General features: G+C 47.0%; 3 non-coding genes across 3 annotated transcripts; all 3 read left to right on the forward strand.

Moving 5' to 3' along the window:
• Positions 1 to 13,749: 13,749 nt before the first annotated feature.
• Positions 13,750 to 13,832, forward strand: trnal-uaa (transfer RNA leucine (anticodon UAA)). The gene has a single exon. It is a non-coding gene; the product is annotated as a tRNA-Leu (tRNA).
• A 3,744-nt stretch (positions 13,833 to 17,576) lies between these two features.
• On the forward strand, positions 17,577 to 17,659 carry trnal-cag (transfer RNA leucine (anticodon CAG)). The gene has a single exon. It is a non-coding gene; the product is annotated as a tRNA-Leu (tRNA).
• Positions 17,660 to 45,436: 27,777 nt separating this feature from the next.
• On the forward strand, positions 45,437 to 45,518 carry trnas-gcu (transfer RNA serine (anticodon GCU)). Its single transcript has one exon. It is a non-coding gene; the product is annotated as a tRNA-Ser (tRNA).
• The last annotated feature ends 21,234 nt before the right edge of the window (positions 45,519 to 66,752 follow it).

Raw genomic sequence — 66,752 nt, forward strand, 5'->3', positions numbered from 1 at the left:
GGCTCAAACCCATACCTGGCTCTGTCTATAGGCCGCTTAGTTCAGTTGGTTAGGACGCAGTGTTGATAACAACAAGGCTGTGGATTTGATCCCCATGTGCGCTGTCACATGGTCAGTCATTCATTTGACACATTTTTGTAACACTTAAAATCCAACTTTTAGATGCAAACAAGTTTACATCAAATGTCAAAGGGAATTTATTTTGAATAACATCCATTGCATCTTTGTCACTGGTCTGGAGTAACACAGAATTCTTTCCAATTATCTTCCGTTTGCTGATAAACATTGAACTCGTGGCCTGTTCTCGTTAATGGTCACGAGCAGCAAAAACAGACAGAGCAAGTCTGACCGCCCAGAGATGTGGAAAAGGCTTTAGTTTGGGACATGTGCAGCAAATCAAATGTTCACCCGGCCCCGAAAGATTCAGAAACTGGGGAAAAGGACACAAGGAGATAGAGAATAAGCAAAAGCAGACAATGTAAATATTTCCCATCCTTGACATCTCTCTATTCCAATCCAACCTTCAGAGTTGGGTAAATAATTTCAGTGTAAATTGTGCAGCTCAAGAGTCAAAACCAAAGGGCGATGCAGAATAAAGGAGAACTGCCAAAACCTCAGATTGAACCAGGGATCTTCAGTCTAACACACTCCCAACTGAGCTATTTCAGTCTCACAGGCTTGGGATGATAAGTGGCAAGTAACATTCGCACCACACAAGTGCCAGGCAATGACCATCTCCAACAAGAGAGAATCTAACTATCTCCCCTTGACATTCAATAGCATTACAATCACTGAATCCCCCACCATCAACATCATGGAGGTTACCATGGGTAGCCATACAAATAACGTGACTAGAAGAGCAGGTCAGAGGCTTGGAATCCTGAGGTGAGTAATTACAGTGCAGCTGTTGGCTCCACCCCAGGGGCTGAATTTGTTCTGTAAACCATGAAGCAGCTTCCTCTCAAATCCCAGGTTTATCAATAAATCCTCTTACAAAAGCCCCAAAGTGTGATATATTCCTCTCAATCATCCATGACTCCTGACTCCCCAAAGCCTGTCCACCATCTGCAATTCACAAGTCAAGAGTGTGATGGAATACTCTCCACTTACCTGGAAGGGTGCAATTCCAACTCAAGAATCTCAACACCGTCCAGGACAAAGCATCACACTTGATTGGCACCCCATCTACAAACATTCACTCCCTCCACCATCGGCACACAGTGGCAGCAGTGTGTACCGTCTACAAGATGCACTGCAGCAATGCACCAAGACTCCTTCGACAGCACCTTCCAAACCAGCGACCTTTGCCACCGAGAAGGGCAAGGGCAGCAAATGCACGGGATACCACCACCTGCAAGTTCCCCTCCAAGCCACACACCATCCTGACTTGGAACTATACCGCCGTTCCTTCACTGTCGCTGGGTCAAAATCCTGGAACTCCCTTTCTCACAGCACTGTGGGTGTACCTACCCCACATGGACTGCAGCGGTTCAAGAAGGCAGTTCACCACCACCTTCTCATGGGCAATTAGGGATGGGCAATAAATGCTGGCCTAGCCAGCGATGCCCACATCGCATGAATGAATGAATAAAAATGTGAAGTATCCCTTGTGTCATTCTTTTGGTAGAAAATATAACACTGGTGGAATTGCCCCTCCCAATCACACCTCACTTCATAGAACATAGAAAATGGAGAAAATGTATGGCACAGAATGAGACCATTTAGCAATCGTGTCTGTGCCAGCTGAAAAAGAGTGATCCAGCCCAATCCCACTTTCCAGGTCTTGGGAATGGGATCTGAACAGATCTCAGAGCTCACATTATGTGAATGTTCTGTTGAAGTGTTGGTGAGCTGATATACCAGGGGAGATTCACACTGTTGGACACAGTGTGAAATACATTCAAGTATTTATAGAACATTACAACATGTGAGTAATATTCCCCATTGCTTTCTCAGCACTGATGGATTGTGAAGTGGGAGACAGCCAGAAGTCCCAGTGATCCACACTGACCCTGAGCTGAGAATGAAATGAGAAAAAGTTCAATCTTCAGCAGCGAGATGCTGCAGAGAGGTAAGAGTCCTGAATCAAGGAGAGACTTTCTCATACTGCTGTTGAATCTCATTTCAAACACTCCTTGAACTCTCTGCCGAGGAATTCAGAGCTGGAGAATGCCTGTAAAATCAGCCTAAAAAGGAAATAGAAAACACCCACCGTGGGCTCAAACTCAAAAACTTGAGATTCAGAGTTTCATGCTTTCATCGACTGAGCTCACCAGGCCTGAGACAGTGTCCCCGTCCTGTCTGTTATTGGACGGTGCAGCTATTGGCTCCACCCCATGGGCTGAATTTGTTCTGTAAACCATGAACCAGCTTCCTCTCAAATCCCAGGTTTATCAGTAAATCCTCTTACAAAAGCCCCAAAGTGTGATATATTCCTCTCACTCAACCAGAATAAAAGTTACATCTTTTGCTCTTTTTACCTTCCAAACATTGACTTCTATTTTACTCAGCATTTATTTCTCTCTCCTTTTTATGTTGTGCATTTCCGAATAAACATTTCATTTCAATTATTTATGAGGGATGAAATGAACAGAAAAGATTTTCTGCAATGGTACCGGGGTGTGGGACAGAGTGAGTGGTTCGGATCTGGAATGCACTGCCTGAGAGTGTGCTGGAGGCAGATTCAATCGTGGCTTTCAAAAGGGAATTGGATAAACACCTGAATCGAGAAAATTTGCAGGGCTACAATGAAAGGGCAGAGGAGTGGAATTAGCTGATCTGCTCTTGCAAAGAGCTGTCATGGACATGATGGACTGAATGGTCTCCTTCTGTACTGTAACCATTTGATTCCTTGATTCTAACTCTGTCAAAGTTGTTCTGAACTTGCTCTGCTCCAAGGAGAACAACCCCAGCTTTTCCAGTCTCTGCACATAACTGAAGTTTTGAGGAACCATGGGGAACCCACTGTAAACCTTCCTCCAGACAGAAATCCAACTGTTCACCACCACACTGTGACCCAGCTGTTCACATGATTTGGATGTGGGGACCAAATGTAGTATTTCCAAGTTTGCAGATGACACAAAACTAGGTGGGAATGTGTGTTGTGAGGAAGTTGCAAGGTGGCTTCAAGGGAATTTGGACAGACTTAGTGAGTGGACAAGAAAGTGGCACATGAAATATAATGTGTAAAAATGTGAGGTTATCCACTTTGGTAGGAGAAACAGATGTGCAGATTATTTGTTAAATGGTAAGAGTGTGAATGTACAAAGGGGCCTGGGTGTCCTTGTCACTAAGTGACTGAAGGCTAACATGCAGGTGCAGCAAGCAATTAGGAAGGCAAATGATATGTTCGCCTCTATCGCAAGAGGATTTGAGTACAGGAGTAGTGAAGTCTTGCTTCATTTGTATATAACCTTGGTTGGATTGCACTTTGGAATACTGTGTGAAGTTTTGTTCCCCTTACCTTCGGAAGGATATCATTGCCATAGAGGGAGTGCAACGAAGGTTCACCAGACTTGTTCCCGGGATGGCGGGACTGTCAAATGAAGAGAGATTGGGGAACCTGGGCCTGAGTTCTCTAGAGTTTTGAAGAATGAGAGGTGATCTCATTGAAACTTACAAAATATTTAAAGGGATAGACAGGTAGATGAAGCTAAGATGTTTCCCCCGGTTGAGGAGTCTAGAACCAGGGGACACAATTTCAACGGAAGGGGAAAGCCACTTCGGACAGAGATGAGGAGAAATTTCTTTACTCAGTGGGTTGTGAATCTTTGGAATTCTCTACCTCAGAGGGCTGTGGAAGCTCAGTCATTGAGTATGTTTAAAGCAGAGATTGACAGATTTCTAAATACAAATGACATAGGGGATATGGAGATAGTGTGGGAAAAAGGCATTGAAGTGGACGATCAGTCATCATCATATTGAATGGCAGGGTGGGCTCGACGGGCTGAATGGCCTACTCCTGCTCCTATGTTCCTATCAGTCTGCAAACTTCATATGCATGCTGTCATTGTCCGTTTTATTCCATGGGCTTCCGTTTTACTGGCAGTCTAGTATGTGACATCATCAAGAAGGTTTTCAATAAGTTAAATAAGGAGAAATGGTTTCCAGTGGCAAAAGGGTCAGTAACCAGAGGATGTATTTATCAGGTGATTGAGAAAAGAACCAGAGGCGAAATTAGGAATGATTTTTTATACAGTGATGTGTTGTGATCTGGAATGCACTGTCTGATCAGGACTTGAAAGCAGATTCAGTCGTAACTTTGAGAAGCGATAGGGATAAATACTGGAAGGAAAAATGTACAGATTACAGGAGACAGCACTGACACAATGGACCAAATGGTCTCCTTCTTTGGGTATCATTCTATGGTTTTATGAACATAATGTTGATACAATTCGCTGAGTTGGAAGGGAAGTGAACCCAGATTCCGGGTATTCTAAACACCAGACCCAAACCAAATGAACAAGCCTGTTGTTTAATCTCTTTTTTTCACACCAGCTTTTCCTCGCTCTTTCTGTGTTTCCAGCCTGGTCTGTTCCTCTGACCTTCATTCCTGACACTCTATTGAGAATGGCCAACTCACTGCACACCTCACTCACACCGTCACTCCACCCCTTCACCCACTTCCAAACCTCTCTGTTCAACAGTACCTCACATCTGCTCCTCTGCTCCATTAATATAACAGGAAAACATTTTCAAACAGACATCTCCAGACAGTGAACGTTCCAGTAAGACAAGGTAAAGAGCAGATTCATTCACTTTAAACACAGAGAGAGCAGCTCTCCCTGTTCAGTCTAAGGAGCAGCAGTAGTTTCACTCCCATTAGTCTTAGAGACATGGGCCAGAATTTTAAGGGACCGTTGGAGACGGGAATGGAGGCCGGGGAGGGGGAGGGGGATGTATAAAATAGGGATGGAAGACGTTGGACCGGATTTTTCTGTCGGCGGCTGACATGGAGGGCAGACTTCGCACATCCACACGGCAAGAAGGCATTTAAAGTATTTATGAGGCCAATTGTCAGCAATTTTATTCACTGGATCCAATTGAACTAATAGCACACGGGAACCACGGGGCTTCAGAGCCTCGCCTGGTTAAAGGAGGTGACTGGGAGGTGGGAGCTGAGTGTTGTCTTCACTGGGAAGCTATCGGGTGAGGCAGCAAAACTTGGCAGCAAGGGTGGAGGGGGAAAAGGCATCGGGAAACACTGTCAGGAGTGGGGGCCAATGTGCCAGCTTTGCAGGGTGAGCCACACCAGGGTGTCATTGGGGCAGTGCCACCTCATTGAGGATGACAAGAGAGGTAAATGTGGCTGGGTGTTGTTTACTGTGAAGGCCTTGCACTCAGGGAGGGGCAACCTGTCATGGGCCTCATTCGAGGCTCTCATTGGATTCGAGGCTCCCATTGAGGAGGAGGAGGAGGAGTAGAGAGGAAGGGAGGGAGGCGCAGGCACCAGCAGGGGCACCACAGCAGCTTGGGGGCCCACAGGAAGGCCAGCCTCCAACATGAGGCTGGAGAAGGAGGCAGAGGAACACGTCAGCCGAGGTTCAACTACCTGCAGATGTCCGAGTGACAGTGTCTCCGCAGACTGCACCTCTCCACGGAGGTCGTCACTGATCTCTCTGCCATGATGCAGCTGTGCCCCATGCGACTTGGTGGGCACCTGATGCCAGTGTCACTGAAGGTCACCGTGCCACTGAACTTCTTCACCACCAGATCATTGCGGGGATCCACTGGAGATATGTGTGAAATCTCACAGTCTGTAGTGAATCAGTGCATCAAGGAGGTCACCAATGTCCTGTTCAGGAGGGCCGGTGACTATGTGCACATTGATCCAAACAGTCAAGCTGAGAGAGCTATAGGATTCGGGGCCATCGCTGGATTCCACCAGGTGTAGGGTGTCATTGACTGCACCCATGTGACCATCAAGGCTCCTGCAGACCAGCCAGCAGCCTTCAACAGGAAGGGCTTCCACTTGCTCAGTGTGCAGTTGGTCTGCGACCACTGCAAATGGATCCCATCGGTGTTTGCACAAATCCCGGGAAGCAGCCAGAACGCCTGCATACCAAGGCACTCCCAGGTGCCAGAACCTTTCCGCGGCCCCATCCGCTTTCAGAGATGGATCCTTGGAGACAAGGGCTACCCACTGAGGACATGACTACTGACGTCTGTGAGGAACCCACGCACGGATGCAGAGGAGAGGTACAACACCTGCTGCGGGTCAACCCGAGCGACCATCAAGGAGGCCATTGGTCTCCTGAAGATGAGGTTCAGGTGCCTAGATCGATCCCGTGGAGCCCTTCAGTATGTCCCGGCGAGGGTGTCGCATATCGTGGTGGTTTGCTGTGCACAGCACAATCTGGCATTACAGAGGGGTGAGGTGCTGACTAGTGAGGATATCGTGGAGTGTGGTGTCTCCTCTGATGATGAGGATGTGGAGGAGGATGCTGCCCAAGCAGTGCCAGATGAAGAACCTCAGGCACAGCAGGAAAGGGGCCATGAGATACACACAAGGGAGACATGAGACACCCTTATACATTCAAGTTTCCTTTGAGCCTTACCACCTTCTGGAACCACAGCAATAAAGTCTTAGCTTTAAGCAGCCCTGTTGTCACCTCCTTCCTTCTGTTCTGCAGCGTCCAGGTACACATCGCACAGTGACAAGGCCGAAGCTTTGTAAACTCAGGGCTTGGTCCCTCACTTCCAGCCCCTTGGGAGGAAGGGTTTAAATGAAGTCCCAAAGGGTATCAACAATAAGAAGGAGACATAGTGAGAGAACATCATTTCTATATTCCGTGTGACACCAAACACAACCCTATCCATCTGGAATGTACATTCACCCGTGAACCCCTCAGTGAATCTAGGTGCTCTTCTTAAATCTTTTCCGGGTGCTCCTACGGGGTGCTCCCCCTGCTCTGTCAACTGAGATGGAGACAGGCTGCTGACCTTGCTGCCCCATGGCTTGGGATGACATTGGTGGCCGTCCTCTTGCTGCCTGAGGCCTGGAGGGCCCCGGCACACTGAGGGCCTCCTGCACAGGTACAGGGACACCACTCTGTCATCGAGGATGATGGAGGCAGGCACTGGCATCACTTGTGTCACTCGCAGAGGGGCTTTGGAGCTACTGTCCACACCAGGAACACCCTGAGAGGGGACCCCAGATGTAGCAGCCAGCTGCTCCTCCCCCTTATAAGACACACTTGTACCTCGCTGCTGACCTGAGAGGGACGAGGACCTGGTGAAGAGTTCAGGTGCCACGTCCCCCCTCTCACCTTGTCACCGCTGGATGGAGCTCATGGACAAAGCGATGGAGTGCAAGTCTGCGCACATCTCCGGCAGCCACTGTTTGGTCGGCTGGATCTGGCTCTCCATCAGAGTCACCAATCTCTCAAGGAAGGAAGCCAGACACACCCGCATCAGAGACAGTACAGCATGCAAGGCCTGGATGGACTCCTCCATCATCCGAACTTGGGTACACATAACCTCTGGCAACTCTGCCAGATGTTGCCTGACCTCTTGCTGCAGCTGCAGTATTTCCCGTGTTGCTGGTGACACCAGAGGCACGTCATCAGCCTGGGACTCAGCATGGGCCTGGCCTCCCACAGACTTCCAACTGCCAGTGGCCTCGGCTATCACAGCCTCCGTCAGCTGCCCGGGCCTGTCTGTGACGTCCTCACCAGCTTGTGTGCCCAAATCTAACAGCAAGTGGATACCCATCGAGTGAGGGTTTCTGTGCTGGTGGAGGGTGCACGGGAATGAGGTGATGGTTCACCATCTGAGGCTCCCTCCTCCTCCTCAGAGGTGTCTGGCTGTCCCCCAGTCTCTCCAGCTCTTCGCTCTTGTCGTTCATCCTAGCCTGCATGTGAAAACAGGGACAGTGAAGGGTTAGGGTCTGCCCATCGTGACATTCCAACCACCCCAACTGTGCAGCTCCATTGATGCAGTGGTGAACAGATGAGCAGTATGGCTCCTTTGCAGCGGATGCTCCCTTGTGCCCCACGAGATGTTCACTCACTCTATTAGGTAGGTGTCCCTGTCTCTCCATCAGCTATGGAGCAGCTGCTTTGCTGCCCTGCCTGTTCCATGGCCTCCTCCTCCATCGGAATGAGGACATGGAGATAAGGCATCCACTGCCAGTCTTGACATGCTCTTTCCGATTGTGGGCTGTCTTCTCCTGCAGCCACTATGATCAACAAAGTTAGTCTCCCAGCGGGGACAAACCCAATACCTCTGATGGTGATAGTCCAGCAGTCCATGATGTGGACACACATATTCCTCCTGCATGTGGCCCCTCTCGAGGGACTGTGTGAGTTTATTCAATGACTGATGTGCACCTCCCACCGAGATGCATCCAAGCCTCAGGCAGCATGTCCTGCTGCCCTTCCCCAATACACATGACTGGGTGGTCACTCCCTTTCCACCAAACACTCCCTCTCACTCTGCCATGCGCAATGTCCAAAGGGTCCAAAGTGTTTTGAGTTTGTGCCTGAGCAACCCGGATCCGGTCATTGACCCACTTCGTGCACTGGATCCATGTCTTGGGGGTGACCCCACGGCTGCTGACTTCACCTACTATCTCAAAGCAGCTTTGCTTGGTCAGGTGGACAGGTCTCCACCTCCCATCCCTGGGGAAGAGGATCTTCCACCTATCTGTTGTCACCTGGAGGCGAACCTGCAGGAAGGCATCGCCAAACCATTGGACCATGGTCACTGCAGGCTCGCATTCAGCTCCTTACCTATCAGGCAGCAGAGACAGCAGAACGGGTCCTGGGGCATCAGTGACAGCAGAACGGGTCCTGGGCAGCAGAGGCAGCAGAACAGGTCCTGGGGCAGCAGATGCAGCAGAACAGGTCCTGGGGCAGCAGAGGCAGCAGAACAGGTCCTGGGGCAGCGGAGGCAGCAGAACAGGTCCTGGGGCAGCGGAGGCGGCAGAACTGGTCCTGGGGCAGCAGATGCAGCAGAACTGGTCCTGGGGCAGCAGAGGCAGCAGAACTGGTCCTGGGGCAGCGGAGGCAGCAGAACAGGTCGTGGGGCAGCAGAGGCAGCAGAACAGGTCCTGGGGCAGCAGATGCAGCAGAACTGGTCCTGGGGCAGCGGAGGCAGCAGAACAGGTCCTGGGGCAGCAGATGCAGCAGAACGGGTCCTGGAGCAGCAGAGGCAGCAGAACGGATCCTGGGGCAGCAGAGGCAGCAGAATGGGTCCTGGGGCAGCAGAACGGGTCCTGGAGCAGCAGAGGCAGCAGAACGGGTCCTGGGGCAGCAGAAAGGGTCCTGGGGCAGCAGAGGCAGCAGAACGGGTCCTGGGGCAGCAGAACGGGTCCTGGAGCAGCAGAGGCAGCAGAACGGGTCCTGGGGAAGCAGAACGGGTCCTGGGGCATCAGAGGCAGCAGAACGGGTCCTGGGGCAGCAGAACGGGTCCTGGAGCAGCAGAGGCAGCAGAACGGGTCCTGGGGCAGCAGAACGGGTCCTGGGGCATCAGAGGCAGCAGAACGGGTCTTGGGGCAGCAGAACGGATCCTGGGGCAGCAGATGCAGCAGAACGGGTTCTGGGACAGCAGAGGCAGCAGAATGGGTCCTGGGGCAGCAGAGGCAGCAGAACGGGTTCTGGGGCAGCAGAGGGCTCTCAGGAAGACACTCCTTTAAACCAGGCAGCAGTGAATGCAGGTCTGGCAGCCCTTTCAATATGGTGCCAGCACCTGCCGTTGTGTCAGATGTCGGTGCCATCGGTGCCTCGTTCCCTGCCTCTGGTCCTTGTTTACATGGGCCCCACGCCTCCCCTTCATTAATTGGTCGGCTGCTCCGTGATCGGGGTCGGTCGTCCACATTTCACTCGTGTGGTGACGACACCCACTTCCGGTGCCTCTGCCGAGAGCCGCACCGTTAGTTTAAAATTCAGCCCATGGGGTCAAGAGTGGAAAATCTCCCCTCTGATTCTCTCTACTTAAAATGAAGGAGACACCAAATTAAAACTGATGAAACCAGGGATTGTATCCTGGTTCTTCAATCTAGTGTTCTCCCAACTGAGCTATTCCAGCCTCACTGTGAACTCATCTTCATTGGAGACAAATATAACTCCAGGCGGAATTTCCCCACCCGTTCATTCCTCACTTCAGGGGAATGGGACCCGACCAGATCGCGGAACTCAGATTATGTTAATGTTCTGCTCTTGATATCTTAATATTATCTTGCGTTTGAGCCACTTTTAATCAGGTTCACGGACAAATTCTTCCATCATCCCTTCTCCCACATTCTCTCTCTCTCATTCATTCTTTATTCCTCACAATCCAGAAAGGGTTAGGAATCAGAGCTCACCCCCAAACCCTCTGCACACAGACCTCTGTATGTTACCCTGTTTGATCCAAGAGACCAGTCAATAAATTACACTCTTTATAAACACAGAAAGCTGCCTCACAGTGTTGGACAGAGATAAATACACTGAAGTCTTTTGAAAAAAGTTCATCTTACGGGTTGTTACTGAGCCCACAGAGCAGGGCGGGCCCAGGCTCCAGCTCCAGCCCCAGCCTGTGCTGTGTTAGCTGATGCCACCTGGTGTGATACTGAGCCACACGGAGCAGGAAAAGGCCTGGATGTATTCATGGCCTGTGTTGTGTTAACTGATCCCACTCAGTGTGGTAGGAGCCACACAGAACAGAATGGGCCCAGGCTCCTTCCTCAGCCTGAGGGATGATAGTTCTTCTCACACGTTGTTGTCCAGATCCCCACACAGAACAGGGAAATCTCAGGCTCCATCCCCGGCCTGTGGTATTTTACTTCATCGCACCTGGTATGGTACGGAGTCCCCAGAGCAGGAAAGATCCAGCTTCCATCTCCGGCCTGTGCTGAATTAGCTGATCTGACCTGGTTGGCACTGAACCGCAATCAGGGAAGGATGGGCCGAGGCTCCATGGCCAGTGGTGTGTTAGTTATTCTCATTTGGTGAGGTACTGAGCACCATATAGAGCAGGATGGGCCTGTGCTCAGTGAGCTGATCTCACCTTGTGTGGTCCTGAGACCCACACACAAAGCAGGACAGGCCTAGGCCTCATCCCCGGCCTGTGTTCAATTAGCAGATCACAGTCAAAAGATTTTGATAAGGTTCCACACAAGAGGCTTCTCTATAAGATTAAAGTCCCTGGTATCAGTGGTAATATATTGATCTGGATTGGGAACTGACTGGCAGACGTAGGCAGAAAGTAGTTACAGATGGATCTGGATCTGTTTGGAGACCAGTTACCAATGGTATCTCACAGGGATCGGTGTTGGGACTGTTGCTCTTTACTATTTTTATTAATGATCTGGATGTAGGTGTAGGGGGCACCATCTGTAAATTTACAGATGATTTGAAGATCTGTGCGAGTGTTCAGACTGTAGACGATACTCGACTGTTTCAGGCTGATGTTAATGTGTTGGGAGATTGGGTTCATGACTGGTAAATTATGTTTAATTTGGGTAAGTGCAGTGTTATTCATGTGGACAGGGCGAATGCTCAACATCCATACACCCTTCAGGGAAAAACATTAAAGTAGGTGGAAAAAAGAAAATAATTTTGAGCAGAGATCTGGATGTTCTCGTGCACAGATCTCTAAAGGTACAGCAGCAATGCTGTGAAGTGATAGTTGGAGCAAATAGAGGGTTGGGCTGCATTCAGAGGACAATTGAGTATAAAATGAGGCATATTCTTTCATGGGATGTGAGCGACACTGGCAAGGCCAGAATTTGTTACCCATCCCTAATTGTCCTTGACAAGGTGGCGGTGAGCTCCCTTCTTGAGTTGCTGCACTCCATGTGATGTAGGTACACCCACAGTTCTGTTAGGAAGGGAGATCCAGGATTTTGACCCAGCATCAGTGCATGAACAGCGATATATTTGCAGATCAGATGGTGTGTGACTTGGAGGGGAGCTTGCACATGGTGGTGTTTCCATGCATCTGCAGTCCTTGTCCTTCAAAGTGGTGGAGGTCTTCGGTTTGGAAGGTGCTGTCTGCGGAGCCTTGGTGAGTTGCAGCAGTGCATCTGGTAGATGGTACACACTACTGCCACTGTGCGTCAGTGATGAAGGGAGTGAATGTTTCAGGTGGTGAATGGGGTGACAATCAAGGCGGCTGCTTTGTCCTGGACAGTGTCGAGTTTCTAGAGTATTGTTGGTGCTGCACTCATCCTGGTTTGTGCCTTGTAGATGGTTGACAAGTTTTGGAGAGTCAAAAATCACAAAATTATTGCAGTGCAGAAGGAGGCCATTCGGCCCATTGTGTCTGCATAGAATCATAGAACATAGAAATTTTACAGCACAGGCAGGCCAAAAAACGAGCCACCCAGCTGAATCCCATTGTCCAGCATTTGGACCGTAGACCTGCAGGTTCAGGTACTTGAGGTGCACATCCAGACACCTTTTAAATGAGTTGAGGGTTTCTGCCTCAGCTACCCTTACAGGCAGTGAATTCCAGACTCCCACAGCCCTCTGGGTGAAAAAACCTTTCCTCATCTCCCCTCTAATTGTTCAACACATCACTTTAAATCTATGCCCCCCAGTCACTGACCTCCCTACTAATGTAAATAGACCCTTCCCATCCATTCTATCCAGACCCCTCACAATTTTGTACATTTCATTCAAATCTCCCCTCAGCCTCCTCTATTCAACCCCAGCTGATCCAATCTTTCCTCATCGCTGCATTTTTCCAGAGCTGGCAACATCCTCGTAAATCTCCTCTGTAACCTCTCTAGTGCAATTACATCCTTTCTGGAATGAGGTGACCAGAACTGCACACAGAACTCAAGTTGTGGCCTAACTAATGATTGACACTGTTCCAGCATAACCTCCCTGCTCTTATATTCTATACATCGGCTAATAAAGGAAAGGATTCCATAAGCCTTCTCAACCAACTTATCAACCTGTCCTGCTACTTTCAGGGATTTGTGGACATTCACTTCAAGGTCCCTCACTTCCTCTACACCTCTCAGCATTCTCCCATTAATTGTGTATTCCTTTGCTGTGTTTGACCTCACCAAAGGCATCACCTCACACTTCTCCAAGTTGAGTTCCATTTGCCACTTTTCTGCCCACCTGACCAGTCCATTTCTCCAGCTCTCCTAATGAGCATTTCACCACGTGCCTTGAGCTGAGTTACTCATCACAGAATTCCCACTATCTGATTTACTCTTGCAGCCAGAGTATGTATGTGAATGGTCCAGTTAAGCTTTTGTCAATGGTAACCCCCAGGATGTTGAGGGTGGGGGGATTCAGCGATGGCAATGCTGTTGATCGTCAAATGGAGATGGTTACATTCTCTCTTGTTGGAGATGGTCATTGCCTGGTACTTATGTGGTGTGAATGTTACTTGCCACTTAGCAGCCCAAGTCTGAATGTTGTCCAGGTCTTGCTGCTTCTGGACACGGACTCCTTCAGTATCTGAGATGTCCTGAATTTGTCCTTTCATGAAACCTTGGTCAGGACTCACTTGGAATATTGTATCCAGTCTTGGTCTCCTCACATGATGGGTGATATTGAGGCTTTGGAAAGGGTACAGAGGAGAGACATTCGACGAATTCCCAGTATAAGACATTTTGGTTATCAAGTTAGACTAAAAGAGTTGGGACCCTACACCTTAGAGAAACCTAGACTGAGGGGTGATCCGATTGAGGTTCATAAATAATGAAGGGTCCAATTTAGCATGGGAGAGGAGTCATAACTGAATATTGGAAAAGGCCAGATGGCACCCGGATCACATTAAATTTCATTTTCAGTGGTGGGTTAACGTACCAGGATGGCCGAGTGGTTAAGGCGTTGGACTTAAGATCCAATAGACATGTGTCTGCGTGGGGTCAAACCCCACTCCTGGTATCTGTGCTTACAAAATGTTATTTATTCTTTCACTGACTTTTGCCTTGCACCATCATCTCTTCTGTCATTTAATCACTCTTGCCTTCCAACTGATCACAGCTTCCAATTATTTGATATGCCCCAGCACCGTTCCTTCGCTCTGCGCTTGCTTATAAACTGGTAAATCTGTAACTTAATCTCCTCTGTACCCTGACAATGACCTTCTCATCCTTCCTGGATTGTGGTTCCTCACAGGATCCGCTGCCTCTCCGACTCCCCTCCAGGTAACTGAAGGCCCTGAGCCTTGGTCTCGCTTTATACGCTAGCTGGTAGTTGATTCCTTGCAGGTCTGCCACCGCTCAGGAGAAGCTCAAGACCCAGATCAAGCAAAGTATCAAGAGGAATGTGAACAAAGGCTCCCTGGTGCAGAGCAAGGGACAGGGCGCCTCTGGCTCCTTCAAAATCAGCAAGAAGGAAAACCCAGGGAAAAGTGGGAAAGAAGGTGAAGAAAGCAGCAGCCAAGAAATCTTTAGTGAAGAAACCAGCAGACAAGAAATCTTCAGTGAAGAAACCAGCAGACAAGAAATCTTTAGTGAAGAAACCAGCAGACAAGAAAGTGACAACAAAGAAAGTAACAGCCAAGAAAACGAGCAGCAAGGCGGCGGCAACGCCAAATAAGGCGGTGAAGAAAGCAGCGCTTCAGAAAAAGTCTCCTGTGAAGAAGGTCAAAAAAGGCAAGAGTGCGGCGGGCGGAAAGGCGCTGAAGAAAGTGCAGACATGGAAGAGCAAGGTCAAGCCGAAAGCAGCGAAGTCTCAGAAAGCAGGGTCTGGAAAGAAGTGAAAGCGCGGGAAACTTGTAAACATCTGAACACAAAGGCTCTTCTCAGAGCCACCCACATCTCTCAGGAAAGAGCTGATCCGCTGATCAAATGATCCCTGTCCAGGCCCCGCCTGCAGATTCCACATGGAAATGATTTGGAGTAAATCCAGGATCCCTGGTGACTCCCCTCCACCCAGCCCTTTCCCCACTCTCTGTCATAAAACAGAGGGATGTCCGGCCCTCACTCGAACTGGGGATGTGTTCGGTGCAGTCACAGTTCACAAATTCAGGGGGAGAGTTTGTAAGACAGTAACACTGGCGGAGAAACCCCACCTCACAACTCAAACCCCAACACATGAGTTTCTCCAATTCAGCTGGAGTCGGGTGACAACAGGAGCTGGGATAGGCTGTGATCGGGAATGTTAGGAATGGATTTGTTCAGGGCGGAATGCACCTGGAATCTCCGAAAATAATAGTTCCTTATTTCCCCAGATGACACATTCTGCAGTGAGAATGAAAAGTCTCTTCACTGCTTTACATTTACTAATTGTTTGGTTCGAGATGAATAATGAGTCAGAGAGTAATGAGAGGATCTGAAGCTTCTCTCACACCAGCCCTTGAATGACTCAGTGTGAAATGTCCAATGTGTGAAGCTACTGCCAGGGTTTGCCAATCTGAGCAGTTTCAGCTCAGTTACTGGGGGCCTGGAATCCCCGCAGTTTGACTCTGTCTCTGATTGGTCACCCGCTTCTCAATCCAATTCTTATCCAATAGAAGAATCACATATAAGTAAATAGAAGTTCTCATTGCATAGATTTTCCAATTGGAACAAGCCTGGCAATTCCAGAGCAGGAAGGAATTGAAGTGATGGTAAATTTCAATTTTCAGGCAACAATTTTAAAACCTCTCATTTTATGTTCTGTTTTACTGTATTTACCATCACAAAATCCTGACGCGATTTTAGGAATCGTTTTCATTTGTCAATCTGTTAACTGGAAGCGGCGGGAGGAAGGTCCGGTTCAGCAATTTAAAACGGGACAAATATCAGCTTCCACTCTGTAAAAGGAACAAATTAGCGACTAACCGCTTCTCACAGGCTTCTCGGGGACTGACAGAAACGAGCGGTTTCTGATCTTTTCTCCTGAAAGAGGCGGATAATGCTGCAGGGAGCAATGAACTGCCCTTCACTTTCTGGCTGCTAATACACCCCTGACTTTAAACAGTTCAAACAGCGACTGGTGCTTCTGCCGGAAAATGAGCAGATTCACCAGAATGATCCCGGTCCATCATGGCCAAAGACATCCAGCTGGCCCGCCGCATCCGCGGGGAACGCACCTAAAACCCAGCTTCAGTAACAAGTGTAACAAGGGCTCTTTTCAGAGCCACCAAATCAGCAAAGGAAAGAGCTGCCATCTCTGTTCATCATCAAACCCATTAGATTGGAGGGGCGGCCACATGGTTTCTGTTTTGTCACATCACTTTCCCGAAAGGCCTGTCGGACTGAGAGCTGATCTGGAATTTAGAAAGCAGCATTACCGGAGACTCATTGCTGCTTAGCACAATCTCAACCCCGCTCCTGGGATCCGTTAGCTGGCATTTGGAGAAAAGAAATGGATCCCAGTTTTATTTGGAAGGCATTAATGGAGCCGGGTCCGTTCACATGAGGGTTATTTACTAACATTACCCAATGAGTTCACGAATATTTGAATCCATTGGAGATTAGTACACAGGATATGTAAGGCAGCTCGGTCACTCTGACTGAAACCGCCAGTTCCCCGGGGTTGCAGACCCTGACACTGCGGGGAGAGAATCCCCGACTCTATCCCGCCGCCGGGGGAAACAGACAGCTCTGTGTCCGGAGAATAGGGAGGGCCGGGGGGAAGGCACATATTAAAGCGCTGCAATGGACTCAGCTCCTGTGTGTGCACAACTCTCACTGATTCCGTCCTCTGGGAACAGTGCGGTCTAAACAGATCAGGTTAGGAGAGAAACACACAGCCCGAGAATGGCCTCTTCCTTCCTGCATTTACTCTGTTCCGGGAGCAGATTCTCATTGAGAAGCGGTGCTCAGATCACCGGAGAGAAAAAAAAACACAATTCAAACTGTCCAAATGAAAAACAGAGAATTAACCCGGACACTTCCATTATTAAATTAATTCATCAGCTCCGAACCAGTTCCCGTTAATGTACCGGGATAATCTCGGGATGTATCAAATCGAAGGCAGCGGGATTTATTAAATTGTTCATTCTGACACCCTGTAGTTCAGTTCTTCACTTAACAAGAGGGGGAGATGTGTGAGCAGAGAAACAGAGCGAAATCCAGAGAGGGAACTGAAAACACACCTGGACAGATGTGAAACAGGTCAATCCACTGTGACAATAACTCCATCTCTGATTCCCTCCTGACAGTAACCAGCCCTTTCACAGAGACTGTGAGTGGCTCTGAAAAGAGCCTTTGGTTTATTAGATGACATTTTGGCCGCTTTACTTTTTCTGGGAGCTCTTGAGTGCTGGTTTTCTTAGGCAGCAGCACGGCCTGGATATTAGGCAGCACCCCGCCCTGAGCGATGGTCTCCCCTCCCAGCAGCTTGTTGAGCTCCTCGTCGTTGCGGACGGCCAGCTGCAGTTGTCTGGGGATGATGCGGGTCTTCTTGTTGTCCCGGGCCGCGTTACCGGCCAGCTCGAGGATTTCAGCGGTCAGATACTCGAGCACAGCAGCCAGATAGACCGGGGCTCCGGCACCCACACGCTCAGCATAGTTACCCTTTCTCAGGAGCCTGTGAACACGGCCCACCGGGAACTGCAGTCCAGCCCGGGAGGAGTGAGACTTGGCCTTGGCCCGAGCTTTCCCGCCGGTCTTTCCTCTTCCAGACATTTCCACAATCTCACAAATACTTTCACAAAGAATGAATAATTTCCTTAGCATTGATAATGCATCGTAGGCAGTTAGGATGGCCGAGCGGTCGAAAGCGCTGTGTTCAGGTCACAGTTTCCACTGGAAGCGTGGGTTCGATTCCCACTTCTGACAAGTTGTGTTTTGACTGAACTGGAGGCGTTTGGGAGCAGCGGCAAAAAGCAAAGAAAAAACATGAAAGAACATGGACAAACAAAATGACAATGGACCCAAAGATGTTGCATTTAAACATTAGAGAAAGAGGCAACTAAACAAACAGCAGGGCACATAAAATATCAAAAATGTAACCTTTGTATCGGGGTGGAAGATGTGGCCAATATCCTTAATGAATACTTTACTGTTTTCCCAAATGAGAGGGTGATGCAGATATTGTTATTAAGGAGGAGGAGTGTGAAGTATTGGACGTGATAACTTAAGGAGAGAGGAAGTCCTAATGGGATGAGCATCCTTGAATGTGGATAAATCATCAGGACCAGTTGAAATGTACCCCAGGCTGTTGAAAGAAGCCACGGAAGAAATAGTGGAACAAAAACAAGAAATGCCGGATTCACTCAGCAGATCTGGCAGCATCTGTGGAAAGAGAAGCAGAGTTAACGTTTCGGGTCAGTGACCCTTCTTCGGAACTCCGAAGTTCCGAAGAAGGGTCACTGACCCGAAACGTTAACTCTGCTTCTCTTTCCACAGATGCTGCCAGACCTGCAGAGTGAATCCGGCATTTCTTGTTTTTGTTTCAGATTTCCAGCATCCGCAGTATTTTGCTTTTAAGAAATAGTGGAAGGTCTGATCATCATTTTCCAATCCCTCACTGGATACAGGTGTGGTGCCAGAGGATTGGAGGTCTTGTAACGTTGCAAAAAAAGCAAAATACGAGGCAGATCAAGCATGGCTGATCCTTTCGAGTAGAGAAACAGGGCTGAATTCCCTGAACCAGTGCTACAGCTTTCAGAATAGAAGGAGCCTATACAAACCTGATGGGTTCCACTTAAACAAAAGAGCTGGAGGTGTTGACAGTCAGAACAGATAAAATGTGGAGGAGTGTTTGAAGCAGATTCTGTGTGGTTACTGTAGTTGTACTATGGAGTTATTTCAAGGAGGTGATTCTGAATGTAATGGATCAACGTGGACCCATCCAAGGCAAAGGTTCTAAGCTTCCCTGTGGTCCAGCCTGGTTGAATGGAACTGAAGCAAACAAATCATCCAGAAGAGGAAAAGATATGTAAGGTCATGAAAGCACAGAATTCAGATGGATGCAATACCAGATGGTATGGCAAGAGTGTAAAACAGCAACAGACTGGTGAATAAAACTTTCCCATTGAATGAGACAAGAGAAAAGAAAGGTAATAATAGTGTCAGGTGAGTTGTGACACTATTCACATTCCAACTTGATCTGAATAGGACTGTTGAAGGGAGTGATTGAGAAGAATAGAGGAGAAATGAAAAGAAAGGAGAAATAAACAAAAGGTCTTTTGATTTTAGAATGCTTGTTTTTGGAAATGACAGACTGTAAAGTGTGTGTGTCAGAAGATATAGAGCGAAGTTGGGTATGACAAGATCACAGGAAAGTTGTGCCCTGAGACAAGGTGTGTGTTGACAGGAAAGCTGCTTTCTTTTGCACAATATGTATTTTATTCGTATAATTTGTGCAATTACATTGCAAAGCAGTTCAAATTTAATATTACATAAGGTACAATACAGATCAGTTTCCTTCAATAATGTACATGATGTATCTCACTCTCCCTGCCTGCACAGGTTATATTTACAGTATTTACATTACACATCAAACATTCTCTGGTGCAAACAGCCCGAGGGGTTTTACAGAGGTTCCAGCCCCTCACTGTACTATGGCCTACTAGGGCCTTAGACTGCAGCCTTTCCCCATTGAGCCTCCATGGTGGCTTCCCCAAGCTTTAATGCCGTCCCACAGCACATAGTCTTGGACGTTGCCATGTGCCAGTCTGCAACACTCGGTCATGGACAGCTCTTTGCACTGGAATACCTGTCCCACGGCCGGGCTCGTTCTCTATAGAGATCATTTCAAATGAACATTTCCTAAATCCGTGCTTTCTCTCTCGCAATAAAGAGAACAGGATGTCTAGCAGATTCAATGTGAGACAATAACACTGCCGGGTAAAGGCCGCTTTCCAACTCCAATCTTAACACAGGAGATTCCCCAAGCAGCTGCAGTAAGGTGCTGTAAACTGCTGGAAGCGGATGTGTGTGGAAATGGTGATGTGACTGAGGAGGTTTCTTGTTATAGAATGGACTGTGTTTAGGTGGGAATATTACTGAGCGTTAATTGCATCGGGACCATATTTAAAAGCTCCGGCTTTCTGGAAAGCCTTGACTATGAAGACCGAGTCTGGAAGGCTTTGTGTGGAGAGCTGGGTTTCGGTTCCACTGTTAATAAAGGGTTTGAAATTGGCAGCCCGGAGGAAACTGGAGGTGGAGCTGAAAGATGAGGGGCCGTTCTCTCTCCGTCTGTCACTCTGGGTGTCTCCTCCCCATCTGCTCTCTGTTCAATCTTCACTCTGTCTCCTCCCCTTCCTGCTCTCTCTCTGCCATTCTCAGCCAGGTCCGGGTGGCCTGTATAAAAAGGAGCCTGACTGAATCAGTCTCTTTTATTGTGCACTGATTTGAGGCAAGAATCAACTTGTCTGGCAGTAAACAAGAGTATGCTCCAGGCTGGCAGTATGTTAGAATCCATGAGGAAAGGCATCACCACCCTCATCGACAAGCGGAAGGGGGAGAGGACAGAAATAGGAAATTGGTGGCCCATTTCACTGCTTAATGCTGACTACAAAATTCTGTCAAAAGACATAGCCAGTCGATTCAAGTCTGCTCTGGAGTTGGTGATTCACCCTGATCGGACCTATACTATACCAGGCAGGACAATCTCTGATAGCATTGCGCTACTCAGGGATATGATCACCTATGTCCGGGACAGGAGGGTGGACAACTGCCTCATCAGCCTGGACCAGGAGAAGGCTTTTGACAGGATATCGCACACTTACATGATGGATGTGCATTCCAAAATGGGGTTTGGGGAGGGAATCTGCAATTGGGTCAAACTACTCTACACAAACATCAGTAGTGCAGTCTCAATCAATGGGTGGGAATCAGAAAGTTTCCCGATCCAATCTGGAGTCAGACAGGGCTGTCCTCTCTCCCCTGTCTTGTTTGTTTGCAGTATTGAACCCTTTGCTGAGTCTATTAGGAAGAATGCGAGCATCAGAGGGGTGACAATCCCAGGCAGCGGAGGCACTCAGGTGAAAACCTCCCTGTACATGGATGACATCGCCATTTTATGCTCGGATCCACTGTCTGTGCGCAGACTGATGAGCATCTGCGACCAGCTCGAACTGGCCTTGGGAGCCAATGTTAAACACGGCAAGAGCGAGGCCATGTTCTTTGGGAACTCGGCTGACCGATCCTTTGTCCCCTTCACCGTTAGGTCAGACTACCTGAAGGTGCTGGGGATATGGTTTGGAAGGGCTGGGACGTGCACCAAAACCTGGAAGGAGCGAGTAGCCAGGGTACAACATAAGCTGAGCATGTGGGAGCAGCGATCTCTCTCCATTATGGGTAAGAACCTGGTCATCAAGGGCGAGGTGCTCACATTGCTGCACGTGGTGCTGGTCTGGCCCATACCGCATTCCTGCGCTGTGGCGATCATCTGAGCCATTTTCCGCTTCATCTGGGGATCCAGAATGGTCCGAGTCCGGAGGGACACGATGTTCAAACCTCTGGATAAGGGCGGGAAAAATGTACCCAACGACGCCCTCATCCTTATGGCTACCTTTGTGTGCGGCTGCATCAAGCTGTGTGTAGATCCCCAGTTTGCAAACTTCAAGTGTCACTACGTGCTGAGGTTCTATCTGTCCCCGGTGTTGCAAAGGATGGGCCTGGTCATATTGCCGCGGAATGCTCCATCCAGTTAGACTGTGCCGTACTGCCTATCCTTCATGGAAAAGTTTCTGTGGAAAAACACCTTTGACCACCAATCCTTCAGGCAGTGGTCTGCACGGAATATCCTCAAGGCCCTACGGGAAAAGGAGATGGTGGATCCTGTCGGATGGTCCCCTGAGCAGAAGTCCAAAGTCATTTGGCAGAATACCTCATCAACAGAACTTTCAAACAAGCACCAAAATGTAGCCTGGCTGATGATGAGAAGAGCCCTCCCTGTCAGATCCTTCCTGCACACCCGAAGTCTCACCCCATCCACACGCGGCCCTCGAGGTGGCTGTGGTGGAAAAGAGACGTTGCCCACCTCTTTCTGGAATGTGTCTTTGCAAAGCAGGTGTGGAAGAGATGCAGTGGTTCTTGTCGAGGTTCATCCCAAGCAGCTCTGTAGCACAGGAGTCTGTGCTCTGTGGGCTGTTCCCAGGGACGCACACCAAGATAAAAATCAACTGTTGCTGGAGGACTATCAATTCGGTGAAAGATGCCCTTTGGTCTGCCCGAAACTTGCTGGTCTTCCAGTGCAAAGAGTTGTCCACGACCGAATGTTGCAGACTGACACATTCCAAGGTCCAGGACTATGTGCTGAGGGACGCACTAAAACTTGGGGCAGCCACAGCAAAGGCTCAATGTGGAAAGACCACTGTGTAAGGTCCCCTCACCAAGCTGAACTGAGGGGCCGGATCCATGGGAAACCACTCGAACTGTAGCCAGAAAATATTTGTTTGCTGTAAAATGTACATGGCATGACAATGAAATGGAAGGGTTGTGAGGCAACTCACTCCTGTATTGAAGGGAACTGATCTCCTTTGCACTCTTTGTATTGTTTGACTTGGTGCTTTTGGGAACTGTTTTGTAATGTATTTTTTTTTACAGATTTTAATGAATAAAGTATATTTTGGAAATTAATAAAGGAAAGTCTGGCAGAGGTAAAGGAGGGAAAGGACTGGGCAAAGGCGGAGCAAAGCGGCACCGCAAAGTGCTTCGTGATAATATCCAGGGCATCACCAAACCAGCAATCCGCCGCCTGGCTCGCCGTGGCGGGGTCAAGCGGATCTCGGGTTTGATCCATGAGGAGACTCGCGGAATGTTGAAGGTTTTCCTGGAGAATGTGATCAGGGATGCGGTCACCTACACTGAACACGCCAAGCGCAAGACGGTCACTGCCATGGATGTGGTGTACGCTCTGAAACGGCAGGGCCGCACTCTCTACGAATTCAGCGGCTGAACAACTCGACCCTTTCCAGCAAACACAACAAAGGCTCTTCTAAGAGCCACCCACCGCCTCACAGAGAGAGCAGTGACCTGGAAACGGGAGCTGGGATAGGCTGTTTAGAACTGTCTGGAATAAATCTGTGCTGTGTTCGGGATACAAAACCAGAATCCCCAAATTTGACATTTCATTTGTAGCAAGGATATGCAGTGGATTTGATTTTCTGAACGGGCTGTGTAAACAGCGCCTGAGGCTCTACAGTTAGTTATTTCTCCAGTCGACACATGCCCTCAGTGAAAAGCCACATCACTCCTCCAGAATCACTCATTGTTTTCATAGAATTTCAAAATTATTTCGCTGCAATGAGGGAATCCGGGAGTTTTGCAGCAGCCGTTGAATCGGTCACTGGAACCAGACCCACTTGTGATGTTATTTCCCCCGAGACGGTGTTTCCTGCACTGAAACTGACAGGGTTTGTGAAACTGATCAGTTTCAGCTCAGTCATTCAGGGACTTGGAATTCCCGCAGTTTGAGCCCGCGCTATCCAGAGCCCACTTCTGATTGGTCACCCTCTTCCCATTCGCATGTCTTAACCAATTGCCGAGCCTCGAATTAGAAAATACAGCAAATCATTGGCTTAAATTGTCGTCCTGGCAGAAAGGTTGAATTCAAAAAAGCCGCCAATTTCAGTGTTGGGCAGAATCGAATTACTCAATGAATCTCAATAACGAAATTGGCGGCACATTTTATACTTTCCCCGATTTTCCTTTCCATCGATTGGGGTGCTAATTCACTCGGGTGTGTTTGCTAATACTAACTGTAATCCTCAGATCCATTTAACATTTCAGTAATCCTATTAAATACAAAAGGAATTTTATGATTGAATTTCCATTGGAAGATAGTGAATTAGCACCCCGATCGATGGAAAGGAAAATCGGGCAGAGGATAAAATGTGCTGCCAATTCGTTATTGTGATTTGTTTATGTAACTGACCAGGATTGACTTCACCCGAACGCAGCTACTAGCTCCCACCTCACTGACCGCTCTCCCCCCTCTGCAACTCGCTTTCTCCCCCTCCTCCCTACTGGCGAAATTCCGCACTCTGGCTGTTCGCTCTCCGCACCCCCACCCCCCACCCTGTCCCAGCCCAGCCCACAGCTGCTAGCTCTGGCCGTGACACTCGCTCCCACATTTCTTCACCAGGCGCCACCTGTAGAAGCAGGAGGGCCGCAAGGAGTGACAGGGCGACGGAGGAGTGAGTGGCTGAGAGGAGGGAAGCGGCTCGGCCTGGAGCGAGTGGTCAGAGAGTGGGGTAGTGCGAAGCGAGGAACAACTGGCCAGGGGAGTGGGGGGGTGGGGGAGCAGCGAGGTCTGGAGCGAGCGGCTGAGGGGGGGAATCGTCGAGGCCTGGAGTGAGTTGCCGAGGGGGGAGAGCTGCAGCTGCAAAATCTCCCATTCAGCCACTTCCTACAGCCAAGTGGTCGGGGGATGGGGTGGCTAGATACCCAATGACGCTTTATCACGCATGTACGAAGATGGATTTGTTGCGGAAATGTGATGATGTTGGCGCTGCAAAATGACATCATCCCGTGCACGCGCCACTCAATCCTGGCAAGATGTCAAAAATCACTGTGACTTTTTGGTCTTTTCAGTGCACTCCTCTTTCTTTAGTTGCCTCTTAGCTTAATGTATTGAAGAAACATCTTTGGGTCCATTATCATTTTCCTTGTCAATATTCTTCCATGCTTTCCCTTCACCACTGCTCCCAAATCCCTCCAGTTCAGTCAAAACACAACTTGGTAGATTTGGGATTTTAACCCACGCCTCCAGAAAACACTACGACCTAAACACAGCCCCTTAGACCACTCGGCCATCCTGACTGTTTCAAGCTTACGACAAAAGCTGAGAAATTATCCATTCTTTGTGAAAGAATTTGTGAGATTGTGGAAATGTCTGGAAGAGGAAAGACCGGCAGGAAAGCTCGGTCCAAGGCCAAGTCTCGCTCCTCCCGGGCTGGACTGCAGTTCCCGGTGGGCCGTGTTCACAGGCTCCTGAGAAAGGAAAACTATGCTGAGCGTGTGGGTGCTGGATCCCCGGTCTATCTTGCTGCTGTGCTCGAGTACCTGACCGCTGAAATCCTCGAGCTGGCCGGTAACGCGGCCCGGGACAACAAGAAGACCCGCATCATCCCCAGACACCTGCAGCTGGCCGTCCGCAACAACGAGGAGCTCAACAAGCTGCTGGGAGGGGTGACCATCGCCCAGGGCGGGGTGCTGCCTAATATCCAGGCCGTGCTGCTGCGCAAGAAAACCAGCGCTCAGAGCTCCCAGAAAAAGTAAAGCGGCCAAAATGACATCTAATAAACCAAAGGCTCTTTTCAGAGCCACCCACAGTCTCTGTGAAAGGGCTGGTTACTGTCAGGAGGGAGTCAGAGATGGAGTTATTGTAACAGTGGATTGACCTGTTGCACATCTGTCCAGCTGTGTTTTCATTTCGCTCTGTTTTTCTGCTCACACATCTCCCCCTCGAGTTAATTGCAGAACTGAACTACAGGGTGCAGAATCAACAATTCCCAGGATCGGGGGTGAGATTGTGCTGAGCAGCAATGAGCCTCCAGTAATGCTGCTTTCTAAATTCCAGATCAGCTCTCAGTCCAACAGGCCTTTCATATTTTAAATATCACAACAGAGCTGAGCGGGGGTGAGCGCAGCCTCAGCTGCACCGAGTCTCAGGGGCTCTCACGACCCCAATCAGAGCCGCCAGGCCTGGCGGACGTGCAGCGAGGACCCCGGGGGAGGGAGGGTGCACCATTAAAGTGATGGTGCAGCACCTCCACCATCCTCGCCGCCACTTCCCGGTTTCTTCTCCCGTTTATCTCAACATTAAGAAGACGCTTTTGCTCTGGACTACACTGGTTATAAAGTAAGACCCAACTTTGTCTCTGAAAGTGATGAATAGCAGCAACAACAGCAGAATCCAACCCCTGCAGTTACATGTGAACTTGCTGATGTTGCAGCAGATTGAATGACTGAGTGAATCCCTTCCCACACACATGGCAGGGGAACGGCCTCTCCCCAGAGTGAGTGTGTTGGTGTTTCAGCAGATCATTACTGCTTTTCAAGCTCTTCTCACAGTCAGGACATTGAAAAGGTCTCTGATCAGTGTGAACAAGTTGATGTTCAGTGAGGTTGGATGACTGAGTGAACCCCTTCCCACACACGGAGCAGGTGAATGATCTCTCCCCAGTGTGAACTCACTGGTGTTTCAGCAGGTTGACTCTGGCTGGGTTCAGTTCACTGGTTCCTCTCTCTCTCCTCCCCTGAAGGTGCTGATTCTGACTGTATGTACATGCTCTCTCCCCCTCCGACCCTCCCTGTCCAATGTAGTATCTCCAGTTTTGGTGATGTGCTCTCCCTGACCTGTCTCCATTGCTCCTTCTTATACAGACTTGCCCTGAGTGTCACGATTTCAAAGAATCATACAGCACAGAAGGAGGCCTTTCGGTCTTTTGTGCCTGTGCTGAATCTGTGAAACAAATGATGCAATTAGTCCAACCCCCAGCCTATTTCCCCATAGTCCTGGAGAAATTCACTTTGAAATATTTGTCCAATTCCTTTATGAAAGTTATAATTGAATCTGTTTCCACCACCCTGTCAGACAATTCATTCCAAATCCGAATCAGTTACTTCTTAAATGTTGTGAGGGTTCCGGCCTCTACCACCTCTTCAGGGAGTGCGTTCCAGATTCCAACCACCCTCTGGGTAAATTTTTTTCCTCAAATCCCATCTCAACCTCCTGTCCCTTACCTTAAATCTATGCCACCTGGTTATTGACCCCTCCGCTAAGGTCTAATGTTTCTTCCTATCTAACCCATCAATGCCCCTCATAATTTTGTAAACCTCAATCTTATCTCCCCTCAGCCTTCTCTGCTCTAAGGAAAACAACGCTAGCCTTTTCAGTCTCTCTTCATAGCTGAAATGCTCCAGCCCAGGCAACATCCTGGTGACTCTCTTCTGTACCCTCTCCAGTGCAATCACATCCTTCCTATAGTGTGGTGCCCAGAACAGTACACAGTACTCCACCTGTGGCCTAACTAGCATTGTATACAGCTCCGTCATAACCTCCCTGCTCTTATATTCTCTGCCTCGGACGATCTATATTGGCCTGTAATCTAAGGCTTTCCTCCTCACTATTTACGACACCACCAATTTTCGTGTCATGTGTGAGAAAGGGTTTGATTCTATCCCTATCAGTATCCGTTACATGCATGTGTTTTTAATCTGCACCCCCTCTATTTTATTCTCTGTACTTGTCAGCCTCTTGTAGGTGAGTCTGTGTTTTGCTCTTTATCTCTCAGTCTTCGAAGTATGAGCCTGGGTTTGTACCTAATTTTCTTTGTACCTTGCAGGATGGATATTGAAGAGAGGTTTTTACACATTAACTGCCAAATCCTGATAAGTGATTTTTGGGTTTCACACAGTATCTGTCAGTTTCTTGTCTAGGACTGTTGGTTTTACTCTGTCCCTGGCATTTGCTGGTTTGTTAGTGTGGGGTTTACACTGTACCTGTCAGTTTCTCATATGTGAGTGTTGGTTTCACTTTGTATAGAATCATAGATCACAGAATACTTACAGCACAAAAGGAGGGATTCAGCTCATCGTGCTTGTGCTGCCTCTCTGCACAAGCAACTCAGCTCATGCCACATCCTCATGTATTCCATGAAAAGCTGACTTTTTTTTCCCCTTCAGATAATTATCATATTCTTTTTTTCTTTCTTCTTTTGGGCCTCCTTATCTCGAGAGACAATGGATACGCGCCTGGAGGTGGTCAGTGGTTTGTGAAGCAGCGCCTGGAGTGGCTATAAAGGCCAATTCTGGAGTAACAGGCTCTTCCACAGGTGCTGCAGAGAAATTTGTTTGTTGGGGCTGTTGCACAGTTGGCTCTCCCCTTGCGCCTCTGTCTTTTTTCCTGCCAACTACCAAGTCTCTTCGACTCGCCACAATTTAGCCCTGTCTTTATGGCTGCCCGCCAGCTCTGGCGAATGCTGGCAACTGACTCCCACGACTTGTGATCAATGTCACACGATTTCATGTCGCGTTTGCAGACGTCTTTATAACGGAGACATGGACGGCCGGTGGGTCTGATACCAGTGGCGAGCTCGCTGTACAATGTGTCTTTGGGGATCCTGCCATCTTCCATGCGGCTCACATGGCCAAGCCATCTCAAGCGCCGCTGACTCAGTAGTGTGTATAAGCTGGGGGTGTTGGCCGCTTCAAGGACTTCTGTGTTGGAGATATAGTCCTGCCACCTGATGCCAAGTATTCTCCGAAGGCAGCGAAGATGGAATGAATTGAGACGTCGCTCTTGGCTGGCATACGTTGTCCAGGCCTCGCTGCCGTAGAGCAAGGTACTGAGGACACAGGCCTGATACACTCGGACTTTTGTGTTCCGTGTCAGTGCGCCATTTTCCCACACTCTCTTGGCCAGTCTGAACATAGCAGTGGAAGCCTTACCCATGCGCTTGTTGATTTCTGCATCGAGAGACAGGTTACTGGTGATAGTTGAGCCTAGGTAGGTGAACTCTTGAACCACTTCCAGAGCGTGGTCGCCAATATTGATGGATGGAGCATTTCTGACATCCTGCCCCATGATGTTCGTTTTCTTGAGGCTGATGGTTAGGCCAAATTCATTGCAGGCAGACGCAAACCTGTCGATGAGACTCTGCAGGCATTCTTCAGTGTGAGATGTTAAAGCAGCATCGTCAGCAAAGAGGAGTTCTCTGATGAGGACTTTCCGTACTTTGGACTTCGCTCTTAGACGGGCAAGGTTGAACAACCTGCCCCCTGATCTTGTGTGGAGGAAAATTCCTTCTTCAGAGGATTTGAAAGCATGTGAAAGCAGCAGGGAGAAGAAAATCCCAGAAAGTGTGGGTGCGAGAACACAGCCCTGTTTCACACCACTCAGGATAGGAAAGGGCTCTGATGAGGAGCCACCATGTTGAATTGTGCCTTTCATATTGTCATGGAATGAGGTGATGATACTTAGTAGCTTTGGTGGACATCCGATCTTTTCTAGTAGTCTGAAGAGACCACGTCTGCTGACGAGGTCAAAGGCTTTGGTGAGATCAATGAAAGCAATGTAGAGGGGCATCTGTTGTTCACGGCATTTCTCCTGTATCTGACGAAGGGAGAACAGCATGTCAATAGTCGATCTCTCTGCACGAAAGCCACACTGTGCCTCAGGGTAGACGCGCTCGGCCAGCTTCTGGAGCCTGTTCAGAGCGACTCGAGCAAAGACTTTCCCCACTATGCTGAGCAGGGAGATTCCACGGTAGTTGTTGCAGTCACCGCGGTCACCTTTGTTTTTATAGAGGGTGATGATGTTGGCATCGCGCATGTCCTGGGGTACTGCTCCCTCGTCCCAGCACAGGCATAGCAGTTCATGTAGTGCTGAGAGTATAGCAGGCTTGGCACTCTTGATTATTTCAGGGGTAATGCTGTCCTTCCCAGGGGCTTTTCCGCTGGCTAGGGAATCAATGGCATCACTGAGTTCCGATTTGGTTGGCTGTATGTCCAGCTCATCCATGACTGGTAGAGGCTGGGCTGCATTGAGGGCAGTCTCAGTGACAGCATTCTCCCTGGAGTACAGTTCTAGGTAGTGCTCAACCCAGCGGTCCATCTGTTTGCGTTGGTCAGTGATTATGTCCCCCGATTTAGATTTGAGGGGGGTGATCTTCTTGATGGTTGGCCCAAGAGCTCTCTTCATGCCATCATACATTCCTCTGATGTTTCCGGTGTCTGAGGCCAGCTGAATATGACTGCATAGGTGTTGCCAGTAGTCGTTTGCGCAACGCCTAGCTGTTCTTTGTGCAGTACTTCTGGCCGCTTTAAGTGCTGCGGATGTTAAATCGCTGGGGGCTTTCTTGTAGTTCAAAAGTGCAATGCGCTTAGCGGCTATGACAGGTTCCAGCTCTTCATTATGAGATTGAAACCAGTCTGCATTTCTCTTCGCACTTTTGCCGTAGGTGGTCAAAGCTGACTCATAGATGGCATCTCTGATGTGGGCCCACTTGGTCTCAGCATCCCCTGTGGGAGTGTTTTGAAGGGCTGTTACAAGTGAATTTAGAAATTTTTGTAACAGCTGTGGGTGAGAAATTCTGCTCGTGTTGATGCGTGGGTGGCCCTTCTGCTTGGAATGATGCAACTTCTTTGGTCTGAGTCTAACCTTGCTGCACACCAGGGAGTGGTCGGTGTCGCAGTCCGCACTGTGGAAGCTGCGTGTGATTTGAACACTGTTTAAGGCGGCTCGCCTTGTGACAATGAGGTCTAGCTGGTGCCAACGACGTGATCTTGGGTGCCTCCATGAAACCTGGTGACAGGGTTTAGTGTGAAAGAACGAGTTGGTGATGCAGAGGTTATGATAGGTACACAACTCAAGCAGTCTCTGCCCGTTCTCATTCATCCTTCCAACGCCATAGCGCCCAAGGCAGGAGGGCCATGAGTCATGGTCGGCCCCAACCCTGGCATTAAAGTCCCCCAGCAGGAATAGGTGTTCGGTGTTGGGGATGCTGCTAATGATGTTATGGAGTTGTTCATAGAACTGGTCTTTAGCTTCAGGTGCGGAACAGAGTGTTGGAGCATAGATGCTGAGGAGGTGTACTGGACCAGAGGTGGTGAGCAGTCGGATGGACAGTATGCGTTCCGAGCCATTTGAGGGAGGCTCTATCATGCTGAGCAAGGAGTTTCTGATGGCGAAGCCCACTCCATGCTGTCTTGGTTCTTCAGGATCCCTGCCCTGCCAGAAGAAGGTGTAGTCTTGCTCTGCTAGAGAGCCACTCGCGGGGAGGCGAGCCTCCTGAAGTGCTGCAATGTCCACATTGAGTCTACTGAGCTCGTTGTTAATGATGGCGGTCGTCCGAGAATCGTTGATTTGTGTAAGGTCTTCCGACAGGCCAGGACACATAGTTCTGACGTTCCAGCTTGCAAAGCGAAGGGCTGGTACCTTCTTTCCTTTTTTCATGTTGTTTGGTGCGGTGTATCAGTCCACCTTTCGGGCAATGACCCTGAGCTCCAAGCACCCATTGAAGCAGGCAGTCTGTGGCGGGACAGAACCTTATTGACCGGGGGCTGCCCGGTTTGAGGCGGGCGGTAGCTGTCCAGTGAGGTGCAATGACCTCTCCCACCGACAAAGGCAACCCGTGGCGCCCAGTTTCTACGCCAATTTATCTGGACTTATAACCCGTAACTGCTGCCTTCCGTGTTGTTTCAGTCGCTGTGAGGCAACTATGGAGTGACCTCTCCATGGCGCATGCCTGGGCAAATTTATGGAGGTTGAGAGTTGCCCAGTCGTCAAAACCCCCCTCTCGGCCTTTCTGGTGGGGTCCAAAGGAGTGCAGGACACGACGTTTGGCACCAGTATGGCTGCAGGAACTGCCGGAAACATGCCAAAGGTGACACATGACCGCCTACGGGGTTCCGCTCCGGATTTTCTGTTAGGGTTTTCTCCCTTAGCCTTGGTCTCTCCCGAGACGCCCACAAGGCAGTGGGGTTGTTGGGGCCCCTACACAGGTGTAGGATGGTGCCGGTGGGAGGAGGGGATGCAAGGGGGAGGGGTAGAGGGAGGGGGTGGGGGGGGGTGCAGGGGAAGGGGGTGCGGGGTGAAGATGGTGCGAGGGGGGGGGCGGGCTGGGACGGGGTTGTGAGGGGGTGAGCTGAGAGGGTGGAGCAGGGAAGGGGACGGGGGTGGGGGGGGTGGAAGGGGGGTAAAGGGGGGGAGGGGGGGTGGAATCTGGTGCAGGTAATAAGCCATTTCCTCAGTGCCCACCATCGACGTCCGGAAAGCTCATCCATGTCCTTCGGGAGGTGAAGCATCATTTGGCAGACTCAGAGGTGATTACATTTGCTAAGGGTTTTTTTTTTTGCAGTGGTTTAAATAAAGGCATGCAGCATTGCCGACAGTGCGCTGCAGATGCTCTCCGAGCCAACTCCCGCGGGCTCTTTGAAGTTGCGGCCGGGGGGGCCGTTCGTGGATGTTTTGGGTGTTCGGGTCACCTTTTCACAGGACTTCTCTCGGGTCCCGCAGCTCCTTCTTCACCTCAATGGACTTACCGCATGCCGTGGCTGCAGACACTCTGGACTGTGAAGACAGCAGGATCGGAGATTAAAGTATCGGCAGCTGTTCTCGTCAGTTTCATCCGGATCAATTTCATTGAGAAAACAAAGAGCAGGTGTGGCTGGGGGAGGGCAGTGGGCCCATATCATATATCCTTTTGAAAGCTATGGTTGAATCTTCCTCCGTCACACTCTCAGGCAGTACATATCAGATCTTAACCATTTGCTGCATAAAAAAAGGTTTTTCCTTATGTTGCCTTTGGTTCTTTCCCCATTCACCTTAAATCGGTGTCCTCTGCTTACTCAGCCATGAGTAATATTTCCCATTGCTTTCTCAGCACTGATGAATTGTGAGGCGGGAGACAGCCAGAAGTCCCACTGAGCCGCACTGACTCCCAGCTGAAAAAGAAATGAGGTAAAGTTCAATCTTTCACAGCGAGATGCTGCAGAGAGTTAAGAGTCCCGAATGAAAGAGAGCGTTTCTCATACTTTTGTTGAATTTCATTTCAAACACTCCTTGTACTCTCTGCTAATGAAGCCTAAAAAGTGGAAAAACTAAATGGCGCTCAAACTCACAACCCTGAGATTAAAAGTCCCATGATCGACAGACTGAACTGAATATGTCACTTCTACTGTACCTCTGTTTGGATGGATGCAACTGTATGCTCCAATGCAAGGGCAGCTTTCAAATCCTCCCATGGGTCCACACGTCAGACTAAGTTCCATGTTGTAAACTCAAGCAAAGGAAATCTGCTCACTTCCAAAACTATCAACAAATTGAAGCTGATTACGATCAACATCATCAGAGGTCAGAACTACCTGGTGAAAGAAGACACCCTGAAGAAGGATCCACAATTATTCAAAGGCATCGACAAAGTGAAAAACAAGAAAATCGATGAGTCAATCCAAGCTAAACAGAAACACTGAAGAATTCCATTCCAGACCAGAACACAATTAGAGGCATTTTTTGTATTCAAAGCTGGGCATTAGTATTTAATAGTTGATATATAATTTTGAATATATTTGAATTTCTTTATTCATTTGGCACTGCTGAACATGAAGCAGTCTTAAATCATTTAATTTTTTTTTGTGAAATCTGACTTACCAGATTAAAATATTAGATCAAGGGAGAAATTTCAAAGATTACTGGACCAGTAATCCAGAGGCCTGGACTCAAGATCCAGTGACAGCCAGGACGTCAAGGCGGGAAACACTCCGCACTAGTCTGCAGTGAGCGATTCCATCGAAGGTAGAGCACAATCTCTTTAATATAAGAATGTATATTTTATAATAATTAATCACTCAAGACCTTCCTGGTCTCTGCATCTCAGCTGCTCTCTGGATAAACTTGCAGAAAGTATTTCAACCTGTAAAGCAGGAGTCTGGGGAATGTATAATGATATTTTCTCGCCTTCGGGCAATATTTTAATCAATACAGTGTGGGACAACCTGTCTGGGCACAACTCCACGAGTTTCTCTTGAACTAGTGACCTCACAATCACTAACTTCTATGGTAACAATCTTCAGCTCATCACCTCCGGTACGTAGCTCTAATCTTAATGAACATTTAAACAACCTTTCAAGTCCAGTTACAGTTTGTGTTGCCTTACCTGCACAAGCTTAAAAAGTGAAAAACGGAAGCAAGTTTAACTGAACATTCTGGTGGTCAGTTCGGGCACGGGAAAAAAATGAAAGGACTCGGACCAGGTCGGATGCGGTGCTGTCAGGCTTGGGTCGGGTTTCATTTGCTGACCCGAGCAGGCCTTTAGTTACTGTTGCAACCTTATATTCCCACTTGACAATCTGTATATTTTGTTCATTTCAACTTTGTCGACAAGCTCTTTGAATCCAGTTCCCCTGTCCTCAAGCAGGCTCAGTTTGGAAATCGATTCCACTTTCTGGAAGGCTGAAAGCAATCGATGACCTTAAACTAAAAATGGCAACATAGAAGGGCTCGTCTGGGATTTGAATCCAGGACCTCTTACATATTCATCATTTACATACCCAAAGCGAGAATCATACCCCTAAACCAACGAGCCACCGTTGGCATAGCTTTTATTCGCTCCTGTGGAATTTCACTGGCACCCACAGCCGATCATGCATTTTTTTCAGATCAAAACAATATCCTACAAAGCTGAAATAAAAACAGAAAGTGCTGGAAATACTCAGCACCTCTGACAGCATCTGTGGAGAGAGAAACAGAGTTAACATTTCAGGGTTTTCACCTTTTGTTTGAGCCATCTTTTCAGACTGCTTCTGTCCATCCAATCTCACTTTTTACTCTATCCACATTCTAAGGGTGGTGCAGTGGTGAGCACTGTAGCTGCACAACTTCAGTGACCCTGATTCCGTTCTGTATACTGCCTGTGTGGAGTTTGCAAGTTGTTTATGTGGGCTTCCACAAGGTACTCTGGTTTCCTCCCACAACGAAAGACTTGTGGGTTGATAGATAAATTGACTGTTGTAAATTGGCCCGAGGGTAGGTGATAGGAGAAATGTGGGGATGTGGTAGGGAATTCTGGGTTAACATAGGATTAGTATAAATGGGTGGTTGATGGTCAGTGCAGACTCAGTGGGCCAAAGGGCCTATATCAGTGCTGTATATCTCTATAACCATTCTCTAAGCAAATGCATTTTTCATGAATTCCTCATTTCTTTTATTAACGACAATTTTATATTTCCGGCCCTTGCTTCATACGATACCACAAGTGGAATCATGTTTCCATCAACCCGATCAAACCCCTTCACTATTTCCTCATATTGCAATGTTTCTTTAACCCTGACAGACTGTGGAGTTTCTGCTGCTTGATTGCAGTTCTTGCTTCCCGCCAGTAGATGTCACCTCACTCCAAAATAGTGAAGTTGACAATTGTGAGAGAGACACAACAGGAAATAATTGTTCACATTATAGTGAATGTGTGGGATTTAGAAATACTCGGAGTTGAGACGAGTTATTATTGAATTTGTCAAACCAAACATGTGTTATAATGTTGTGTTAAATCTGTCACTCTGTTGTCTTGATTCTGAGAGTGACATAGACTCATCGAGTCATTGGGTCATTTGTGGTAGAGAAGGAGGCCATTCGCCCCATCGAGTACAGGCCAGCTCTCCATGGAGCGATCCAGTCAGTGCCACTCGTCTGCTCGATCCCCCTAGCCCTGTAAATGTATTTCCTTCAAATGCCCATCGAAATTCCTTTTGTAACCAACGATTGTCTCCACTTCCTCCGCCCTCGGGGGCAGCGAGTTGCAGATCATTACCAATCACTGTGTAAAAAAGTTCTTCCGCACATTCCCCCTGCATCTCTTGTCCAAAACCTTCAATCTGAATCCCCTAGTCCTTGTACCAATAGTAAATGGGAACAATTTTTCCTTGCCAACTTATCTAAAACTGTCATAGCCTTCGACACCTCTATCAATTCTCCCCTCAATCTCCTTTGATACAGGCAGAAAAAACCCTGTTTTTCTAACCTAACCTTGAAACTAAAACCCTCCATCCCTGGAACTATTCTGGTAAATCTCCTCTGCATCCTCTCAAGAATCCGCACATCCTTTCTAAAGATTGGTGAGCAGATCTGGATGCAACACTCCAATTGGGGCCTAACCAGAGTTCAGCATAACAACCCTGCTTTTGTACTCAATGTCTCTATTTAAAAAGCCCAAGATCCCACATGCTTTGCTAACCACTCTCGCAATATGTCTGAACAGTTGAGGTGACTGAGCGGTTTCAGCTTCTCTGTTCAGATTGCAGCTTTCACTGGAGGCATGTGTTTAAATCCCACTTCTGACAACTTGATTTTCAGTTACTTTGCAGAGCTTCCTTGAAGGTTTGAGGCAGAGTAAATACTGAGGAACTGTTTCTAACTGCTGAACCGTCAATAACCGAAGGTTACAGATTTAATGTGACTCACAAAACTGGAAAGAACTTGAGGAAAAATTCCTTTCTGCAACGTATGGTTAGGATTTCAGTTATGTGGAGAGGTTGGAGAAGCTGGGGTTGTTCTCCTTAGAGAGGAGATTTGATAGAGGTGTTCACAATCATGAGGGGTCGTGACAGACCCGATAGAGAGAAACTGTTGGTAGAAGGATTGAGACTCAGGTAAAAGCTGTGGCTCAGTTGGTCACACTCACCTCGAAATCACAAGCTTCTGGGTTCAGAGTTCACAGCTGACACTCCAGTACAGCACTGAGGGTGTTGAAGGTGCTGCCTTTCAGGTGTGATGTTAAACCAAGACCTGGTCTGCATGTTTGGGTGAATGTAAAAGATCCCATGCTGCAATTTCAAACAAGTGAAGAGCAATTCTCCCTGGTGTTGTGATCAATATTTGCCCCTCAATCAGATCAGTTGGTCATTATCACATTGCTGTTTGTGGGTATTAGCTGCTGCATTTCTGACATTACATCAGTGATTACACTTCAAAAGTATTTCATTGTCTACAAAGTGCTTTGATATGTCCAGTGGTCTTGAAAGGTGCTATATAAATGCAAGTCTTTTCTTTCTTTATCACAACACATTACTGTGTAAAAAATGGTTCTTCATGTCACCTCTGGTTCTTCTGCCAATCACCTGATATCTGTGTCCTCTGCTTACTGACCCTTTTACCACTGGAAACAGTTTCTCCTTATTTAAACTATTGAAAACCTCCATGATTTTGAACAAATGTGTCAAATCTTTTCGGAACTTTCTCTGCTGCAAGGAGAACAACCCCAGCTTCTCCAATCTCTCCACATCACTGAAGTCCCTCACCCTGCTACCATTGTGGCAAATCTGTTTTTTATTCTTTCACGGAATGTGGGCATCGCTGGCAACGGCAACATTTATTGCCCATTCCTAACTTCCCTTGAGAAGGTGGTGGTGAGCCGCCTTTTTGAGCTGTTGCAGTCCATGTGGTGTAGGTAAATCCACAGTGCTGTTCGGAAGGGAGTTCCAGGATTTTGATCCAGTGACAGTGAAGGAACGGTGATATAGTTCCCAGTCAGGATGGTGTGTAGCTTGGACGGGAACTGGCAGATGGTGGTGTTCCTATGCATCCAATGTCCTTCTAGGTGGTCGAGGTCATGGGTTTGTAAGGTGCTGTCGAAGGAGGCTTGGTGAGTTATTACAGTGCATCTTGTAGATGGTACGCACTGCTACCACTGTTCACTGGTGGTGGAGGGAGTGAATATTTAAGGTGGTGGATGGGGTGCTGATCAAGTGAGCTGCTTTGTCCTGGATGATGTTGAGCTTCTTGAGTGTTGTTGGAGCTGCACTCATCCAGGCAAATGGGGAGTATTCCATCACGCTCCTGACTTGTGCCTTGTAGATGGTGGACAGGAGGTGAGTGATTCACAGCAGAATTCCCAGCCTCTGACCTGCTCTTGTAGCTACGGTATTTATGTGGCTGATCCAATTCAGTTCCTGCTCAACGGTAACCCCCAGAATGTTGATAGTGAGGGATTCAGCAATGGTAATGCCATTGAATGTCAAGGGGAGATGGTTAGATTCTCTCTTGTTGGAGATGTTCATTGCCTGGCACTTTTGTGGGTTGAATGTTCCTTGTCACTTATCAGCCCAAGCCCAATGTTGTCCAGGTCTCTCTACATGTGGACACGGACTGCTTCAGTAGCTGAGGAGTTGCTAATGCTACTGAACATTTTGCAATCATCAGCGAACATCCCCACTTCTGACCTTATGATAGAGGGAAGGTCATTGATGAAGCAACGGAAGATGGTTGGGGCCTAGGACACTACCCTGAGGAACTCCTGAGTGCTGTTCTGGGACTGAGATGATTGGCCACCCACAACTATCACCATATTCCTTTGCGCCAGGTATGACTCCAACTAAAGAACAAAGAACAAGGAAAATTACAGCACATGAACAGGCCCTTCGGCCCTCCAAGCCTGCGCCGATCCAGATCCTCTACCTAAACATGTCGCCTATTTTCTAAGGGTCTGTATCTCTTTGCTTCCTGCCCATTCCTGTCTCTGTCTAGATACATCTTAAAAGACGCTATCGTGCACGCGTCTACCACCTCCGCTGGCAACGCGTTCCAGGCACCCACCACCCTCTGCGTAAAGAACTTTCCACGCATATCCCCCCTAATCTTTTCCCCTCTCACTTTGAACTCGTGACCCCTAGTATTTGAATCCCCCACTCTGGGAAAAAGCTTCTTGCTATCCACCCTGTCTATACCTCTCATGATTTTGTACACCTCAATCAGGTCCCCCCTCAACCGTCGGCTTTCTAATGAAAATAATCCTAATCTACTCAACCTCTCTTCATAGCTAGCACCCTCCATACCAGGCAACATCCTGGTGAACCTCCTCTGCACCCTCTCCAAAGCATCCACATCCTTTTGGTAATGTGGCGACCAGAACTGTATGCAGTATTCCAAATGTGGCCGAACTAAAGTCCCATACAACTGTAACATGACCTGCCAACTCTTGTACTCAATACCCCGTCCGATGAAGAAAAGCATGCCGTATGCCTTCTTGACCACTCTATTGACCTGCGTTGCCACCTTCAGGGAACAATGGACCTGAACACACAAATCTCTCTGTACATCAATTTTCCCCAGGACTTTTCCATTTACTGTATAGTTCACTCTTGAATTGGATCTTCCAAAATGCATCACCTCGCATTTACCCTGATTGAACTCCATCTGCCATTTCTCTGCCCAACTCTCCAATCTATTTATATTCTGCTGTATTCTCTGACAGTCCCCTTCACTATCTGCAACTCCACCAATCTTAGTGGCGTCTGCAAACTTGCTAATCAGACCACCTATACTTTCCTCCAAATCATTTATGTATATCACAAACAACAGTGGTCCCAGCACGGATCCCTGTGGAACACGTCTCCATTTTGAGAAACTCCCTTCCACTGCTACTCTCTGTCTCCTGTTGCCCAGCCAGTTCTTTATCCATCTAGCTAGTACACTCTGGACCCCATGCGACTTCACTTTCTCCATCAGCCTACCATGGGGAACCTTATCAAACGCCTTACTGAAGTCCATGTAAATGACATCTACAGCCCTTCCCTCATCAATCAACTTTGTCACTTCCTCAAAGAATTCTAGTGGAGAGTTTTCTCCCTGGTGGCCATTGACTTCAATTTTGCAAGGGCTCCTTGATGCCCTTGGCAAGAGCAGTCAATGTCTCCTCACCTCACCTCTTGAGTTCAGCTCTTTTGTCCAAATTTGGGTCAAGGCTGCAACGAGGTCAGGAACCAAGTGGCTCTGGCAGAACCCAAAATGAGCATTGATGAGCAGGTTATTGCTGTGTAAGTGCTGCTTGATAGCACTGTCAATGACACCTTCCATCACTTCACTGATGATCAAGAGGAGGCTGATGGGGCAGTAATTGGCAGGGTTGGATTTGTCCTGCTTTTTGTTTGCAGGACATACCTGGGCAATTTTCCATGTTGCTGGGTAGATGCCAGTGTTGGAGCTGTACTGGAACAGCGTGGCAAGTGGCGCGGCTAGTTCTGGAGCATCAGTCATCAGCACTACAGCCGGGATGTTGTCAGTATCCAGTGCCTTCAGCCATTTCTTGATATCATGTGGAGTGAAGTGGATTTGCTGAAGATTGGCATCTGCGATGCTGGGGACATCAGGAGGAGGTCGAGATGCATCATTTAGTTGATACTTGTGGCTGAAGATGGTTGCAAATTATTCAACCTTGTATTTTGCACTGATATGCTGGTCTCCCCTATCATTAAGGATGGGGATACTTGTGGAACCTCCTGTTGATTGTTTTATTATCCACCACCATTCAGGACTGGATGTGGCAGGACGGCAGAGCTTTGATCTGATCTGTTGGTTGTGAGATCACTCAGCTCTGTCTATTGCATGCTGCTTCCACTGTTTGACATGCAAGTAATCCTGTGTTGTAGCTTCACTCATTTTTAGGTCTGCTTGGTGCTGCTCTTGACATGCCCTCCTGCACACTTCATTGAACCACTATTGCTCCCTTGGCTTGATGGTAATGGTAGAGTGAGGGATATGTCAGGCTATGAGGTAACATATTGTGTTTAAATACAATTCTGCTGCTGCAGATGGCCCACAGTGCCTCATGGATGCCCAGTTTTGAGTTGCCAGATCTGTTCATTTCTTCCCTCAGATATAATTGGAAAAAAAATCCAAAGGAATGCATGTACTAAACAAAAAGGAGAGAGAAATAAATACTGACAAAATAGATGGCAGCATTTGCAAGGTAAAAAGATTTATAAGTTTTATTATCGATGAGTGAGAGGAATATATCACACTTTGGGGCTTCTGTAAGTGGATTTACTGATAATTTTGGGAATTGATAGGAAGCTGCTTCATGGTTGGTGGAACAAACTCCCGCCCTTGGGGTGGAGCCAACAGCTGCATCCGTCCAATAACAGACAGAGTAGAAGTACTGTATCAGGCCTTGTTAGCTCAGTTGGTAGAGCATGGGACTTTTAATCTCAGGGTCTTGGATTTGAGACCCATGTTGTGTGGTTGTTCTTCCCTTTTTCAGACTTCATCGGCAGAGAGTTCAAGGGGTGTTTGAAATTAAATTCAACAGCATCAGCAGATTTCAAATCCCCCCCTCCCAGTGTAGTTGAATGGACCTTCGACCTCTGCCCTCCCCCTTCCCCTCCCTCCCAGAACTGCAACAGGGATCCCCTTGTCCTCACTTTCCACCCCACCTGCCTCCACAGCAGCACAGTGGCGCAGTGGTTAGCATTGCAGCCTCACAGTTCCAGCAACCCGGGTTCAATTCTGGGTACTGTCTGTGTGAAGTTTGCAAGTTCTCCCTGTGTCTGTGTGGGTTTCCTCCGGGTGCTCCAGTTTCCTCTCACAAGCCAAAAGACTTGCAGGTTGGTAGGTAAATTGGCCATTATAAATTGCCCCTAGTATCGGTAGGTCGGAGGGAAATATAAGGACAGGTGGGGATGTGGTAGGAGTATAGAATTAGTATAAATGGGTGGTTGATCGTCGGCACAGACCATGTGGGCCGAAGGGCCTGTTTCAGTGCTGTATCTCTAAACATAAACACATCCAAAGGATCATCCTCCACCATTTCCGCCACCTCCAGCGTGATGCCACCACCAAACGCAACTTCCCCTCCCTTGTCAGCATTCCGAAGGGATTGTTACTTCCACAACACCCTGGACCACTCCTCCATTACCCCAACACCTCTTCCCCTTCCCAAGGCACCTTCCCATGCAATCGCAGGAGATATAATACCTGCCCTTTTCCCTCCTCTCTGCTCATTATCTAAAGCCCCAAACACTCCTTTTAGGTGAAGCAGCGATTTACTTGTACTTCTTTCAATTATGTATACTGTATTCACTGCTCACAATGCGGGCTCCTCTAAACTGGGGAGACCAAAAGCAGATTAGGTGGAACACCTCTGCTCAGGCCGAAAGCATGATCCTGAGCTTCTGGTTGCTTGCCATTTCAACACTCCCCCCTGCTCTCATGTCAACATTTCTGTCTTTGGCCTGCTCCAGTGTTCCAGTGAAAATCGACCCAAGCTCGAGGTGCAGCACCCGACCTTTTGATTCGGCACTCTACAGCCTTGTGGATTGAACATTGTGTTCAATAACATCAGAGCATGACTGGTGTCAGGCAACCACAAGCATTAACACACTTTGTCCCAGGACAGCTTTGTTATTTAATCTCTCCTGCCCTCTGCCCTATCAAACACCTTCCCCTTTGTTCTCTCCCACATGCCCCTCCCCTTCACTTGTTTAAAACCTAATTCTTTTCTAACCTGTGTCAGTTCTGATGAAAGGTCACAGACCAGAAATGTTAACTCTGTTTCTCTCACCACAGATGCTGCCAGAGCTATTGAGTATTTCCAGCACTTTTTGTTTTTATTTCAGATTTCCAGCATCTGCAGTATTTTGCTTTTATTGTGTCAGAAAGTCTTTCCTTGATTCAGGACTCTTACCTCTCTCCAGAATCTCTCTGCTAAAGATTGAACTTTATCTCATTTCACTCACAGCTCAGGGTCAGTGTGGCACAGTGGGACTTCTGGCTGTCTCCCACTTCACAGTCCATCAGTACTGAGAAAACAATGGGGAATATTACTCACATGTTGTGTTCTGTAACTTTTTACAAACACTTTAATGTATGTATTGTCTTCCAAAGCAGTGACAGAATGGTGGCTTTCGTGTGTTGTTGAAATAGCTTTGTTGAGTTCGTGCTGTACTAACAGTTAAACACTTTTTGGTTCAATGCCAAGTTTTGGCACTTTCAAACTCTCCTGTGTCTTTTTCTTTGGCTCCAATTGTCAAGCTGTTTGATTTACTCTGAAATTAGCACCAGAGAACCAAGGCACCAGCGAGCATGAGGAGCTGAAATTAGCACAGATCAAATCCACTTAATACTTCTGACTGAAGATGGTTGCAAATGCTTCAGTTTTGCCTTTTGCACTGACTTGCTCAGCACCACCATCATTGAGGATGTGAATGTTTTTGGAGCCTCCTCATCTTGTTAGTTATTTAATTATCCACTACCATTCATGACTGGATGTGGCAGGACTGTGGAGCTGTGATCTGATCCTGAGGGAGATATCCGTGCGTGGAGTGGCGGGATGTATGGAGAGTGATCCTGAAGAGGGTGTCTGAGCCTGGAGTGGAAGCTTTCTGTGGAGGTACAGGAGTAGGCCATTCAGCCCCAGTGTTTTATAAAGGTTTAGCATAACTTATTTGCTTTTACTCTATGCCTCTATTAATGAAGCCAAGTGTCCTGTTTGCTCTTAGCAACCTTTTCAAACCTTGATCAAAAAAGATTGGTGTACATTGTCTCATTCTTCCTCCCAAACTGTATCACTTCACAAGTCTCTGTGTAAAATTTTATCTGTTGTGTGAAAGCCCATTTTACCAGTGTGTTTAAGTTCCTCTGAAGTGTGTGACTGTCACTGGCATAGGACGAAATTCACGAGCATTCTTTGATGCTATCTCCTTGGAAAGAACAATCTTACACACTAGCTCAAATTGGGATTTTGTGTGTTTAGTATCTTTCCTCATCCACCAATATAAGCACAAATCTGTCTCATAATGTACGGTCTAAGAATGTGCCAATGTTGCAAGGTGGTGATAAATTGTTCAGTGTCACAATGCAGACACCAACTGTTTCACTACTTTTCTGATTTCTGGATCCAAGTTTGTATCTTTCCGCGATCTCTAGTGGCTTAGGGTTGAGCCTCACTTCAACAAAGAAACGGAAAATTATGATTTAAAGATTACACTGTCAATCATTCACATCTCTGTCTTCTCCTGAACTTCGAGTTCAAATTTGTTTGTGAAGTTGAGTCACACGTTGAGACAGCACAGTCTTTTTCTTTGTGAAGGAAGTGATTTGGGAATGACTGTTTGAAACTGTCCCTTCTTGCACAGAAATTCAGTGCAAATACTTGATCAATCACAATTTCCTTGAGAGAAATTTGTTCACAATCGCATTCGACACGGAAACTGCCTCAGCATTAATCTCACTGAAGCAGAATGTGACCGTGTTGTTTGTTTCAGAATGTTGTTGCCGTTATTTGTCGCTTTTAACCGAGACTGGGAGACAGGGCAAGTTTGATCCGAGGTTGGAATATATTATCATTCAGGAGGAAGAAAAATCAAAAGGAACAAAATAAGAAAACCCAGTCTCCGGATTTGAGAATCTGTAGATCCGCTTTTGGAAAGTGAATCAGAGCAGAATGAAGGGTGAACTGTCCAGAAGAGATGAAGACACAGCTCAGTCAACACGTTCCCCTGGTTTATGATGCTGGAACATTCATCACACAGAAATGATTCAACCCAATGACAAACATTCTTACAGCTGATAATTTATGCTACTGATTTAAGGACTGTTTCATGTGGTTACCGAGTGACGACGAGAAGATATTAAACTTTGTTCTATTCAATCTAGCTGTGATAAAGTTTGAATTTTTCTCCCTTTTATAAACAGTATTTGAAGGGTCTCGGTAACAATGTTCAGTGTTGATGAGAGTGGGGTCTGGGTGAGAAGCTGCTGAGTGTGACAGGGTCAGGACTGGATGCAGGAAGTTCTCTGACAGTCTCCCTCTATCTCTCTAATGGGTTTGAGTTGATTTACGACTGGTAGCTTTTATTTTACTTTTCTTATTTAGAGATACAGCACTGAAACAGGCCCTTCGGCCAACCGAGTCTGTGCCAACCAGCAACCACCCATTTATACTAATCCTACATTAATCCCACATTCTCTGCCACATCCCCACCATTCTCCAACCACGTACCTACATTTTGGACAATTTACAATGGCCAATTTACCTATCAACCTGCAAGTCTTTTGGAGGTGGGAGGAAACCAGAGCACCCGGCGGAAACCCACACAGACACAGGGAAAACTTGCAAACCCCACACAGGCAGTACCCAGAACTGAATCCTGGTCACTGGAGCTGTGAGACTGTGGTGCTAACCATTGCGCCACTGTGCTGCTGTTGGTGCTTTGATAAATGAAGGAAGTTCCCTCCACCCATTTTTTTGGACAGACAGTGTGGTATAAGGATGTAAAGGGTTAATGTTGAAGATGGTGGGATCAACCCCTCCCACTGTCAGAGTGATAATGTAACAGTCACATGAGATGAAGTTTGGGAGAAGAGAGAGCAGCACCAAGGATGCTAGCTCAGCAGGCTTGATGAGTGTGTATTTTGCATTGTGTAAATTAGAAAAGAGTTCTTAGTTCTTTCAGCAGGAAATGTGTCCAGAAAATATCGAGAAACTCACAATTTTATTATTCAGGAGTCAGAACACTGATATTAATTCCAAGTGACAGTTCTGGGACCAATTAACAAAAAAAGTAGAGAATAATATTGCTCACTGATTGAAATCCCCGAGTGAGGAGACAGTTAAACAGGTGATCTATTGGGGCATCCTTCGATCCAAGGTTTCAGCAACATTTAATCTCCCTTTTTGGTGAAATTCTCTGTTATTTGCAACTTTTTTTATCAGCTTTGATGGGTGAGTGAAAAAACTGAAAAAATGGAACAGTTCCATTGTTTCTTTTCTTCCTTCTTCTCTTCTTTCCATCAGTTTCTCTTTTCTATCCCAGATCAATATAATGATGAGAATCCCAATTTAATCTGCTGTTTCTGCTGTTTTATCCATTCCAATCAAAATTTCAACATTCCAATCAAATCTATTTGTTATTCCACAGTGTCTCTCCATGTGTTTTATTCTGTTGTATTCTCTCACAGTCTGTTTGATGATCAATGTCACATCTCACTCTCTGTTCTGGTGAAGATCAGAAGCAGTGATATCTGTTTACACCACCCGACAATTTGGTCTGAGGCTGTGTCTCTCTGATCATGTGGAGTTAAAGCAATTCTTCCAGTCAGTTAGTTCAGTTGTCATTTCATGAGAAATTCGGTCATCATGACTTCGTCAGTGACCTCATGGTTCCGGTGTCTGAGTGATGTTAATCATGATGTGATGAAATGATTGTATGTTCCAGTCTTTCCGTGGTGGGTTTTCACACTGAGTAGAAACGTGTTGGACATGGTCTGAAAATGTTTCACACCGCTCCATTCCCAACTTCATTTACTTGCAGAAGATATATTTCCATCATGACACAGCTCGCTGCACAGCTAGAAGCTGTGCTGAAGGTGACAGCCATACTTATGCAACTGACAAGGTGGCCGAGAGGTTAAGGCGATGGACTGCTAATACATTGTGCTCTGCATGCGTGGGTTCGAATCCCATCCTTGTCGCTTGTTTATTAACTATTTCTGTTGGGGGAGTTTATGTGCAAAGTCAGCCTCAAAACCCGTTTTTGTCTGTGTCCTGATAGTGATTCCAGAATTGGTTATACTTTATTAAAATTGAGACAGACATTTGAAATTCTTCACCCAAACTGCACTGGAATGAAGATCAAATAGGGATCACGAAACGGAGCAGGATTTTTCTTCCCCTCCTTCCTTCCATCTTTACTTTCTCTGGCTTTTCACCAAGTGAAAGACAAATGGGAAAAGCAAATGGTGAGGGAGCAGATGCAGAAAATTATCCTTTGGCAAGAAATTTATTTTCAAATCTTCTTGATGGATTAATTGAGTGAGCAATGCTTTGGCAGATGGAGTTTAAAATGAGGGGTCATCTACTACCGACGATAGATCAGAGCGTTTTTTTGGAAGAGGTGAGATGTTAGAAACGGCGGAGGAGCAGAGACCCGAATACTGAATTAATAAAAGCTCGTGGACTGGTCGAAAATAATGTGAAAAGTGAACAGAATATGAAGATTGGAACTCATGTTGCAGTGATATAAAGCTCTGTGCTCCTGAAGTAAATGTCCAAGCCCAGATTGTGGGGAATCTGTGGAGAGTGATTTGGTTTTTATTCATTCTTGGGTGTGAGTATCGCTGATAAGGCGAGCATTTATTCCCCATTCCTATTGCCGTTGAGAAGGTGGTGGAGAGCTGCCTTCTTGAACTGATGCAGCCCATATGGTGCAGGAACACCCACAGTGCTATTGGGGAGGGAGTTCCAGGATTGTGACCCAACAACAGTGAAGAAATGGCGATATCGTTCCAAGTCAGGATGGTGAGTGACTTGGAGGGGAACCTGCAGGTAGTGAGTTCCCATGCATCTGCAGCCCTTGTCCTTCGAGGTGATAGTGGTCACGCGTTTGGAAGGTGCTGTTGAAGGATACTTGGCGAGTTGCTGCAGTGCATATGGAGATGGTACACACTGCAGCCGCTGTTTACTGGTTGTGGAGGGAGTGAATGTTTAAGGTGGCGGGTTAGGTGCCGATCAAGTGTGCTGCTTTGTCCTGGATGGTGTTGAGCTTCTTGAGTGTTGTTGAGTGGGATGTATTCCATCACACTCCTGACTTGTGCCTTGTAGATGGTGGACAGGATTTGGGGTGTCAGGAGGTGAGATACTTGCTGCAGAATTCGTAATCTCTGACCTGCGCTTATAGCCACAGCATTGATGTGACTGGTCCAGTTACGTTTCTGGTCAAGATGTTGATGGTGGGGGATTTAACGATGATAATGCTTCTGAATATCAAAAGGTAGATTTTTTCTCTCTCTCGTTGGAGATGTTCACTGCTTGGCACTTGTGTGGCCAGAAGGTTGCTTGTCACTTATCAGCTCAAGCCTGAATGTTGTTCAGGTCTTGCTGCCTGCAGGCACAGACTGCTTCAGTATCTGAAGAGTTGTGAGTCATCATCTAACTTTCCCACTTCTGACTGATGTTGAAGAGAAAGTCGTCAATGAAACAGCTGGGATGTTTGGGTCTGCGACACTACCCTGAGAAACTCCTGAGGCAATGTCCTGGGCTGAGATGATTGGTCTCCACTAACCACAACATCTTGTTTTGTGCGAGGTATGACTTCAACAAGTGGAGAGTTTTCCCCCTGATTCCCATTGACTTCAATTTTGCTGGGGATCCTTGATGCCACACTCACTCAAGGGCAATCACTCTCACCTCTCCTCTGGAATTCCAGTCTTTCATCTCTGTTTGGACCAAGCTGCAATGAGGTCATACGAACATAAGATCAGAAGAACTAGTAGCAGGATTAGGCCATTTGGCCCCTCGAGCTTGCTCCGCCATTCAATAGGATCATGGCTGACCTGATCATGACCTCAACCCCACTTTCTTGCCTGCCCACATAACCCTTGGCTCTCTTGTAGATAAAAATCTTGAAGCCATTCAATGACCCAGCCTCCACTGCTCTCTGCGGTAAAGAATTCCAAAGATTAATGACCCTCTGAGAGAAGAAATTCCTTCTTAAATGAAAAAGCCCTAAATCTGAAACTGTGTCCCCGAGTTCTAGATTCCACCACGAGAGAAAACATCCTCTCAGCATCTACCCTGTCAACCTCCCTCAGAATCTTATTTGTCTCAATACGTTCTCCTTTCATTTTTCTCAACTCCAATGAGTATCGGTCCAACCAGCTCAACTTTCCTCATGAGACAACACCTTCATCACAGGAATTAATCCAACGAACCTTCTCTGAACTGCCTCCAATGCAAGTATATCCCTCCTTAAATAAGGAGACCAAAACTGTACACAGTACTCTCGGTGTGGTTTCACCAGCACCATGTACATTTGTCGCAAGACTTCTCTACTTTTATACTCCATCCCCCTTGCAATAAAGGGTAACATTCCATTTGCCTTCCTAATTATTTGCTGTACCTGCATGGTAACTTTTTGTGATTCATGTACGAGGACACCCAGATCCTTCTGCACCGCAGCATTCTGTAATCTCTCACAATTTAAATAATATTTTCCTTTTCTATTCTTCCAACCAAAGTGGATAACCTCACATTTTCCCACATTCTACTCTATCTGCCAAATTATTTCCTGGAGCTGAGAGACCCTGGCAGAACCTAAATTGAGCATCGATGAGCAGATTATTGCTTAGTGTGTGGTGCTTGATAGCACTGTTGGTGACATCTTCCATCACTTTGCTGATGATTGATAGTAGACTGATGGGGCGGCAATTGGTCAGATTCGATTTGTCCTGCATTTTTTTTATGGAGAGGGCACACATGGGTAATTTTCCACATTGTCAAGTAGATGCCTGTGTTGCAGCTCTACTGGAACAGCTTGGCTGAGAGCGTAGCTAGTTCTGGAGCACAAGTCTTCAGTACGAGTGTGGAAGTGAGCAGAAAGGCATGGAACTATGCTTAAAGGGAAATATAGCCAAGTTAGGAATAGTAGCTTTGCTGAGCTTTGATTTTAAGTGGCAGAAACCACAATGAAATAGTTAAAAGTAAAGGCAGAGCGTGTGAGACTGTAAAGACTAGCCGACACTGGTAATTGCAAAGACATCTGTTCTTTATGGCCTGATTGTGTGACTCCCTGTGGTTTGGAACAAATGGACTCCTGTGAATCAAATGATGTCCATCCCTGTGTGGGTGATAAGGAGTGCTCGGCCCCTCTTATCTTCGTGAACTGCCGCTACTTGATGTAGCTGCAGACTGCACGAAACACTCAGGAATGTACACCTAATAGAGATAGCAGGATGCGCCGCAATTACTTGTCACAAGGTAGAGACAGACTCATGATCCATGTAGGGAGTGAGACTCGAATGATTATAAATGATTCCTATGCTCTTGCTAATTAGCTTGCTTGTCTGCTTTGTTTTATCTTGCTGGTACAAAACAATATTTTATTAGTAACAAGTATGTATTGAGAATGGAGTGTATTGTAACCTCAGTAACAGATGTACTGCATGTCACCACGTGGGTGAAGTCGAATTGTATCGCACTGATTGGTTAAACAAGGGGGTGTAGCATGAATCTTAATGTATAAACAGTAGTACCCGTATCAAAAAACTTCACTTACTCTAGTGGACCAGACAGACTCTGGGTGGAGTCAGTGTCGTTGCATTAGAGTAAGTCAGCCGGCTAAATGCGCAAATAAAGTAATTGATTTTACCTACACATCCGACTCAGTATATTCACTGAACCAGACTGAAGGCAAAAATAACTCAGAATTACACTAGAGCCGGAATGTTGTTAGGGCCCATAGTCTTTGCTGTATCGAGTGCCTTCAGCTGTTTCTTGCCATTATGGGGAGTGAAGCAAATTGGCTGAAAACTGGAAGCTGTGATGATGGGGACCTCAAGAGGCCGAGATGAATCATCCACTGAGCAATTTCTGACTGAAGATGGTTTCAAATGCTCCAGCTTCATCTTTTGCACTGACGTGCTCGGCTCCAACAAAATTGAGGATAGGGATGTTTTTTGACCCTCCTCATCTGGTTCGTTATTTAATTGTCCACCACCATTCATGACTGGATACCTAGTTTCTCAGGGCAGTGCCGTAGGCCCAACCATCCTCAGCTGTTTCATTGATGGCTTTCTCTTCAACATAAGTCAGAAGTGGGAATGTTCGCTGATGATTCACAACTCCTCAGATACTGAAGCAGTCTGTGCCTGCAAGCAGCAAGACCTGAACAACATTCAGGCTTGAGCTGATAAGTGACAAACAACATTCTTTGATCTGATCCTGAGGGAGATATCCGTGCGTGGAGTGGCGGGATGTATGGAGAGTGATTCTGAAGAGGGTGTCTGAGCCTGGAGGGAAGAATCTGTGGTGAGTGGTCCTCAAAGGATATCCGTGTCTGGAGATTTAGGATCTCTGAAGAGGGTCTCCGAGCCCATAGTGCTGGGATGTATGGAAAGTGATCCTGAAGTAGGTGTCCGAACCTGGAATGGCGGGATCTGTGGAGAGTGATCCTGAAGTGGGTGTCCAAGCCTGGAGGGCAGAATCTGTGGAGAGTGATCCTGACGAGTGTGTGTAAACCTGGAATGGAAGCTTTCTGTGGAGGTACAGGTGGAGGCCATTCATTCCCAGTATTTTAAAGAGGTTTAGCATAACTTATATGTTTTTACTCTATGCCTCTATTACTAAAGCCAAGTGTCCTGTTTGCTCTTAGCTACCTTTTCAATCCTTCTCACATTGGTGTACATTGTCTCTCTGCTCCTGCACCCAGTTTAGAACTGTAACGTTTCATTTATATGGCATTCTTCCTTCCAAATTGTATCACTTCACACTTCTCTGTGTAAAATTTCATCTGTTATGTGAAAGCCCATTTTACCATTTTTTTTAAAGTTCCCCTGAAGTGTGTTACTATCACTGGCATTGGACAAAATTCCTGAGCATTCTTTGATGCTATCTCCATAGACAGAGCAATCTTTTACGCGAGCTCAAATGTAGGATTTTGTGTGTTTCGTATCTTATTTCACCCACCAATATAAGCACAAATATGTCACGTAAATCTTGTTTACTGCAGTCCCTGCTGCTGTTTGCTGCCTATATTTACAGGCTTTTATCTCAACCTCGTCACCATGTTCTCTAATATATTCAGGGGGCATCAGCAGAGAAAATGTTCACCAAGCATGGCAAGTGCAAGGAAATGTTTATTTATGTCATTATGTCATGAACATAATATACAAATTTTTACATGTGTGAATCATCAAGATATGTCTTCAGAAATGGAACCCTGTCACAATAAACACTGTCACCTTTCAATGTTTAGCAGACAGGTTTGACGGCCTGATGTGTGTGATTCCCATATTAATGTGTTTGTACAAAGTTCGGGGAAAGATGGAGATACGAATAATTTACAGGGAAATCTTTTAAACATATTACCACATCTCTCACTCACAAAGATCTGCAAACACATGGATTCAGAAAGAACCTGAGTACAAAATCAGCTAAAATAAACACAGCCAGAGAGACTTGCGATAACCTGCAGCTCAGGGAAAGTACATGATGTTATGGAAGGGATTCTGCTTCCTTTGTTAAAATATTTTTTGAAGAAGTCATAATCAAACTGAATAAATGTAGGACCAGTTCTTTTTCAAGAGGGCACCAAAAGGACCAATTTGGCAACTATGTTTACTGGTTGTCACATGATTCAAGTTAAATATAGAACAGAAACCCTGGTAACCGGGAGAAATGTGGTTAGTGAAGTCAGTCAAGCCCCTTGAATGGACAACCTTGGCAGCAGCAGCGCAAACCGAAGACAGCAGAAAACTCACAACCTTTGGTTGTACCAGTCAGTGTGTTTTACCTGCTGGAGTGAGCAGCTGATAAAGTTAGCCTGAAGAATCGTCAAGGAAGGAGAGAAGACCACAACCCAGTTTGTTTTCCAGAAAATCTTTAAAAGACCCTGAGAAGTCCATTGAGTTAATTCATCTTGTCGCATGTCTTTGAAGAAGGCCTGCTAAAATTAATTCTCAATGCCTTCTGAAAAGAACTGTTCGAAAATACCCTAGTGACCTGTCGACGTATATTCGGAAGTTAGACTGTATTCCAGTTTTGGAGCAACATATCTCATCTGATGATTTCTTCAAAAATGAGCAAATAAACAGCCCTAGAGGTTGTTTTTGTCTGCAACAGAGTGCTGAATTAAAAAAAAAATCCCTTTTATTTTTTCAGCTATCCGGTGTGTGTGTGTGTGTGTGTGTGTGTGTGTGTGTGTGTGTGTGTGTGTGTGTGTGTGTGTGTGTGTGTGTGTGTGTGTGTGTGTGTGTGTGTGTGTGTGTGTGTGCGTGTGGCTCGAAGACAAAAAAAAGGACTTTAAAAGTTGTTCAAGGTGAAAAAGGAACTTTTAAAATGTCCACCTGTGTGTTTATGCTTTACTTCATGACTAGTTAAAACTTATTCGACAATAAATGGATAAATTTGTTGTCCATTAAAGAAACCTGGTCAGTGTCTTCTATTCTGGGAAAAATAGAGTACATGACTGACTGTATCAGTAAGTGGGAAAAGTTAAAATAGATGTTGTGACCTGTGGAGAAGTGGGATGAGAATAAAGAGTGCCCTCCTCTGCCCTTAGTTGTCACAGCATTTGTGATCTGGCTCAGTAGCTTAATTGGTTCGAGTGTTTGTCTAATTATCAGAAAATCTTGGATTCATATCCTTGCTTCAAAAGTTTAGCTATCAATCGTTTACATATGTTTTCTTGTGAACTTTAACTTTTCTTATGAATTTTATTCACAAAAGAGAACAGCTCAGTGGTTGCCTTTGTGAAGGATGTGAGTTTGAAATGGCTGTTCCTGCTCGGACAGATGTTCAGTGCTAATATTTCAACGGCAACTCAATCCGCTACAATTTCTTTGAGAGCAATGTGTTTGCAGTTGCATTTAACCTGGAAAACAGCTCAACATTAATCTCACTGAAGGAAAGTGTGACCGTGTTGTCTGTTTCAGAGTGTTTGTGTCGTTTTGTGTCTCTTTTAACCAAGACTATAACACGGCGCAAAGGGGTGGGTTGATCCGAGGTTTAGAATATATTATCATTCAGGAGCAAGAAAAATCAAAAGGAACAAAATAAGAAAACCCAGTCTCCAGATTTGAGAATCTGTAGATCCACTTTGGGAAAGTGAATCAGAGCAGAATGAAGGGTGAACTGTCCGACTGCCCAGAAGAGATGAAGACACAGCTCAGTCAGCACGTTCCCCTGGTTTATGATGCTGGAACATTCCTCACACTGAAATTATTCAATCAATATTCATCTCCCAAGTCGGTCTGAGGCTGTGCCTCTCTGATCACGTGGAGTTAAAGCAATGCTTCCAGTCAGTTAGTTCAGTTGTCATTTCATGAGAAATTAGAAGTTATCATGACTTCGTCAGTGACCTCATGGTTCAGGTGTCTGAGTGATGTTAATCATGATGTGATGAATTGATTGTATGTTCCAGTCTTTCAGTGGTGGGTTTTCACACTGAGTTGAAACGTGTTGGACATGGTCTGGAAATGTTTCACACCGTTCCATTCCCAACAGGCCATCACCTGATGTGATGGAAATTCCATTTACTTACAGAAGCTACATTTCCATCATTGCACATCTGGCTGCACAGTCAGGATCTGAGCTGAAGGTGACCGTCCTGCCCAAATTTCCATAGAGGCAAAAAAGACATGTGATGGGTTACTTGCACAAAGCTGGGTGATGAGGTGTTTGAGAGGTTAAGATGATGGATTATTAATTCCTTCTGTTTTACATGTATGAGTTTGAATCCCATCTGCATCAACAGTTTATAAAATGTTCAATCCATTGTTTCTTCGTAATTCACCAGCTTTTGCAGAAAGTAGGACTTAAGCTGTTGCAGTACCTGTTAGAAAGATAGTCGAAGTTATTCTGAAGCCATCTTCCAATGTCATCTACATGGAAGCGGGATTTTAAAGGATAAGATGTAGTTTTTAAAAGTCACTTCAATCTTACTCGAGTCTTTACAAAGAAGCCAGGTAAATCTTTGATGAAAACTCATATACATTTAGAGATCTTTTAAAAGCACTTCAATCTTGTTAATAAAAAGTCAGATATAAATTTAAGAACTCTGATAAGGCTATGCTAAAAAGTTACATACAACTAAGAAACAAAATACAACATTTAAAATGTCTGAACTCCCTCTGAAAGTTGACCCCTGCTGCTGCCGGTGTCTTCCTGGAATAGTGGAGCTGTTGTGTCAACAGAAAAGTCCTTCCCGAGCAGCCCTGAGCCAGTTGGTACCGGCTCCAATCCAACCAAGGTAAAAATCAGGATACATTGTGGGCAATGAGCCCAAATTGCTGAACTACAGGTCCCTGTCACTTTAAAGAGTGGGCTGGTGCGATTATGATCAGAGGCTCCTTCTGAGCACATTTCGCACCACCACAACTTCCAGATGCTGGTGTTAGTGTGTGCATGTACCGGCAGTTGCAGTGCTGTTCAGACCCTCAATAGCAGTGAAAGTCTCAGTGTTCGCCGCCATTGGGACTGTAAAATCCAGGCCAATATCTCACAGCCCTGTTAGATTTGCTCTCCCTCTGTACAAAATCAAACTCCACACAGTGTCTTTCACTCACTCCTGTTTCCAGCCCTGATGGTGCAGAAATCCCCTCTCAAAGGTACACAATCCAGTTGATTTCTGATCAAATATCTCCTTCCTCATTCAATAGAGGAAACAGAGACATGAACAGGAGTCAGGTGCAAGAAAGATTCACCAACAGAGCAAAGAAAGGCACCAACAAAAGTCACACCTACGTTCCAAATCATTTCACAGGAATATTCTTTCACTTGTTTTGTAAGATGACTGCAATAAATCTGAAAATGAGCACCATGGGGTTTGTGTTCACTCGTCACTTGTTCTCCTGTGTTTGTCTGTCAGGTTTGTAATTCAATTTGTATTGGATATTGAAGAGAATCCCTTTTCAAGATGATTGCACATTGTATTGTGTTTAAAGCAACCAACTTGTAAAATGGCAGATAATGAATGTTTCAATACCTGTGTGACCAGATTCTTCCAATGCTTTTCAACAGCTAGATTGATGATGCTTGTCATCTGTATCCTGTGGCGAATGGGAGAGGAGAATAAAAACATGGTGCATGAACAGGACAGACTGTGTAAAATGGGAGCACAGAAATACTGCCACCTCATTGAAAGTTAATGAGATTTATTCGAAGTCAGACACCTGTCCACAATGAACAAGTGAATACATTAATTGTCCACTTTCAATCTAAATGGGACTGAGGTTCCAACAGAGAAGTTTTCTGGAAAATACCTGCTGCAGTTTTAAAATTGATGAACTGGAACATCTTATACTAACTTTCAAATAACTGTAGTGATTGTATAGTTCTCATAGTGGAGAGAAGGAGTTGTTCATAAATAGAAGCAGAAAGACACATTTGTGGATTGGTGAATGAGCTTTATCTTTCTGAAATGTATTTGCCCTTTGGTTGCAGGTCACTGGAAATTCTTTTATACATTTCAATTGCAGCAGCAGCAGTTAGCAGCAAAATGTCTGATTAATCAGAGTAGTGGGTCTGGGAAACACTTAAACAGCCGAGACCCTGTAAAACAGAACTCCAAGTAATAGTTTAAATAAGGCACTGAACTGACAGAGCGGTAAAGGCCTGCTCAGGTCAGGAAAAAAACCCGACACGAACCTGACAGAACCACATTGGACCCGAGCCCGACCCGGCCCGAGTATCTCCATTTATTCCCACGCCCAAACTAACCCGAGCCTTACCCGACCACCGGAATGTTCACTTTACCTACCTCCCGATTCCGAATCTACAGGAAGCTGCAGCATGAGCGCAATGACATCATAGAGATGCTCACTTGCTCACTGAGCAGACTCAGAGTTTCCCTCCTTGACGTCCCATACTCCCAGCTGAGGTTGGCTTTTCAAGTTGACACTTATTAAACTCAACTTCCCAGCAGTGCAAAATTTAATACTCACTGTGTGTGTCACACCCGGACCTAGCCTAACCTGGACCCAGCCTGACCTGAACCTGACCCAACCTGATCCGAACCTGAAAGCCCGGAAGAGCGACCCGACACGACCCGAACCCGACACAGGTCGTCGGGTCCCTTCGAGTTCAGGTCGGGCAGCAGGCCTTTCCAGAGCGGAGGTCAGATGAGGATTGAATTGCTTTCAATCACTGAATCTAAACAAGAAGTAAATCTGTCAGGAATGGAAGACTTAGCTTTATCTGTGAGCTTGTGGCGCAACGGTAGCGCGTCTGATTCTAGATCAGAAGATTGTGTGTTCAAATCACATCAGGCTCAGTTATGTTTTACAGCAGCTCAAGTTCCTGGATTTTATCTCAGAAGAAAGTTCGTTCTTTTGGAATGTTCAGTGAATGTTTGAATTTCAATATCAACTTTAATAGATTAAAGTCCTGATTTCTGGTTCCGTTCCATTTCCATGCTCAGTTCTTATTTCACACTGTTTTATATCAGAACAATGTTTCAGGGATGTGATGTGTCCACTGTTTGTGCAATCGCTCTGTCACCCAGCGTGAGAAATAAAACACAAACCGCCCAGCGTGCGGCTCAAACCCATACCTGGCTCTGTCTATAGGCCACTTAGTTCAGTTGGTTAGGACGCAGTGTTGATAACAACAAGGCTGTGGATTTGATCCCCATGTGCGCTGTCACATGGTCAGTCATTAATCTGACACATTTTTGTAACACTTAAAATCCAACTTTTAGATGCAAACAAGTTTACATAAAATGTCAGAGGAAACTTATTTTGAATAACATCCATTGTATCTTTGTCACTGGTCTGGAGTAACACAGAATTCTTTCCAATTATCTTCCGTTTGCTGATAAACGTTGAACTCGTGGCCTGTTCTCGTTAATGGTCACGAGCAGCAAAAACAGACAGAGTGAGTCTGACCCCCCAGAGATGTGGAAAAGGCTTCAGTTTGGGACAAATGCAGCAAATCAAATGTTCACCCTGCCCCGAGAGAGTCAAAAACTGGGGGAAAGGACACAAGGAGATAGAGAATAAGCTAAAGCAGACAATGTAAATATCTCCCATCCTTGATATCTCTCTATTCCAATCCAACCTTCAGAGTTGGGTAAATAATTTCAGTGTAAATTGTGCAATTCGAGAGTCAAAACTAAATGGCGATGCAGAATAAAGGAGAACTGCCAAAACCCCAGATTGAACCAGGGATCTTCAGTCGAACACTCTCCCAACTGAGCTATTTCAGTCTCACAGGCTTGGGATGATAAGTGGCATGTAACATTCGCACCACACAAGTGCCAGGCAATGACCATCTCCAACAAGAGAGAATCTAACCATCTCCACTTGACATTCAATAACATTACAATCACTGAATCCCCCACTATCAACATCATGGGGGTTACAATGGGAAGCCATACAAATAACGTGACTAGAAGAGCAGGTCAGAGGCTTGGAATCCTGAGGTGAGTAATTACAGTGCAGCTGTTGGCTCCACCCCAGGGGCTGAATTTGTTCTGTAAACTATGAAGCAGCTTCTCTCAAATCCCAGGTTTATGATTAAATCCTCTTACAAAAGCCCCAAAGTGTGATATATTCCTCTCACTCATCCATGACTCCTGACTCCCCAAAGGCTGTCCACCATCTGCAATTCACAAGTCAAGAGTGTGATGGAATACTCTCCACTTGCCTGGATGGGTGCAATTCCAACTCAAGAATCTCAACATGATCCAGGACAAAGCAGCCCGCATGATTGGCACCCCATCTACAAACATTCACTCCCTCCACCATCGACGCACAGTGGCAGTCGTGTGTACCGTCTACAAGATGCACTGCAGCAATGCACCAAGACTCCTTCGACAGCACCTTCCAAACCAGCGACCTTTACCACCTGGAAGGGCAAAGGCAGAAAATGCAGGGGATACCACCACCTGCAAGTACCCCTCCAAGCCACACATCATCCTGACTTGGAACTATATCGCCGTTCCTTCACTGTCGCTGGATCAAAATCCTGGAACTCCCTTCCTCACAGCACTGTGGGTGTACCTACCCCACATGGACCGCAGTGGTTCAAGAAGGCAGCTCACCACCACCTTTTCAAGGGCAATTAAGGATGGGCGGTCAATGCTGGCCTAGCCAGCAACGCCCACATCGCATGAATGAATGAATAAAAAAGTGAAGTATCCCTTGTGTCATTGTTTTGGTAGAAAATATAACCCTGATGGAATTTCCCCTCCCAATCACACCTCACTTCACAGAACAAAGAAAATGGAGAAAATTTATGGCACAGACTGAGACCATTTAGCAATCGTGTCTGTGCCAGCTGAAAAAGAGCGATCCAGCCCAATCCCACTTTCCAGGTCTTGGGAATGGGATCCGAACGGATCTCAGAGCTCACATTATGTGAATGTTCTATTGAAGTATTGGTCAGCTGATATACCAGGGGAGATTCACACTGTTAGACACGGTGTGAAATACATTCAAGTATTTATAAAACATTACAACATGTGAGGAATATTCCCCATTGCTTTCTCAGCACTGATGGATTGTGAAGTGGGAGACAGCCAGAAGTCCCATTGGTCCACACTGACCCTGAGCTGAGAATGAAATGAGACAAAGTTCAGACTTCAGCAGCGAGATGCTGCAGAGAGGTAAGAGTCCTGAATCAAGGAGAGACTTTCTCATCCTGCTGTTGAATCTCATTTCAAACACTCCTTGAACTCTCTGCCGAGGAATTCAGAGATGGAGAATGCCTGTAAAATCAGCCTAGAAAGGAAATGAAAGACACCCACCGTGGGGCTCAAATCCAAAAACTTGAGATTCAGAGATTCATGCTTTCATTGACTGAGCTCACCATGCCTGAGACAGTGTCCCTGTCCTGTCTGTTATTGGACAGTGCAGCTGTTGGCTCCATCCCAGGGGCTGAATTTGTTCTGTAAACCATGAACCAGCTTCCTCTCAAATCCCAGGTTTATCAATAAATCCTCTTACAAAAGCCCCAAAGTGTGATATATTCCTCTCACTCACCAAGAATAAAAGTTACATCTTTTGCTCCTTTTACCTTCCAAACATTAACTTCTATTTTGCTCAGCATTTATTTCTCTCTCCTTTTTATGTTGTGCATTTCCTAATAAACATTTCATTTCAATTATTTATGAGGGATGAAATGAACAGAAGAGATTTTCTGCAATGGTACCAGGGGTGTGGGACAGAGTGAGTGGTTCGGATCTGGAATACACTGCCTGAGAGTGTGCTGGAGGCAGATTCAATCGTGGTTTTCAAAAGGGAATTGGATAAACACCTGAATAGAGAAAATTTGCAGGGTTACAATGAAAGGGCAGAGGAGTGGAATTAGCTGATTTGCTCTTGCAAAGAGCTGTCATGGACATGATGGACTGAATGGTCTCCTTCTGTACTGTAACCATTTGATTCCTTGATTCTAACTCTGTCAAAGTTGTTCTGAACTTGCTCTGCTCCAAGGAGAACAACCCCAGCTTTTCCAGTCTCTGCACATAACTGAGGTTATGAGGAACCATGGGGAACCCACTGTAAACCTTCCTCCAGACAGAAATACAACTGTTCACCACCATACTGTGACCCAGCTGTTCACATGATTTGGATGTGGGGACCAAATGTAGTATTTCCAAGTTTGCAGATGACACAAAACTAGGTGGGAATGTGTGTGGTGAGGAAGATGCAAAGCGGCTTCAAGGGGATTTGGACAGACTTAGTGAGTGGACAAGAAAGTGGCACATGGAATATAATGTGAAAAGATGTGAGGTTGTCCACTTTGGTAGGAGAAACAGATGTGCGGATTATTTCTTAAATGGTAAGAGATTAGAAAGTGTAGATGGACAAAGGGGCCTGGGTGTCCTTGTCAGTAAGTGACTGAAAGCTAACATGCAGGTGCAACAAGCAATTAGGAAGGCGAATGACATGTTAGACTCTATCGCAAGAGGATTTGAGTACAGGAGTAGTGAAGTCTTGCTTCAATTGTATATAACCTTGGTTGGACTGCACTTTGGAATACTGTGTGCAGTTTTGGTCCCCTTACCTTAGGAAGAATATCATTGCCATCGAGGGAGTACAACGAAGGTTCACCAGACTTGTTCCCGGGGTGGCGGGACTGTCCTATGAAGAGATTTTGGGGAAACTGGGCCTGTATTCTCTAGAGTTTCGAAGAATGAGAGGTGATCAAATTGAAACTGACCATGTATTTAAAGGGATAGACAGGTAGATGAAGCTATTTCCTCCGGTTGAGGAATCTAGAACCAGGGGACACAATTTCAACATGAGGGGAAAGTCACTTAGGACAAAGATGAGGAGAAATTTCTTTACTCAGAGGGTTGTGAATCTTTGGAATTCTCTACCCCAGAGGGCTGTGGAAGCTCAGTCATTGAGTATGTTTAAAGCAGAGATTGACAGATTTCTAAATACAAATGACATAGGGGATATGGAGATAGTGTGGGAAAAAGGCATTGAAGTGGACGATCAGTCATCATCATATTGAATGGCGGGGTCGGCTCAATGGGCTGAATGGCCTACTCCTGCTCCTATGTTCCTATCAGTCTGTAAACTTCATATCCATGCTGTCATTGTCCCTTTTATTCCATGGGCTTCAGTTTTACTGGCAGTCCAGTATGTGACATCATCAAGAAGGTTTTCAATAAGTTAACTAAGGAGAAATTGTTTCCAGTGGCAAAAGGGTCAGTAACCAGAGGATGTATTTATCAGGTGATTGAGAAAAGAACCAGAGGCGAAATGAGGAATGATTTTTTTATACGGTGATGTGTTGTGATCTGGAATGCACTGTCTGATCAGGACTTGAAAGCAGATTCAGTAGTAACTTTGAAAAGCAATAGGGATAAATACTGGAAGGAAAATGTACAGATTACAGGAAAAAGCTGAGCATCAGAACTAATTGGATAGCACAACCAAAGAGACAGCATTGACACAATGGACCAAATGGTCTCCTTCTTTGGGTATCATTCTTTGGTTTTATGAACATAATGTTGGTACAATTGCTTGAGTTGGAAGGGAAGTGAACCCAGATTCCGGGTATTCTAAACACCAGATCCAAACCAACTGAACAAGCCTGTTGTTTAATCTCTGTTTTTCACACCAGCTTCTCCTCGCTCTTTCTGTGTTTCCAGCCTGGTCTGTTCCTCTGACCTTCATTCCTGACACTCTATTGAGAATGGCCAACTCACTGCACCTCTCACTCACACCGTCACTCCACCCCTTCACCCACTTCCAAACCTCTCTGTTGAACAGCACCTCACATCTGCTCCTCTGCTCCGTTAATGTAACAGGAAAACATTTTCAAACAGACATTTCCAGATCGTGAACGTTCCAGTAAGACAAGGTAAAAATCAGATTCATTCACTTTAAACACAGAGAGAGCAGCTCTCCCTGTTCAGTCTAAGGAGCAGATGTAGTTTCACTCCCATTAGTCTTAGAGACATGGGCCAGAATTTTTAGGGACCGTTGGAGACGGGAATGGAGGCTGGGGAGGGGGAGGGGGGTGTGTAAAATAGGTATGGAAGACGTCGGACCGGATTTTTCTGTCGGCGGCTGACATGGAGGGCAGACTTCGCACATCCACACGGCAAGAAGGCATTTAAAGTATTTATGAGTCCAATTGTCAGCAATTTTATTCACTGGGTTCAATTGAAATAATAGTGCACGGGAACCACGGGGCTTCAGAGCCTAGCCTGGTTAAAGGAGGTGACTGGGATGTGGGAGCTGAGTGTTGGCTTCACTGGGAAGCTATCGGGTGAGGCAGCGTAACTTGGCAGCAAGGGTGGAGGGGGAAAGGGCATCGGGAAACACTGTCAGGAGTGGGGGCCAATGTGCCAGCTCTGCAGAGGGAACAACACCAGGGTGCCATTGGGGCAGTGCCACTTCATTGAGGGTGACAAGTGAGGTAAATGTGGCTGGGTGTTGTTTACTGTAAAGGCCTTGCACTCAGGGAGGGGCAACCTGTCATGGCCCTCATTCACCCTGGATTCGAGGCTCCCATTGAAGAGGAGGAGGACTAGAGAGGGAGGGAGGGAGGTGCAGGCACCAGCAGGGACACCACAGCAGCTTGGGGGCCCACAGGAGGGCCAGCCTCGAACAGGAGGCTGGAGAAGGAGGCAGAGGAACACGTCAGCCGAGGTTCAACGACCTGCAGATGTCCGAGTGCCAGTGTTTCCACAGACTGCGCCTCTCCACGGAGGTTGTCACTGATCTCTCTGCCATGATGGGACTTGGTGGGCACCTGATGCCAGTGTCACTGAAGGTCACCGTGCCACTGAATGTCTACACCAGCAGATCATTGCGGGGATCCACTGGAGATATGTGTGGAATCTCACAGTCTGTGGTGAATCAGTGCATCAAGGAGGTCACCAATCTCCTGTTCAGGAGGGCCGGTGACGATGTGCACATTGATCCAAACAGTCAAGCTGAAAGGGCTATAGGATTCGTGGCCATTGCTGGATTCCCCCAGGTGTAGGATGCCATTGACTGCACCCATGTGACCATCAAGGCTCCCGCAGACCAGCCAGCAGCCTTCACCAGGAAGGGCTTCCACTTGCTCAGTGTGTAACTGGTCTGTGACCATCACAAATGCATCCTACAGGTGTGTGCACAAATCCCGGGAAGCAGTCACAACGCCTGCATACCAAGGCAGTCGCAGGTACCAGAACTTTTCCGTGGCCCCATGCGCTTTCTGAGATGGATCCTTGGAGACAAGGGCAACCCAGTGAGAACATGAGTACTGACGCCTGTGAGGAACCCACACAAGAATGCAGAGGAGAAGTACAACACCTGCCACGGGTCAACCCGAGCGACCAACGAAGAGGCCATTGGTCTCCTGAAGATGAGATTCAGGCACTTAGATTGTTCCTGTGGAGCCCTTCAGTATGTCCCGGCGAGGGTCTCGCATATCGTGGTGTTTTGCTGTGCACTGCACAATCTGGCATTACAGAGGGGTGAGGTGTTGACTCGTGAGGATATCATGGAGCGTGATGGCTCCTCTGATGATGAGGATGTGGAGGAGGATGCTGCTCAGGCAGTGCCAGATGAAGGACCTCAGGCACAGCAGGAAAGCCACCATGAGATACACACAAGGGAGACACGAGACACCCTTATACATTCACGTTTCCTTTGAGCCTTACCACCTTCTGGAACCAAGGCAATAAAGCCTGAGCTTTAAGCAGCCCTGTTGTCACCTCTTTCCTTCCACACTACAGTGCCCAGGTACACATCGCACACTGGCAAGGCTGAAGCTTTGTGAACTCAGGGCTTGGTCCCTCACTTCCAGCCCCTTGGGAGGAAGGGTTTAAATGAAGTCCCAAAGGGCATCAACAATAGGAAGGAGACATAGTGAGAGAACATCATTTCTTTATTCTGTGTGACACCAAACACAACCCTATCCATCTGGAATGTACATTCACCCGTGAACCCCTCAGTGAATCTAGGTGCTCTTCTTAAATCTTTTCCGGGTGCTCCTACGTGGTGCTCCCCCTGCTCTGTCAGCTGAGCTGGAGACAGGCTGCTGACCTTGCTGCTCCATGGCTTGGGATGACATTGGCGACCGTCCTCTGGCTGCCTGAGGCCTGGAGGGCCCTGGCACACTGAGCGCCTCCTGCACAGGTACAGGGACCCCCTCTGTCATCAAGGATGATGGAGGTGCTGGCATCACTGGTGTCACTGGCAGAGGGACTTTGGAATTACTGTCCACACCAGGAGCACCCTGAGAGGAGACCCCAGATGTAGCAGCCAGCTGCTCCTCCCACTTATAAGACACACTTGTACCTCCCTGCTGACCTGAGAGGGATGTGGACCTGGTGAAGAGTTCAGGTGCCTCGTCCCCCCTCTCACCTTGTCACCGCTGGATGGAGCTCATGGACAAAGTGATGGAGTGCAGGTCTGCGCACATCTCCGGCAGCCACTGATTGGTCGGCTGGATCTGGCTCTCCATCAGAGTCACCAATCTCTCAAGGAAGGAAGCCAGACACACCCCCATCAGAGACAGTACAGCATGCAAGGCCTGGATGGACTCCTCCATCATCCGAACTTGGGTACACATAACCTCCGGCAACTCTGCCAGATGTTGCCTGACCTCTCACTGCAGCTGCAGCATTTCCCCTGTTGCTGGTGACACCACAGGCACGTCATCAGCCTGGGGCACAGCATGGGCCTGGCCTCCCACAGACCACCAACTCCCAGTGGCCTCGGCTGTCACAGCCTCCGCCAGCTGCCCGGGCCTGTCTGTGATGTGCTCATCAGTTTGTATGCCAGAATCTAACCGCGAACGGATACCCACCAACATGAGGGGTTCTGTGCTGGTGTAGGGTGCAGGGGAATGAGGTGATGGTGCACCCTCTGAGGCTCCCTCCTCCTCCTCAGACGTGTCCGGCTGTCCCCCAGTCTCTCCAGCTCTTTGCTTTTGTCGTTCATCCGGGCCTGCATGTGAAAACAGGGACATTGAAATGTTAGGGTCTGCCCATCACGACATTCCAACCACCCCTACTGTGCAGCTCCATTGATGCAGTGGTGAACAGATGAGCAGTGTGGCTCCTTTGCAGCGGATGCTCCTTTGTGCCCCAGGAGATGTTCACTCACTCTCTTGGGTAGGTGACCCTGTCTCTCCATCAGCTGTGGAGCAGCTGCTTTGCTGCCCAGCCAGTTCTATGGCCTCCTCCTCCATCGGGATGAGGACATGGAGATAAGGCACTCCACCGCCAGTCTTGACACGCTCTTTCCAATTGTGGGATGTCTTCTCCTGCAGCCACAATGATGAACAAAGTTAGTCTCCCAGCGGGGACAAGCCCAACATCTCTGATGGTGATAGTCCAGCAGTCCATGATGGGGACACACGTATTCCTCCTGCATGTGGCCCCTCTCAAGGGACTGTGTGAGGTTATACAATGACTGACGTGCTCCTCTCACTGAAATGCAGCCAAGCCTCAGGCAGCATGTCCTGCTGCCCTTCCCCAATACACATGACTGGGTGGTCACTCCCTTTCCACCAAACACTCCCTCTCACTCTGCCACATGCAATGTCCAAAGGGTCCAAAGTGTTTTGAGTTGTCGCCTGAGCAACCCGGATCTGGTCATTGACCCAATTCCTGTCCTGGATCCATGTTCTGGGGGTGACCCCACGTCTGCTGACCTCACCGACTATCTCCAGCTAGCTTTGCTTGGTCTGGTGGACAGGTCTCCACCTCCCCTCCCTGGGGAAGAGGATCTTCCACCTTTCTCTTGCCACCTGGAGGCGAACCTGCAGGGAAGCATCGCTAAACCGTGGGACCATGGTCACTGCAGGCTCGCATTCAGCTCCTTACTCAACAGGCAGCAGAGGCAGCAGAACGGGTCCTGGGACAGCAGAGGCAGCAGAACGGATCCTGGGGCAGCAGAGGCAGCAGAATGGGTCCTGGGACAGCAGAGGCAGCAGAACGGGTTCTGGGACAGCAGAGGGCTCTCAGGAAGACACTCCTTTAAACCAGGCAGCAGTGAATGCAGGGCTGGCAGCCCTTTAAATATGGTGCCAGCACCTGCCGTTGTGTCAGATGTCGGTGCCATCGGCACCTCGTTCCCTACCTCTGGTCCTTGTTTACATGGGCCCCACGCCTCCCCTTCATTAATTGGTCGGCTGCTCCATGATCGGGGTCGGTCGGCCACATTTCACTTGTGTGGTGACGACATCCACTCACGGTGTCTCTGCCGAGAGCCGCACCGTTAGTTTAAAATTCAGCCCATGGGGTCAAGAGTGGAAAATCTCCCCTCTGATTCTCTCTACTTAAATTGATGGAGACACCAAATTAAAACTGATGAAACCAGGGATTGTATCCTGGTTCTTCAATCTCAGTGTTCTCCCAACTGAGCTATTCCATCCTCACTGTGAACTCATCTTCATTGGAGACAAATCTAACTCCAGGCGGAATTTCCTCACGCGTTCATTCCTCACTTCAGGGGAATGGGACCCGACCAGATCGCGGAACTCAGATTATGTTAATGTTCTGCTCTTGATATCTTGTGTTTGAGACACTTTTATTCAGGTTCATGGAAAAATTCTTCCATCATCCCTTCTCCCACATTCTCTCTCTCTCATTCATTCTTTATTCCTCACAATCCAGAAAGGGTGAGGAATCAGAGCTCACCTCCAAACCCTCTGCACACAGACCTCTGTCTGTTACCCTGTTTGATCCAAGATCCAAGAGACCAGTCAATAAATTACACTCTTTATAAACACAGAAAGCTGCCTCACAGTGTTGGACACAGAGTTAAATACACTGAAGTCTTTTGAAAAAAGTTCATCTTATGGGTTGTGTAATGATGGAAATATACCTTCTGTAAGTAAATGAAACAGGGAATGGAGCGGTGTGAAACATTTCCAGACCATGTCCAACACGTTTCCACTCAGTGTGAAAACCCACCACGGAAAGAGTGGAACATACAATCATTTGATCACATGATGATTAACATCACTCAGATGCCTGAATCATTGTGTCACTGCAGCTGGCTGCACAGCCAGGAGTTGCACTGAAGGTGACAGCCATGCTTGTGCAACTGTTAAGGTGGCTGCAAGGTTAAGGCAATGGATGGCTAATCCATTGTGTTCTGCACGCATGGGTTTGAATCGCATCCTTGTTGTTAGTTTGTGAGCTGTTCAGTGCATTGTTTCCAATGGGGGACTTTTTGCATAAAGTCAGCCTGGCAACCTGTTCTTGTCAATTTCCAGATGGTGATTCCAGAATTGTTTATACTTTATTAAAATTGAGACAGACAATTGGGATTCTTCACCCAAATTGGACTGGAATGAAGATCAAATTGGGATCACGAAACGGAGCAAGATTTTCCATCCCTCCCATCCTTCCATCTTTACTTTCTGTGGATTTACACCAAGTGAAAGACTAATGGGAAAAGCAAACGGCGAGGGAGCAGAAGCAGAACATTATCCTTTGGCAAGAAATTTATTTTCAAATCTTCTTGATAGATTTAGTGAATGAGCAATGCTTTGACAGATGAAGTTTAAAATGTGGGGTCATGTAGTACCGACGAAAGATAGATCAGAGTGTTTTTTTGTAAGAGGTGAGATGTTAGAAACTGTGGAGGAGCCGAGACCCGAATACAGAATTACTAAAAGCTAGTGGACTGGCAGAAAAATAATGTGAAAAGCGAACGGAATATGAAGTTTGGAACTCATGTTGCAGTTATATAAAGTTCTGTGCTCCTGAAGCGAATGTCCAAGCCCTGATTGTGGGGAAT

The sequence above is a fragment of the Heterodontus francisci genome, unplaced genomic scaffold (genome assembly GCF_036365525.1).
Source record: "Heterodontus francisci isolate sHetFra1 unplaced genomic scaffold, sHetFra1.hap1 HAP1_SCAFFOLD_61, whole genome shotgun sequence".
In the NCBI taxonomy this organism is placed as follows: domain Eukaryota; kingdom Metazoa; phylum Chordata; class Chondrichthyes; order Heterodontiformes; family Heterodontidae; genus Heterodontus; species Heterodontus francisci.